This window comes from Helianthus annuus, chromosome 13 (genome assembly GCF_002127325.2).
Source record: "Helianthus annuus cultivar XRQ/B chromosome 13, HanXRQr2.0-SUNRISE, whole genome shotgun sequence".
In the NCBI taxonomy this organism is placed as follows: Eukaryota; Viridiplantae; Streptophyta; class Magnoliopsida; order Asterales; family Asteraceae; genus Helianthus; species Helianthus annuus.
In genome coordinates this window covers 27,731,189-27,803,277 of record NC_035445.2, presented here as the reverse complement: position 1 = coordinate 27,803,277, position 72,089 = coordinate 27,731,189, and the positions used below count along the sequence as shown (strand labels likewise).

General features: G+C 37.6%; 2 protein-coding genes and 1 non-coding gene across 3 annotated transcripts; 1 reads left to right on the top strand and 2 right to left on the bottom strand.

Moving 5' to 3' along the window:
• The first annotated feature begins 32,049 nt into the window (after positions 1 to 32,049).
• On the top strand, positions 32,050 to 32,155 carry LOC118486147. The gene has a single exon (XR_004878003.1). It is a non-coding gene; the product is annotated as a small nucleolar RNA R71 (small nucleolar RNA).
• A 6,156-nt stretch (positions 32,156 to 38,311) lies between these two features.
• LOC110900495 (ATP-dependent DNA helicase pif1-like) lies at positions 38,312 to 38,899 on the bottom strand. Its single transcript, XM_022147382.1, has one exon. The coding sequence runs from the start codon at positions 38,897 to 38,899 to the stop codon at positions 38,312 to 38,314; it is 588 nt and encodes a 195-aa protein (XP_022003074.1).
• Positions 38,900 to 38,933: 34 nt separating this feature from the next.
• Positions 38,934 to 62,275, bottom strand: LOC118485732. Its single transcript, XM_035982152.1, has 3 exons — positions 61,684 to 62,275; positions 61,251 to 61,559; positions 38,934 to 39,484 (listed from the first exon to the last, which is right to left on the bottom strand). Exons 1-3 carry the CDS (start codon positions 62,273 to 62,275, stop codon positions 38,934 to 38,936), a joined length of 1,452 nt encoding a protein of 483 aa, XP_035838045.1.
• Between the last annotated feature and the right edge of the window lie 9,814 nt (positions 62,276 to 72,089).

Here is a 72,089-nt window from a genome sequence, read left to right as displayed (position 1 = left end):
TCACAAATCACGGTACTCTATCCATCCAGGAGCGGATAAGATGTACCAGGATCTTAAAGATTATTATTGGTGGCCTAGGATAAAAGGCGACGTTGTTGTTTATGTTAGCAAGTGCTTAACGTGCGCCAAGGTAAAAGCTGAATACCAGAAGCCTTCAGGACTTCTGCAACAACCTGAGATTCCCAAGTGGAAATGGGAACAAATTTCAATGGATTTCATAACGAAGTTGCCAAGAACGCCAAGAGGTCATGACACTATTTGGGTAATAGTGGACTGGTTAATAAAATTTGCGCACTTCTTACCTATCAGAGAGAAAGACAACACGAGCAAATTGGCTGAAATATACATGAGAGAAATCGTTGCACGTTATGGAGTGCCTCTCTCGATCATCTCTGATAGAGATGGAAGGTTTGTGTCAAGGATTTGGCAGTCCTTCTAAGAAGCTTTTGGATCTCAGTTGAATCTGAGTACAACTTTTCACCCCAGACCGATGGACAAAGTGAACGGAAGATACAGACATTGGAAGATATGCTGAGAGCATGTGTTATGGATTTGGGTGGTAGCTGGGATAAACATTTACCATTGTTCGAATTTTCATAAAACAATAGCTACCACACCAGTATTGGAGCCGCGCCATTTGAAGCTTTATATGGCCGCAAGTGCAGATCACCGTTTTGTTGGTCTGATGCAGGTGATAGACAATTGGTTGGTCCTGATGTGGTCCAGGAAACCACAGATAAGATTGCACAGATCCGAGATCGCATCAAGGCGGCTCGCGATCGACAAAAATGCTATGCGAACCGAAGGAGGAAACCTCCAGAGTTTGAGGTAGGTGACATGGTATTGCTGAAAGTATCACCCTGGAAGGGTGTGGCATGCTTCGGGAAGCGTGGAAAGTTGAATCCGCGTTATATTGGTCCATTCAAGATTTTGGAAATAATTGGGTTAGTAGCATACAAATTGGACTTACATGCCGAGCTGAATGGTGTTCACGTTACATTTCATGTATCAAATCTAAAGAAGAGTCCAACGCAAGAAACTGTTGTCATTCCCACAGACGAGATTCATATTGACGACATGCTCCATTTTGTCGAAGAACCCGTTGAGGTTACAGATTGGAAGATTAACAAAACCCGCAGGAGCAGTGTCAAACTCGTCAAGGTTCGTTGGAATACAAGACACGGTCCAGAATACACCTGGGAGGGTGAGGACCGAATGAAAGAGAAGTACCCCCACTTGTTTCCTAAGACCCCTGCAACTAGAAGCAGAACCTAAAATTTTGGGACGAAATTTTTCTAACGGGGGGAGAATGTGACAACCCTCACCAAATCAGGTATCCGTACGAATTAATTAACATTTAATTAATGCTTAATTCCTGTACTTGCTTACAATTGTGGTTAAACTGCTACTTGAATTCTGATACATACATGTTCATGCATCATACTTTATTGTTGTCACTCCATTTATTTACACAGAACTATAGTGACAAACTTGATGCACAAAAGCACAGTAGCACAATGAACGGATAACCCAGTAAACATGCTGACATAGCCAGCACTAGAGAGACACTGTCTCTAAGGCCAGTATGGGCCGGGAATAGATTACTACACTAGTAGGGAGTGTAGGGAGGTGAGGATTGTAAAACTGCGTCACTAGGTGATAGTTATAGTGACCGGATGTGCCTAAAACATGTGTTAATTACAAATTCTGCACATTATTACAAAATTCAGCATTTTTATTTAACTAGTAAAGTGCAAATACATGGGAAAATAATACCAGACACTTTCCAAAGTGTCGGAAATAAATTGTGTCACTAAAAATAATATTAAAGACACTTTAAATGCTTATTTAGCACTTTAACGGATCAATATCCAACCAAACAACCGGACTTTACCCGGAACATAGAAATATTGTCAATGACATTGTTTTTGCTTTTCTGAGCTAGTTAGGGTCCCCAAACACCCTAACACCCGTTATATTACATAACACACTAGTAACTATCTTAATCTCTAACTAAACTAACTATCATCTAACCGTATCATTCAAATCAAACCATAACCCCCCCCCTGACCGATCGGTCCCCCATAGGGGACACACTCCACAAATTGTTGATTATTTTATTTGGGATTGTCTAGAATCAAGAAAACATATTATTTGTTGGTTAATGTCCTAATATGGTTTATAAATAAAACCATAAGATCCATCACATTCACATAAACACCAACACAAAATTTGCTCTCATCCCTCTCCTCTCCTCTCCTTTGGATCGGCCGAACCCAACTCCCACCATCTCACCATCTTCGAGTCTTGTTCTTGCTATTTCACGTACACACCAAGGTGAAAGGTCACACACAAGGAGGCCCGGTGCTTTCGGAATCTCAAGGACCTCTCTACATTGCTTTTATCCACCTAGTTTTCTCTTTGATTCTTCCCTAGCCTTGAGCTAGTTGTAAGTGCTTCTAAACACTCTCTTGTTCATGTTTAAGGTGGTTAATAAGAGACTTAATGGTTAAAACTCAAGAACATGCGAAAACAAAACTAAAAGTCTTGAATGAAAGATGAACAAGATGGTTAAAGAAAAACTAGTGGTGTAAATCTTGTGAATCTTGTTTAGTTATGGTTATTTTATGTTGTTAGTGGCTAGTAGTGGAACGGATCGTCATCTAACCACGCTAGATCATGTTCATGGAACATGAGCTAGCAATATGTAAAGTGTAAAAGATACAAGATGATGAACCTCTCCACACATAAACATGAACTTGTGTAAAAATGATTTTTCTTGTAAAATAGAGTTCTAAACTAGTAGATCTAAAGATCTACAAGTGGTATTTTCGAAGAACCAAGTGTAAGATGCAAATCATGTTTAAAAGCCGGATCTTTCATAAACTAAAGGTATTTTAGTGACTAAACAAGTGTGTAAACACTTGTGTAACAAGGAGGTTTAACAAAGAAATATTTTCGTAATTTTTGGACTAGAAGTTGTAAAGTTACATATTCTTTAAAAATAAAGTTTTCAAGAAACTGATTTTATTTTTAAAGATGGAAAGATCTACTAAATATGTTATAAAGTTACTACATATTTTTACACAACTTACAAGTTCATGTGTTTGCGATTTATACTTATTTTTTACTAGTTTGATGTTTGAAAATTGAATATTGATGGTTGGAAAATTGTTGATTGAATTTTGAAAAGAAAATGATACGCTAGTAAGCGTGGCCACCTTCAGTTACAGAGGAAACTCTGGCAAAATTTTTCCAGAAAATAACACTTAGAAATATTTTGTGACAAGTGTTATGAATATATTTTTAACTTGTTTTCCAAATAAAATTCGCCATGATTTTATTTACAAAATTTACAAGTGTCGGAGGTGGAATTTTCGTAAGTGAAACTTGTTAAATATATGTTTAGAATATTGTGTGAATTTTATGATTATTTTGTGAACTACATATATTATTTTTAGAGTAAAAATAATATAACTTGAAGATATCATGAAGTTACGGCTTCCAAAATAATACCAACGCCTTTACAAATAAATATTTAAGCTACACCGGTATTGTTGTTACCACACGAACGTTAAAATGTAACTTATGTATTTTCAGAAAATACTCTTACGTGCGTATTTTTATAAGAGTAATATTTTGGAAAATTGTATGGAATAAAATGTAATATTTTTGGGAAAAATATGTATATTTTGGAGATAGAATATTTTAAACAAATCAATTAATGTATATTTTATTAAGTGAGACTTAATAATATATTCTTGGAGATATAAAAACGTACAGGTATTAAAGCCCCCATCCTTGGGAAGGAATAAAATTACTAAATAATTAAGAAGTGTAAACACGAAATAGTTGTCTAACTATGTCCCAAAAACTTAAACCTTAAGCCAAAGCACGGTCGTCCGTCTTATAGAAGTTAGTACGTGTAGGTCGTCACGCAGCAGGTTGATTGGGAGTTACTATTTCGAGACGCACTTCTGTGAGTTCATGTCCCCTTTTTCTCTTAACTGTTTTCAGTTTTTATACTTCGGGGGTGAAATACATGTTACGATGTTTACGAATACTTTTACACATGGTATGGTTAGCGTAAGGAGGGTTACTACTTAGATCATGTGAGTGAGTAGGCGGGAACTGGAGGCCATTAATCCTCATTGTAGGACCGAGGGTCATTAGCGGTAGATCTATCTGGGTGTAGCGAGCCCAGCCCCAGGCCCAATAGAACGGACCTCGGGTTGACTTTGAGCCCGACGCAAAAATCTGCTAGGTTTGAGTCTTCCTAATGCACTTCACACATATCAATGGCCTTACAAACCATTGGTGATCTCTTTATTTCCTTATTTGCTACATACCAGGGATCTTTATACTTACAAAGGTTTTACATACTCACCTTACATGAACTCGCTCAACATTTTTGTTGATTTTTCAAACTTACATGTATTTCAGGGAATTAGGGATCTGGCAAAGTATGCTATGTCTACACGCTGCGTAGGGGATATGAGGTCATCCACGTTTAGGGATTGTGACTTTTACCTGGACGAGTCAAAAGTCTTAAACGGCATTTATTTTATGTTTGTGGTTGTGTCTTATGAACCATGTTTTTATTTTATTGGGTTGTAACTCGTTGCATGTGTCAACTTTAAACAATGTTGTCGTATTTTACTTTTCAAACTTAAATCAATGGATGATCTCCGTGGTTTTACTTTCATATAGTTTTGTTGTGATTAAGCTATGGTATTAAGAAGTCACACCAAATAAACCCACGCTTCCGCAAAGCCAGGGTGTGACATGTGAAGCGTGTGGAACGAACGGCCACACAAAGAATACATGCTGGGCCGGAACTGGTGCAGGGCATACTGGTAATCGAGGGTTTGGGAATGGTAATGGAAACCGCCAGCAGGGAGGAAATGGCGGAGATGGAAACCGGGGAAACGTTGCAAATCAAGCTGGTAACGTGAATCGCAACCAAAACAACGCTCAAGCTGGGAACGGAGGTGGTAATGCTCAGAGACTAGGTTGTTTTAACTGTGGAGATATTGGGCAATTTAAGAAGGAATGCCCGAAGCTGAATGAAGCCCGAGGAAGAGTGTTTAACATAGGAGCAAGGGAAGTGCGCCAGGATCCCAACGTTGTCACTGGTATGTTCCCTATAAATCAACGCTTTGCATCCGTTTTGTTTGATACTGGTGCCGACTATAGTTTCGTATCATTAGAATTTAAGAGCATGCTTGGGTTAACTGCTAGTAAGTTAGATATTCCATACTCAATTGAACTGGCAAATGGAAAGCTAGTCGAAGCAAATGAAGTTGTCAGAGGTTGTGTAATCGAGCTGGGAGAGCGTGAGTTCACTTTGGATCTACTACCAGTCAAGTTGGGAAGCTTCGATGTGGTACTGTGATGGATTGGTTGTCGAGCAACAAGGCTGAGATTGTTTGTCACGAAAAGATCATTCGCATCCCAACAGAAGATGTAGATACGATCGTGGTTCACGGAGAGAAGCACGATACGCCTTTGAGAATCATCAGCTGTCTGAAGGCTCGAAAGTGTTTACAGAAGGGATGTGTTGCCTTCTTGGCACACATCGTGGATAAAGAAGTTGCTGAGCCGAAGATCGTAGACATCCCTGTCGTGAAGGAATATCCTGAAGTCTTTCCAGAAGACTTGCCAGGATTGCCACCTCAAAGGCAAGTTGAGTTCCACATTGACTTAGTTCCAGGCGCCGCGCCTGTGGCTAAGGCACCTTATCGACTTGCACCTTCAGAAATGCAGGAATTGTCGACACAACTCCAAGAGTTGCTAGACAAAGGATTCATCAGACCAAGCTTCTCACCTTGGGGAGCTCCAGTTCTGTTTGTCAAGAAGAAAGATGGTAGTTTTCGTATGTGCATTGACTACCGGGAGTTGAACAAGTTGACGATCAAGAATAGGTATCCTCTGCCAAGGATTGATGACCTATTCGATCAGCTGAAAGGTTCAAGCAACTACTCGAAGATAGATTTGCGATCAGGTTATCATCAGCTGAGAATACAAGAGGAAAGTATTCCCAAGAGTGCTTTTAGAACCCGATATGGACATTACGAGTTCTTGGTTATGCCGTTTGGGTTGACAAACGCGCCAGCTGTTTTTATGGACTTGATGAACAGAGTTTGTAAGCCGTACCTCGACAAGTTTGTGATTGTGTTCATAGACGATATCTTGATCTATTCAAAGACAAAGGCTAAGCACGAACAACATTTAAGAGCTATTTTGGAGTTGCTGAAAAAGGAAAAGTTGTATGCCAAATTCTTGAAATGCGAGTTTTGGTTACGCGAAGTCCAATTCCTTGGACATGTGGTGAATGGAGATGGAATCCATGTGGATCCCACCAAGATTGAAGCGATAAAGAATTGGGATACCCCAAAGACGCCAACCGAAATTCGGCAATTCTTAAGTTTGGCTGGTTATTATCGAAGGTTTATTGAGGATTTTTCAAAAATCGCTCAACCATTGGCTTTCCTCACGCAGAAGGATAAGAAGTTTGATTGGGGAATCAAACAAGAAGAAGCATTTCAGTTGTTGAAGGACAAGCTCTGCAATGCGCCGATTTTATCGCTACCAGAAGGAACTGATGATTTCGTGGTATATTGTGACGCCTCGCGTCAAGGATTGGGTTGCGTGTTGATGCAGCGCCAGAAAGTTATAGCCTACGTGTCACGCCAATTGAAGGTCCATGAAAAGAATTATACCACGCATGATTTAGAGCTAGGCGCAGTGGTATTCCCGTTGAAAATTTGGAGAAATTATTTATATGGTACGAAGTGTACAATCTTCACGGATCATAAGAGCCTGCAACACATATTCGACCAGAAGGAGCTAAACATGAGACAAAGACGCTGGGTCGAATTATTGAACGACTACGACTGTGAGATCAAATATCATCCGGGGAACGCGAATGTGGTCGCCGATGCCCTAAGTCGAAAAGAAAGGATCAAGCCCATAAGGGTTAGGGCTTTAGAGATGATTATCCAGACAGATCTTTCCCAGCGCATTCGTGCCGCGCAGGAAGAAGCTCTTAAAGAAAGGAACATTAAAGAGGAATATCTCCATGGAATGGAGAAGCAGTTAGTACCAAACGAGGAAGGAACATTATGTTTCATGAGACGGATTTGGGTTCCTCTGTTTGGTGGTTTGAGAAGGGTTATTTTCGATGAAGCTCACAAATCACGGTACTCTATTCATCCCGGAGCGGATAAGATGTACCAAGATCTTAAGGATTATTACTGGTGGCCTAGGATGAAAGGCGATGTTGTTTATGTTAGCAAGTGTTTAACGTGCGCCAAGGTAAAAGATGAATACCAGAAGCCTTCAGGACTTCTGCAGCAACCTGAGATTCCCAAATGGAAATGGGAACAGATTTCAATGGATTTCATAACAAAGTTGCCAAGAACGCCAAAAGGTCATGACACTATTTAGGTAATAGTGGACCGGCTAACGAAATCTGCGCACTTCTTACCCATCAGAGAGAAAGATAACACGAGCAAGTTGGCCGAGATATACATGAGATAGATCGTTGCATGTCATGGAGTGCCTCTCTCGGTCATCTCTGATAGAGACGGAAGGTTTGTGTCAAGGATTTGGCAGTCTTTCCAGGAAGCATTCTTGTAACGCCATGCGTTTTCAAACTTCCTACATTTAGAAACCTTACGTGAAATTCTATCTTTGGAAAGCTTGTGTTCTTATAACTATTCTTTCATCGTAATCATTGTAAAATACGGAACTTGCTTCGTAAATAAAACTTGTACATTACACTTTTTACCTAGTTAAATCATGTTTTATTTCATATTTCACCTTGTTACAAGTTAGGGGAAACATTGTTGCATATTATTACACAACTTAATTAACAAAATCACTCATTATAATGTTCTAAAAATAAAAAAAATAAAGAAATATGGCAGCCCCAATTCAACAAAATTCAGCCCCATATAGTTGGGTTTTGTGGGCTAGTTTCAAGGTGTAACCCCTTCTAAACACTTCCAAAGCCCAACCCATTGAAACCCTAATCCTTCCCCCTATAAATACCACTTATAACCAACCTCCCTACCACTTTTGCAACCCTAAAAACTCACAAAACATCCACCAAACCGTAGCTGAAAGCAAGGGTTCGAGTAGATTGACACCCCTTCACGAAAATGAGCATAACTCACTCAATTCTTATCCGATTCACTCGATTCTTTTTCCTACTTGCTTGTATAATCATGGGGTTCGATTCCTAGACTTCTCCTTGGAGAAATCAGACCTGGAAATGCCCCGAAATCGTCCATAAACTTTCTGTTTGTTTTTACGTTCATCAAAAACTTGTTTAAACCTATGTAACTTGTGTTCAACACATCTCATACCTATGTCCTAATGCTTACAACTTATCCCATGGTTGGTTAAGCTTAAAAACAAGGTTGAGACATTTAAAATCAGAGGATTAAACCTCATAAACTTGGTGTTTTGTTTAGGGTTTCAACCCACAAATCATGTCAAACATAGCCTTGATACATGAGTGATTATGGAACAACTTGGGTTGTCCTACATACAATCCTCACATGATTTGATGATTTCTCAATAGTTAGGTTGTTTATGTTATTGTGCAAATCCTAGTTCGTGACCCTCCTTGGTTGTTCTTACACCAAGTGAAGTGGTGAACATTCAAGGGGTTCCTAAATGGAAGCATGTCCTTCCTACCCCATACATGACATCTATGATAACACGAGGTGCCTAAATGAAGATTCTAATCTTCTACCTCCTACTTGAATTATTGGACTAAATAATATGTAGTACTTAACCTAGATATATATATACACTCATTCGAACCTTTAATGTTGAACTCATGTTTATATGTTAAAGTAGTAGAACATCACCTAAGACCTAAACCTTGTTGTGATTCTTATGGGTGTTCAACTCATGAAAATATTATCATAACCCTTGTGGTTACCAAGTGTCATACAAGTGTTATGGGTTGAAGATGATTACTTTCACATGCTATTCTCATATCTTACTTTTATGTTGTTTTTAAAAACCGAATCTCGACTCTAAGCATACATGAACTTTAACCCTACACATTCAACCTTCTAACCTCATCAACTCGTCAACAATTGGATAATCGGAAAACATATGCAAACTTTGTGAGTATACTCGTACTTTTCCCCTTTTTACTTTTACTACTTTTGGGGTGTAACATGTTTACCTATTGAAACTTACACATGAACTTTTGTCTAAACACATGAACATTCCTATAACATGCTTGTATATGTGATGGCTTGATACTTTAAATTTGGGTGATTCTTATTTGTTGAACTTATCATTAACTTCGTACGAGCCAAACCTTGACATATGTAGCGCTATAGGATTAACGACCCGCCTCTACTGAAACTTTGGTTATGTCATGAGCAAGTTGCGTTTTCTTGGTTTGATATGTTATACACATGCCATATTTAATGTTTATCTTGAATCGCATGCTTGCTATGAGGAATTGTTCACACTTTTATCTTATGCTATGTATGTACCAAACTTGTATACTCGCCTTTGCTTTTGCATTGAATTATTTTAAACATGTTACAGGTTGATGAGGACGATGCTAAGAAAAGAAATAGCGTTGATGCCTAGATACACATATAGACGTTAGGGTTTAATATGTTGTATCAAATTTTGTTATGTTATCATGTTGTTTCGTTAAACTTGTTGTATTTGAATTTCTTGTAATGTTGACTATTTGAAGTTATGAAATGAAATGAAATTTGGATTTTCTAAATATTGTCACAAATAGCGTTATGATGTCTCTAGCAATCTTCACACTTCGTCTCATCCCGATGTTTTCGCCATTGGTTGGGGTGTGACAGATTGGTATCAGAGCCATAACTATAGGGAATTAGGAAAAGTAGGAATGCTTTAGCCTAGTCTATAGTTTTAGAACCTTATTCGTATGCTTTGCTTGGACTACTACATGATACTTTATTTGTTACTTATTTATGCTCTTTTAAACATGTATGTTACTCATGTGTAATATTCGACATGTTATTCTTACGCATTAATGCTTGTTTTATTATGTGTTAACACTTGTTTCGTTGTTCGATTCTTTATGTGTTATTCTTGACATATTTCTCTATGTGTTAATACTTGTTTTATTTCATTATTTAAGTATCATCCTTGATATGCTTTCTTATGTGTTTATACTTGTTTGTGTATCTCCTTCGATATACACTTCCCTCATGCATTTTACTCGATTATTCTAAATCCGACAACACTCATATTGTACAAATGAGACGAATTCACCAAAATAGGCGTGAAACCCACAATTTGGTGAACGACTCTCAATCTACCTATTCTTTTTTTTTACACGAGATATCGCGATTAAGCTAGGAGTGAAATCCACATCTTAATGGTAAATCTCAAATTTCAAGTTCTAGTGGACCCTCGTCAACACGTCGAAATTAAATTTTGACCCGACGAGTACCAACCACACTTAGGATACGAAATCGTCAAGTTAGGGGTGAAACCCGCACCTTGTCGACTAGTTCCACTCCTTGGATTTTTTTTCATAAATCCCGCCAAGTCTCGAAATTTCGATTGATTTGGGACATGTAGTAACCGGAAGGGTAAATACCGTTAACCGACTTGTCGGCGAGAGTATTTTACCTATTAGGCCAAAACATGCTCCTCAAATTCAAAAGACTTTTCGACCACTTTGGTTAGTCAAAGTTCCGTTTTGGAACACTCCAAACTTTGGTCAAACATGTGTTTCTATTGTTCATTTTATACGATGCAATCTTTCAACCTCGAGTTTACCTTTGATTTCTCTTTTCACACGCACAACATATCGAACCTTTTCGATGCACTTATATACGCATGATTTTTCATATAATTTAAATTCATATTCCTTGTAACAACTAGTGGAGATGTATCATCGAGATTGGAGTGACTTCCTTACCTTGACGATTGACTCCACCCCTCTTCCCTTAAAACGACTTCACCAACGAGTTAGGGGTGATTCCCTTACTTAGGTGACCGTTACCCAAAACTTATCTTTCAAAATATTTTATTATGCAAACCCGATCATGTTTTATACCTAAATCATTTATCATTATTCAAAATACCTACTTATACCGATTTCAAAATACATTGTTTATCAAACGTACTTCTTATTCTACCATCCATTTTCACTCAAATCATATACACGAGATTCTTAATCATGTCTTTACCGTTTTACTACACGAACTTCCAAACCTTACGAAATGCTACCTATCAATTTAATCGGTCTAATGAATCTCTTGCCCATGAACTTCACATCTGATTTATTAACTGAAACACGTTCACATTATATCATCATACTAGAGACTTCCACTCTTAATCGAAATCAAACTAACCTTTCTCAATTACTTATAAGACCTCATAGATGTTATATGACCGTTTACCAAATACTCTTTCCAACATCAATAAATCCTTTGTTAAAATTATTTTTAAACAATCACTAAGTTCTTTTACTAAATTTCTTTTCTAAGGGTCGATGTTTTCACAAGAACTTTCAAAGTCCAAAATTTTCATGTTTTGATGCAAATGAAACAAACCCGTTATAAAAAAATAAAAAAAATAAAAAAAAAAAAAACCTTCTCTACAACGCTTAACTCGTCATCCAAATTTCAAAACACGTGGGCTAGAAGACTTCATGGGGATCGACAATTTTCAACATACGTGAACTTCTTTTTTTTTTTAAACAAACGTAGCATTTCAATCATTACAAAATACGTTAAGCATGACCAATGAGTACTTTATGTTCCTTTACACATACAAACTATATTCTACCTTTCAAACCAAGCTCAATCTAATTTTGATTCGACAAACTCAACGTTTTGTTTAAACAACTATACATGCACATCATCATACACATTTTAGACGATATCTCGTGATAACATCATTTATATCGTTCGTATCTACATACTTAACTTTTTTTTCTCCGCAATGTCTCAACGTACACCATATACGCAATATTTATTTTTCATACCTACACCTATGTTCATACGTTTTATGCTTGTACTCATACACATACTACTTATACGTTTTACGCTTCTACTTGTACACATACAACTTACACGTTTTATGTTTATGCTCATACATACATGCGTATTCATACTTGAACTTATGCTCATACTTTCATCCTTACTCATGATTCGTACATTCGTACCTATACGCGAGCGTAATCCGAGGGATTCGCTTACGTGGGTCCCATACATGCTTAAACATAAACATGCTTACATACGACATTCTTCTACGTACACATTCTTATTTTCAAATTCATGTATACCTTGATTCATACATAACTAGTACAAGCTATGTGGATCATGCGACGATCAGTATAATCGCGGGTGCACACGGGATTATAGTGATAGGCGTATGAGAACCATAGAGTGTACTACTGTGTATGGTAAGACACGGAACGTAACATGACCCCGAGTAACGAAACGGACGTAATGTGGTTAAAACATGGTGGATACGCCGCTGGTACTTCCTATATATAAGTGTTTTCACCATGTTACCAAACTTTCGTAAAACGTGCCATGAGAAATTCAGTGTGTTGCAGACCTTTTGGACCTAATACAACTTCACGCAACTCACAAACGCATTATATCCGATTATTCATGACGAGACTTCATCCTTAACACACTATGTTCATCTATCCAACACTTATGCTATTCACATACTTGTAATCTTTAAGAGTCATTCGTTCATTCTATACTCGTATTATTTTATACAAAACTCGTTCGCAATCCAGCTTGTTTAAACATTTGAGTCCTAACTTACCTCGTTACCTATAAAATAGCCTCCCTATTCTTGATTCTTGTGAAACTATACTTAGTATACCTCTATTGCTTTATTTAAAGTAACAAACCTTTTCGTTCCTCTCAATAAACAGGTTTTACGAAAGTATGATTTTTTTTACACTATCCTTAAAAACTTCCCCTTGCAAATCTACCTTGACGTTCTCCAAAATTTGGTACTTTTCAAAACTTTCAAACTTCCCAAGTTTCAATTCTTAATGATCACCTTTATGCCAAAAACTCTTTCAAGCCTTCCTCTTGAATAAATTTCGGGACGAAATTTCCTAAAGGATGGGAGACTGTAACGCCATGCGTTTTCAAACTTCCTACATTTAGAAACCTTACGTGAAATTCTATCTTTGGAAAGCTTGTGTTCTTATAACTATTCTTTCATCGTAATCATTGTAAAATACGGAACTTGCTTCGTAAATAAAACTTGTACATTACACTTTTTACCTAGTTAAATCATGTTTTATTTCATATTTCACCTTGTTACAAGTTAGGGGAAACATTGTTGCATATTATTACACAACTTAATTAACAAAATCACTCATTATAATGTTCTAAAAATAAAAAAAATAAAGAAATATGGCAGCCCCAATTCAACAAAATTCAGCCCCATATAGTTGGGTTTTGTGGGCTAGTTTCAAGGTGTAACCCCTTCTAAACACTTCCAAAGCCCAACCCATTGAAACCCTAATCCTTCCCCCTATAAATACCACTTATAACCAGCCTCCCTACCACTTTTGCAACCCTAAAAACTCACAAAACATCCACCAAACCGTAGCTGAAAGCAAGGGTTCGAGTAGATTGACACCCCTTCACGAAAATGAGCATAACTCACTCAATTCTTATCCGATTCACTCGATTCTTTTTCCTACTTGCTTGTATAATCATGGGGTTCGATTCCTAGACTTCTCCTTGGAGAAATCAGACCTGGAAATGCCCCGAAATCGTCCATAAACTTTCTGTTTGTTTTTACGTTCATCAAAAACTTGTTTAAACCTATGTAACTTGTGTTCAACACATCTCATACCTATGTCCTAATGCTTACAACTTATCCCATGGTTGGTTAAGCTTAAAAACAAGGTTGAGACATTTAAAATCAGAGGATTAAACCTCATAAACTTGGTGTTTTGTTTAGGGTTTCAACCCACAAATCATGTCAAACATAGCCTTGATACATGAGTGATTATGGAACAACTTGGGTTGTCCTACATACAATCCTCACATGATTTGATGATTTCTCAATAGTTAGGTTGTTTATGTTATTGTGCAAATCCTAGTTCGTGACCCTCCTTGGTTGTTCTTACACCAAGTGAAGTGGTGAACATTCAAGGGGTTCCTAAATGGAAGCATGTCCTTCCTACCCCATACATGACATCTATGATAACACGAGGTGCCTAAATGAAGATTCTAATCTTCTACCTCCTACTTGAATTATTGGACTAAATAATATGTAGTACTTAACCTAGATATATATATACACTCATTCGAACCTTTAATGTTGAACTCATGTTTATATGTTAAAGTAGTAGAACATCACCTAAGACCTAAACCTTGTTGTGATTCTTATGGGTGTTCAACTCATGAAAATATTATCATAACCCTTGTGGTTACCAAGTGTCATACAAGTGTTATGGGTTGAAGATGATTACTTTCACATGCTATTCTCATATCTTACTTTTATGTTGTTTATAAAAACCGAATCTCGACTCTAAGCATACATGAACTTTAACCCTACACATTCAACCTTCTAACCTCATCAACTCGTCAACAATTGGATAATCGGAAAACATATGCAAACTTTGTGAGTATACTCGTACTTTTCCCCTTTTTACTTTTACTACTTTTGGGGTGTAACATGTTTACCTATTGAAACTTACACATGAACTTTTGTCTAAACACATGAACATTCCTATAACATGCTTGTATATGTGATGGCTTGATACTTTAAATTTGGGTGATTCTTATGTGTTGAACTTATCATTAACTTCGTACGAGCCAAACCTTGACATATGTAGCGCTATAGGATTAACGACCCGCCTCTACTGAAACTTTGGTTATGTCATGAGCAAGTTGCGTTTTCTTGGTTTGATATGTTATACACATGCCATATTTAATGTTTATCTTGAATCGCATGCTTGCTATGAGGAATTGTTCACACTTTTATCTTATGCTATGTATGTACCAAACTTGTATACTCGCCTTTGCTTTTGCATTGAATTATTTTAAACATGTTACAGGTTGATGAGGACGATGCTAAGAAAAGAAATAGCGTTGATGCCTAGATACACATATAGACGTTAGGGTTTAATATGTTGTATCAAATTTTGTTATGTTATCATGTTGTTTCGTTAAACTTGTTGTATTTGAATTTCTTGTAATGTTGACTATTTGAAGTTATGAAATGAAATGAAATTTGGATTTTCTAAATATTGTCACAAATAGCGTTATGATGTCTCTAGCAATCTTCACACTTCGTCTCATTCCGATGTTTCCGCCATTGGTTGGGGTGTGACAATTCTGGTCTTAGTTGAATCTGAGTACCGCTTTTCACCCACAAACTGATGGACAGAGTGAAGGAACGATCCAGACATTAGAAGATATGTTGCGAGCTTGCGTTATGGATTTAGGTGGAAGTTGGGATACTTACCTACCATTGGTTGAATTTTCATACAATAACAGTTATCACGCAAGTATCCAAGCCGCACCGTTCGAAGCTCTATACGGACGCAAATGTCGATCACCGATTTGTTGGTTTAACGCAGGTGATAGGCAGCTAGTTGGTCCAGAAGTGGTCCAGGAAACCACAGATAAGATTGCACAGATCCGAGAACGCATCAAGGCAGCTCGCGATCGACAAAAGTGTTATGCCGACAGAAGAAGGAAACCTCTGGAGTTTGAGGTAGGAGACATGGTATTACTGAAGGTATCACCCTGGAAGGGTGTGGCACGCTTCGGGAAGCGTGGGAAGTTGAATCCGCGCTATATTGGTCCATTCAAGATTCTGGAAAGAATTGGTTTAGTAGCATACAAGTTGGACTTACCTGCCGAGCTTAATGGTGTTCACGATACATTCCATGTATCAAACTTGAAGAAGAGTCCGACGCAAGAAACCGTTGTTATTCCGGCAGACGAGATTCATATTGACGACACAGTCCACTTTGTCGAAGAACCCGTTGAGGTTACCGATTGGAAGATAAACAAAACACGCAGGAGTAGTGTTAAACTCGTCAAAGTTCGTTGGAATGCAAGACATGGTCCAGAATACACCTGGGAACGTGAGGATCGAATGAAAGAGAAATACCCCCATTTATTTCCCAAGACCCCTGCAACTGGAAGCAGAGCCTAAAATTTCGGGACGAAATTTTCTTAACGGGGGGAGAATGTGACAACCCTCACAAAACCAGGTATCAGTACAAATTAATTAATATTAATTAATGCTTAATTACTGTGCTTGATTGCAATTACGAATAAATTGCTTTCTATTTTCTGATACATACATATCCATGCATCATACTTTATTACTGTCACTTCATTACTACACACAAAACATTAGTGACAACTTTGATGCACAAAAGCACAGTTAGCACAGTGAGCGGATAACCCAGTAAACATGTTGACATTGCCAGCACTAGACAGACATTGTTTCTGAGGCCAGTATGAGCCGGGAATAGATTACTACACTAGTAGGGAGTGTAGGGAGGTGAGGATTATAAAACTGCGTCACTAGGTGATAGTTATAGTGACCGGAAGTGCCTAAAACATACTTCAATTACAAAATTCTGCACTTTATACAAAAATTCAGCATTTAACATAACTAGTAAAGTGCAAAAACTTGGTAAAATAATTCTAGACACTTTCCAAAGTGTTGGTAATTTATTGTGTCACTAAAAACACTATAAAAGATACTTTATAGCTTCACTTAACACTTTAACGGATCAATATCCAACCGAACAATCGGACTTTACCCGGGACATAAAAATATTGCCAAAGTCATTGTTTTTACTTTTCTGAGCTAGTTAGGGTCCCCGAACACCCTAACACCCTTTATATTATTACACACACACACTAATACACTTACTTATCACTTTGAGATCTAACTAATTAGTAACTATCCATTTGAAAACCAACCCCTTACCCCCCCCCCCTCATCTCGACGGTCACAAGGGTGACCCACCCTTGCCAATCCTTTGATTATTTTAATCACTTATGTTTGATATCTAGTAAACACATTACATGTTGGATAATAGTGATTAGTGGTTTATAAGTAAACACCAAAGGTTAAGAACTCTCATTCACAAATCACCAACTCAAACTTGCTCTCTCTCCTTCCCTCTTGCTTATCTTCGGCCGAACACCATCACCACTACACACCCATCATCAAGCTTTGGTTCAACCATTTCACATACATCCATAGAAGCAAGGAGTCATACAAACAAGCCCGGTGATCTCGAAAGTGCAAGAACCGCTCTAGATCTCTTTTATCCACCACATTTATACCTTGTTTCTTCCCTAGCCTTGAGCTAGTAGTAAGTGTCTCTAATCATCATCTTGATCTTGTTTATGGTGGTTAATAGTAGGGTTAATGGTTAAAAATCAAGAACACTAAAGAACATAACATAAAGTCTTGAACATAAGTGATTAATGATGGATAAAGAGAAGCTAGTTGTGTAGATCATGCAAATCTTGTTTAGTTGTGATTATTTGATGTTGTTTGTTACTAAAAGTGGGATGGATCACCATCTAACCATACTAGATCATGTTCAAGAACATGAACTAGTAGTATGTTAGTGTTAGAGATGTGAAAAGATGATGAAACCATCCACCATGAACTTGAAACTTGAATTTCTTGTAAAATATAGTTGTAAACTTGTGGATCTAAAGACCTACAAGTGGTTTTTCGGAAGAACCAAGCGGAAAATGCTAGTTTTGTTAAAACTCGTGTATTTTATAAACAAGAAGCCTTTATAGTAACTAAACAAGTGTGTAAACACTTGTGTAACAATAAAATTTCATAAAGAAATGTTTTTGTAAATCTTGACTAGAAGTTGTTAAACTTCAAATTCTTTAGAAATGAAGTTTACAAGAAACTAAACTTATTTTTAGAAATAACAAAACCTACTAAATGTGTTGGTGATTTACTACATATTTTTACAAAACCTTCAAGTTCATGAGTTTATGATTAATTCATATTTTGTCAAGTTGATGGATAAATATTGTATATTGTTGATTGGTAAATTGTTTGGTGATTTTTACAAAAAGAAAATGATATGCTAAAAGCATGGACACCTCCAGTTACAGAGGAAACTCTAGCGAAATTTTTCCAGAAATATAACACTTAGAAAATATTTTTCTAGTAAGTGTTTACAAATATATTTTTTGACTTGTTTTTCAAAAATAAACTTTGCCATGATTTTTATTTCAAAAATTACAAAGTACCGGAGGTGGATTTTCGTAAATAAAACTCGTTAAATATATATTTAGAACATATTTTATAGTAAAACGCTTGTGTGATTATGTGTTTATTATGTGAAATAGAGATATATTATTTTTAGAGTAAAAATAATATTACTTGAAATATCATGAAATAACGACTTCCAAAATAATATCAACGCCCTCACAAAATGAATATTTAAGTTATAAAAGTATCGTAATAAAACGCGAACTTAAAAAATGTAACTTATGTATTTTTTCGGAAAGAAATACTCTTATTAGAATATTATTGTTGAAGTATTATTCTGGAAAACTTGTGGAATAAAATATAATATTTTTGGGAAATATATATATATTTTTGGAAAACTGAAACATTTTATACAAAGTGATTAAATATATTTTTCAAGTGAGACTTAAAAATATATTTTCGTAATTATAAAGCATACATGTATTAATACCCCCCATCCTTGGGAAGGAATATACTTATAAAATAGTTAAGGAGTGTAAATATGAAATAGTTGTCTAACTATTTCCCAAAAACGTTAAACCTTAAGCCAAGGCACGGTCGTCCATCTAATAGAAGTTAGTACGTGTAGGTCGTCAGGCAGCAGGTTGATTTTGGACCGACTATTTCGAGACGCACTTCTGTGAGTTCATGTTCCCCTTTTCTCTTTACTGTTTTCAGTTTTATACTTCGGGGGTGAAATACATGCGATAACTATTACAACTTTTATTACATGGTATGGTTAGCGTAGGGAGGGTTTTTACTACAACTAGATCATGTGAGGGGTGGGTATAACGCTCGAGGCTATTAATCCTCTTTGTTAGGACCGAGGGACACAAGAGTGATAGATCTATTTGGGTGTAGCGAGCCCACACCCGTGAGGTCAGGGTGACCCATAGAGGTGACTGTGTCTTACAGCCGGAAGCCCGGTACAAATTTGCTAGGTTTGAGTTTCCCTACACTTTCTCACACATACCAGTGGCTTTGCAACCCGTTGGTGATCTCTTTTTCCTTATTGCTACATACCAGGGACTTTTTATATATACTTAAAGGTTTATTCATACTCACTTTTACATGATGTTGGTGCATGTTTTGTTACAACAGCTTAGATTTGGTCTTTGGATATCTTGTAATTAGTAAAACGATAAACAGTTAGTGGGTTTAGCTTTGTAATAGTTTGTAATAGTGAATTAAGAATGATTGGGCCAAACCAAACCCACATATGGGGGAGGGTTTGCGAATTGGGCCTTGCCCAAGACCTAGCCCATATGCAAAGCTTTGTCCTATATAAACAAAGCTTAGCATTAGGGTTTAGGTTAATCATCTAATCACCTTAATCACTTGGAGAGAATTCGTGAAAGAGAACGGCTTGGACGAATTAGGATCTTGATTGATTGTAATCGTTACGAAGATAATCAATAAAGATCGGGTTTGAAGGAATTTCTGTTTTCTACACTTTTCTGTGAAATCTGATCTAGAGGATTCCGCACTCTAGGTTAGATCGACGATTCTGTTACGATCCGCACGCGTTAGGGGACTTACAATTGGTATCAGAGCATTCGGCTCTAGATTGGCTTGGTTCATAATCGTTTCTGCAGAAAAATCGGCGTTTTTGGAGGTTTTTGAAGGCTGAGTTCGTGTTCTGCTGGTGATTTCGGATAGGATTCAAGCATTTCGGATCATTACTGATCAAAATACTTGGATTTCGGACCAAAAATGATTCATTACGGATTGACAGCTTGTATTTCGGACCAAAAACAAGAATTTCGGACCAGAAACAGGCTATTACGGACAGAAAACAAGCAATTACGGACCATTTTGGATCCTCTGATTGCATTTCGGATTTCCAGTCTTGAATTTCGGATTCACAGGCTTGCATTACGGATCAAAATCTGCATTTCGGACTAGATTGGCTTGCATTTCGGATCCATAGGCTAGCATTATGGATCAGACTGCTCCATTACGGATGATTTTGAAGGCAGACCTCGTGTGACAGCTTATGTGAACATGCAGGAGAATGATAAGAAAATGTATGAGGCTGAAAAGAGAGCCTTGGCTGCTATCAAGATGTCCCTACCTGATAGTATCAAACATACCTTTAAGAAGTACACTACTTTGTGGGATGCTCTAGAGAAGAGATATGAAGGAAATCCTGATGTCAAAAAGAACAAAGTTGATCTTCTGAAGAAGCAGTTTGCTGTGTTTAAGCACATGAAGAATGAGTCACTTGAGGACATCATCACTCGATACTACCATCTGATGTCAGAGCTGGATAATTATGATATAGACTGCTATTCTGACATAGAGAAAAATGACAAGCTGCTAGATGCCCTGCCTGCTAAATGGGATATTTACACTCTCATGATAAAGGGAGAAGCTGACTATGAAACAAAGGAGCTGGAAGAAGTTGTTGGAAAGCTAAGAGCTTATGAGCTCAGCATGAAGAAGAAGGACACTGGATATGATCAGGTTCAAGATCCAGGGATCTACAATGGGCTTGCATCTTCTTCATCTCATGATGCTTCTAGCGACTCTGCCACTGCTTTTCTTTCGTGTGATAATGAGCAGGTTACAGTTAATGAAGATGGTGATGTGTGTTTTGTAGCTGCTGCAGGAGGATCAACAGGAGTCAAGAGAACATCAACCTCAAAGCAAGCTAGCAGTGCAAAGTCAATGCCTATGAGTGTAAAGTCTGCCGAAGAACATCTCGCACTACTTGCTTCGTTTGTTGCCTCGTATGAGAACTACATTCAGGGGAAGATATCTGATCCTGCCACGTTAGACGAAGATTATGATCAGATTGACCCTGATGATTTGGAAGAGATGGATTTGCAATGGCAGATGGCCATGATTTCGAGACGTGTGAAGAGGTTCATGAACAGAACTGGAAGGAAGTTTGTGGGGAAGAATGTTGGTTTTGACAAGGCAAAAGTCAGGTGCTTTAACTGTCAGAGTTATGGTCACTTCGCTAGGGAGTGTCAGAAACAAAAGCATGAGACTTCGAGCCAGAGTTCAAACAATAGAAATTCATCAAACAACTCTAACTCAAGGGCGTTGATCTCTACTGCAAGAGAGAGTTCATATGACTGGAGCATTCACTTGGAAAATGATGAGAATGTTACACAAGCATTTATGGCAGAGATCGTGCCAGTTGAAGAAGCTGAAACTAAAGCAAATGCTGAGAAAGAAAGTGATGCTGAGGTAAAGAAGGTTGATCAGACAACAGATGCTGAAGAGGAAAAACCAGAGTCTGAGCATGAAATGGAAGCTGAAGAGAAAGATGAAATTATCAAAAGAATGGAAGCTCAACTTGCTGCTCTCATGGCAAACTCAGACAAATCGACAGGAGAGGTAAGTAGCTCTGTCACTTTTGTTTGTTTAAAGTGTCGTGAACTACAGGGTGAAGTTGACAAATTGTCAACTCAAAACAAAAGTCTTGTGAGCGAAATGTCTAACGTAAAAGAATCAAATTTCTTTGCTAAAAGAAACGAGTCATCATATTTGAAAAAGATAAAAGGCTATGAAGCTGAAATTGAAGCTTTAACCGGCAAATTAAATGAAAAACTTCAAGTCATTGACTTAGCTCATGACATGATGGCTGAGAAAACAAAAGAGATTTCTGATAAAAACAAAGAGTTATCAGATGCACAACTTAAAATTGTTGAACTTGAAAAGAAATTAGGTCAATTCAGGGATTCTACTTTTGTTATGAAACACATGATGGGTGGGTTAAAGAAGAGTAATGACAAGAAGACTATGGGATTCCAGGGCTTTAATGAAGTCCCACCTCCTCTTAGTCATGACTATTCTTTCTTACCTGATGAAGATGAGTTCACAGACTTTCTGTCAACATCACCAAGTAGTTTCACATCCAGTCAAGGTGATGTGTTTATGGATAATGATGCTAAGAAGGAAAATAACAGCGAACCTGTTTTGAAAAAGAAAAATACACCTTCTAAAAACAATAATCAAACTTTTGTTAAAAAGGTTAATTTTGTTCAAGGAAGTGATATGAAAACCGAAACAGCTGTTATCGAAAAGGAATCAAATGTAGAGTTTGCTAAAAACAAAAACATAGAAAAATCTGAAATTAAGCAAACTGAACAAAATCCTTCCAAGGCATCATCATCAAAACCAGAATCTAGTTCAAAGGCTTCAGGTGAGAAGTCTTCGAAAAAGAGATCGTGCTTCAAATGTCACACAAAGGGACATGTAGCCAGCTGCTGTCCCAATAAAAAGGTTGAAGCACAAGTTAGTGAGAAACAAAGAGGGAAGTCACCAGAAAAGCACGGTGATAAAAAGGAAAGAGAGGCTAACTCTCCAAAGAAATCTGCTCCAAAGCAACAACAGGGTGTTGCTAGTGGTGTAGATAAGGCTGAAAAAGGAACTCCTCAAGTTCCTCGTTTTCAAAGAAATCAACCAAGATTTCAGCCTGAATCTACATCAGGCAGATATGAAAGACCTAGAAGTAGTTCACCAAGAATGAACAACCAAAATTCAAATAATTTCAGAAGTCAAGGTCAATATCAAAATCGATACCAAAATAATGGTGGTCGAACTTTTTATAACAATGGCTTTAGAAATTACAACAATCAAGCTTCTTGGAATAAAAAATCAAGATTTCAAAGGTCACATAGTCCAAACACAAATAGGAACCCTCAGGACCAGAGACCTTATGGAAATCAAACCCCATTTCCATCAACAGGTCCAAGATCCAAGACTCTAGTTAGGAGTGATGGACATTGGATGGATGTTCCTGTAGTTGATGAATCTGGACGACCCAAGACCATCAAGGCTTGGGTCCCCCACTCTAACTAATCTTTTGGTTGGTGTGTGCAGGAGCTGCTAAGGAGGATTATCAACTTATGGTATGTTGATAGTGGCTGCTCCAGGCACATGACGGGGGATGCGAGGTTGTTTTCTGAATTTGAAGAATATGATGGTGGACATGTTAATTTTGCTGGTGCTAAAGGTGGTAGGATTACTGGAAGAGGAAAAGTGACGAATGGGAAGATCACATTGGACAAAGTGAACTATGTCGAGCAGCTGAAACTCAATCTGATGAGCGTGTCACAAGTTTGCGACAAGGGTCACTCAGTCCATTTTACAAATACTGAGGCATTGGTGTTGAAACCGGGTTTGGTCATTCCGGACGATTGGATAGTGATGTGTGCACCAAGGAAAAATGATACTTATGTCATGAACATGGGTGCCAAAGATCCAACTGCTGCGGTGGCGTGTTTACTGTCAAAAGCATCTGAAGCTGAATCTATGTTGTGGCACAGACGCATGGCTCATATTCATTACCGCAAAATGAATTACATTATTAAAAATGAGCTAGTGAAAGGAGTTCCATTGCTGAGGTTTCAAGTGGAGGATAAATGTCTTCCATGTCAAAAGGGAAAACAACACAAGAAACCTCATAAGTCTAAAACAGTAAATTCCATTAATGCCCTTTATGAATTACTTCACATGGATTTATTCGGTCCAGTGAACGTAAGGAGCATAGGTGGAAAGTACTACTGTCTTGTTGTCACTGATGATTACTCACGTTATTCATGGGTTTTCTTTTTAGGTACAAAAGATGAGACAGCAGAGATGCTTATTGATCTTTTTACAAAACTGGAAAACGTCCATGATGCAAGGATCAAGAGGATAAGGAGTGATAATGTCACGGAGTTCAAGAATCGTATTCTGGATCTCTACTGTCTTCGAAAGGGAATAGAACATCAATACTCTGCTCCTTACACTCCTCAACAAAATTGAGTCGCTGAGAGGAAAAACAGGACGTTGATTGAAGCCGCTAGGACGATGCTTTCAGATTCAAAGCTACCAGTTCTTTTCTGGGGAGAAGATGTGAATACAGCTTGCTACGTCCTAAACAAAGTTTTAACTGTTAAACGTTTTAACAAAACTTGTCATGAGTTGATGTTTAACGAAAAACCAAACTTAACAGGCTTTGAACCATTTGGATTACCCTGCACCATTGTGCGAAACAAAGATAAACAAAAATTCGGTGAGGTGGCAGACGAAGGCTACTTTCTAGGCTACGTGCCTGGCACACCGAATAAAAGGGTTTTTAATCTAAAAACTGGTAAAATTGAGGTTGTTTTTAATGTGGAAATTACTTCCTACAAGCCTTAACAATCAACGAGTGGTCCTGCTATATTATATGATTATGAAAGTGTTTTTAAATCATTTAATATTCCTGAGGTTTCTGATGCAGATGATTCTCAGCTGATTCAAACAGTGATTGGTGAAGACGATGAAGGCGAGTTCATGCCTAGATCGAATGTTGATATGTCAGATGCTCCGAAAACTTCCCATGGTGCTGCTGATCCTGATTCAAGTGATAGTGAACCTGAACCCAATCAGGGGGAGGATTTCATTAATCCATTTGCAAATCAGAATGTTCAGGGTGGGGGGGGGTTGGATCAAACCTGGGTGATAATCTGGAAGTCGATGCTGTTGCAACTACACGAGCAAATAGAGATCATCCAGTTGACATGATACTTGGAGATCCTACTGCAGGTGTTCAGACAAGAAGAAGCATTGCAGCGAATTCTGGGTTATTTGTTTCGATTGAGAAGACTGGGATAGTGAATGAGTGCTTGTATAGTTGCTTTATTTCCCAAGAGGAGCCGAAGAATATTCATATGGCTCTTAAAGACAATTCATGGGTTGAAGCTATGCAAGAGGAATTGGCCCAGTTTGCGAAGTTGAAGGTCTGGGAGTTAGTGGACCTTCCTAAAGGTGAAAGAGAGATTGGCACTAAATGGGTATTTAGGTGCAAGAAAGATGAAAGAGGTATTGTCACGCGCAAAAAGGCTCGGTTAGTTGTTAAAGGGTTTAATCAGCAAGAAGGGATTGATTACAATGAAGTGTTTGCACCAGTGGCAAGGTTGGAGGCAATTTGTTTGTTTCTGGCTTTCGCTTCATTCAAGGGCTTCAAAGTTTACCAACTTGACGTGAAGAGTGCATTTCTTTATGGAAAAGTCCAAGAAGTGGTGTATGTCTCACAACCAGAAGGGTTCGTTGATCCAGACTATCCAGATCGAGTGTACAAACTTGATAAGGCTTTGTATGGGTTACATCAAGCTCCCAGGGCGTGGTACGAGACACTGTCTACACATCTGATCAAGAATGGTTTTAAAAGAGGTCAGATTGACAGTACACTGTTCATTAAGAGGAAGAAGGAAGATTTTCTGCTGGTACAGGTATACGTAGATGACATCATCTTTGGGTCATCTGATGAGAACATGCGTAAGGAGTTTGAACAGGTGATGAAGAGCAAGTTTGAAATGAGTGCTATGGGTGAGCTGTCTTACTTTCTAGGATTACAAGTTGAACAGAAGGAGGATGGGATGTTTATTCATCAAACGAAGTATGTGTATGACATTTTGGATCGGTTCAAAATGAATGATTGCTCTACTTCCAACACACCCATTTGTGAAAACCACAATCTCGGCCCAGATCATGAAAGCACTGAAGATGTTGATCCTACTCATTACAGGGCGATGATTGGTTCTCTAATGTACTTGACTGCTTCAAGAACTGACATCATGTTTTCCGTATGCTTGTGTGCCAGATATCAGGCGAATCCGAAAGAGTCACATATGAAAGCAGTGAAGCGTATTCTTCGTTACTTGAAGAGGAAACCTAAACTTGGGTTGTGGTATCCAGCTGATAGTGATTTGAGGTTCGTTGCTTACACTGATTCAGACTTTGGAGGATGCAAATCGAACAGAAAGTCTACAACTGGTGGTTGTCAGTTCTTAGGAGGCAGGATCGTGTCTTGGTAATGCAAGAAGCAATCCTGTGTGTCTACATCTACTTGTGAAGCTGAATATATTGCTGCGGGTAGCTGTTGCTCTCAGGTTCTCTGGATTCAACAGCAGATGCGCGATTACGGTTTGGATTTCACTCGTACTCCTATTATGATAGATAATAATGCCACTATATCAATCACAAACAATCCCGTAAAGCACAGTAGAACTAAACATATTGACATACGTCATCACTTTATACGGGATTGTGCTGAAAAATGACTAATTGAATTACATCGAGTCGACACAGAAGATAACCTTGCTGATCTTTACACAAAAGCTTTTGATCGAGCTCGCTTTGAACACTTAGTCGAACTCAACGGGAAGAGGAATCCTGAATAACTGGTTTTTCATAAGAATTTTGTAAATAGTTTACTACTTTTTCAAAAATAAAAAATACAAAAACATTGAAAAATCAAAAACATAAAAAAATAGAAAATCAAAAATGAGTTATCACTGTGTGCAAAAAGAAGAAATGATAGTACATCAGCAAGTTAGACTGTCACACTGAAATTGAACCAAAATTGCTTAAGTGTGATAGCAGCTTCATCATATGATGTACCAGTAGGCAAAAGCATGAAATAATCAACTTACCAAAGTGATATAAACCTAAATGCACTGAGTATGAGTGGGGAACACATCAGTGGTGTATGGTTTAATGACCTTAATTCTTGCGTTGATAGATTGCCAAAATCTGAAGTTTTGGGTCTTTATGCTGTTATTTCATCCGGGGATATCAGGGGTGTCCTTCTGCTGCATCCAGATACATGCTGACCTAGACACACCCAGGATATCTTAAAAGAGCTAAAAATGCCAAAACCCTGAAAATGAAAAAGCTCTCAAAGAGAGTCATTCAATAAGTGCAAAATGCACAATTCATACCAAAAATGGTATCTGTCTTAGCCCTCGATAAGATATTTTGGTCTCTCTGCTGTACGGAAGTACTGACCTGTTCACCAATTATCTATCATTGAAAATTAAAACGGATGAATTCAGTATACTCACCTACTACGATGAATCTTTATGCATACCTTGATCGCGGGGGTACATCCTGAAGTGGGACACGCTCGTATTTCGGTATTCTAAAATTACCTTAACGTATCATACGGTAATGGTACTTGAAATGTTCATGCATTTTGTTTAAGTGGACAAACATACTGGTAATCGTCTTGAACTGTTTTTCACTAAAACATTACATAAAGAATTAACTAATTGTGTGAAACAGTTTGATTTTGCTGATATGATCTTCTTACGGGTGATTCTCACAAAAATAGAGTGTTTATTGCTTTTCGTATTTATTTGCTTTCAGAAAATACAAAAATAGTGTCTTTTTCTGTTTAAAATTCTTAACGTACGGAAAACTGTTATTTCTTGGAGGAGTTGTTACCGATAGGGGGAGACAGTGTTAGAAAGTGGGTTCAAAACTTTCAAATCAAGCAGGTTATAAAGTGTTTGTTTAAAATTTGTGCGTGTTGGTGCTGAATGGATAGTGCTTAATCTGTGATACAGTTTAACATTCTCTTGAATAATAATAATTTGTTTAACTTTTGTTGAAAAATTCTTTTGGTTTCTCGAGATGTTTGTTTTATAGTATACAGATTGAAGCTGTGTGTTGCTGAAAAGTTGCTGTGAAGATGAGAGTTTGCTTGGATGCATGGTAGAACCTCCTTTCTACATTGCAGACAGAGTTGAAGAGTGTGAAGAGTGTTATTCAAATGCTGAACCGGAGTTTACTCAAGTGCTAAAGTTTTGAAGATTTGGTGATTGGATGCATCAGCTTAGGGGGAGTCTGTTGCTGTCAGAAGCTGTTAAAGCTGAAGCTATCCAAAGACCAAAAGACTGTGAGATTCTGAAGACTGAAGTTACCTTTGCGAGCTATTGTCAAGGGGGAGTTTGTTGGTGCATGTTTTGTGACAACAGCTTAGATTTGGTCTTTGGATATCTTGTAATTAGTAAAATGATAAACAGTTAGTGGGTTTAGCTTTGTAATAGTTTGTAATAGTGAATTAAGAGTGATTGGGCCAAACCAAACCCACATATGGGGGAGGGTTTACGAATTGGGCCTTGCCCAAGACCTAGCCCATATGCAAAGCTTTGTCCTATATAAACAAAGCTTAGCATTAGGGTTTAGGTTAATCATCTAATCACCTTAATCACTTGGAGAGAATTCGTGAAAGAGAACGGCTTGGACGAATTAGGATCTTGATTGATTGTAATCGTTACGAAGATAATCAATAAAGATCGTGTTTGAAGGAATTTCTGTTTTCTACACTTTTCTGTGAAATTTGATCTAGAGGATTCCGCACTCTAGGTTAGATCGACGATTCTGGTACGATCCGCACGCGTTAGGGGACTTACACATGAACTCGCTCAACTTTTTGTTGATTTTTCAAATTACATGTATTTCAGGGAATTAGGGATCTGGCAAGGTATGCTATGTCGTCCAGCTGCGTAGGAGAGATGATGTCATCCAAGTTTAGGGGTTGTGACTTTTGCCTGGATGAGTCACAAGTCTTAAACTGTGTTTATTTCATGTTTTATGGTTGTGTCGTATGAACAATGTTTTTTATTATGTTGTGTTGTAATTCCGCTGCATGTGTCAACTTTAAAAACAATGTTGTCGTATTTTATTTTTAAAACTTGAATCAATGGATGATCATCATGGTTTTACTTTCAAATAGCTTTGTTGTGATTTAGCTATGGTATTAAGAAGTTACACCAAATAAACCCACGCTTCCGCAAAGCCAGGGTGTGACACTTGTCAACCCGTTGACCCAAAACTACACCAATAGTAGTGTCGCTTGCGTCACACATGATCTCGAATGGCTTTGACCAATCCAGCGGTTGCAAAATGGGAGCTTTGACCAAGTGTTCCTTCAAAACAGTAAAAGCTTGCATACACTCATTAGTAAAATCAAATAGGACATCTTTTAATAACAAGTTGCATAAAGGTTCGGTGGTAACACTAAAACCTTTTATGAAACGTCTATAGAACCCCGCGTGCCCCAAAAATGATATTACACCCTTAACATTTTTCGGATGTGGCAAAGATGATATTACCCGTATTTTTGCCTTTTCCACCTCCATGCCCCTCTCCGAGATCACATGACCCAACACAATGCCCTCTTGCACCATGAAATGACTTTTCTCCCAACTAAGCACTAAATTTTTCTCAACACATCTTTTTAAAACTTTTTGTAATTCGTTGATACAAGCTTCAAAACTAGTGCCAAAAATGGAGAAGTCATCCATAAACACTTCAAGCGACTCTCCAACCATGTCCGAGAAGATACTCATCATACATCGTTGGAAAGTTGCCAGAGCATTGCACAAGCCAAATGGCATTCGCCGAAAGGCAAAAGTGCCATATGGACAAGTGAAGGTGGTCTTGTGTTGGTCATCCGGGTGTATTTCTATTTGATTGTAACCCGAATACCCATCCAAAAAACAGTAATATTTTTTACCCGATAATTTTTCAATAATTTGGTCAATGAAAGGTAACGGGAAATGGTCTTTAGAAGTGGCGGCATTCAATTTACGGTAGTCAATACACACCCGCCACCTGGTAACCGGTCGGGTGGCCACTTGTTCACCATTTTCATCTTTGACTACTTGAATACCGGCCTTCTTAGGCACAACTTGGGTGGGACTCACCCAAGCGTTATCCGAAATCAGATAGATGATTCCCGCATCCAACCATTTTATTACCTCCTTTTTTACTACCTACCGTAGGTTCGGATTCAATCGCCTTTGAGCTTCTCGTGTCGGTTTTGCATCTTCGGTAGTGATAATTTTGTGCATAACGATGGATGGACTAATTCCTTTGAGATCGGCAATCGTCCATCCGATAGCTCCTTTGTTCTCCTTCAAAACTTCAACAAAGCTCTTTCTTGCGCCATCTCTAAATTAGAGGCAATAATGACCGGTAATGTGTCATTATCCCCTAAAAATGCATACTTCAAGTGGCTTGGCAAGACCTTGAGCTCCAACCTTGGTGGTTCTTCCAATGATGGTCTAGTACCCGAGTTTATTTCCACCGGCAAGCTTTCAAATTGGTGAGTCCATGGCGGTCGACCTTCCTTCAAAGCCATAGCATCTTGCTTTTCTTCTTCAACCTCTAATGCACATGCATGTACCTGTTCAGAAAAATCACACAAACAAATATCTATGCCATCCTCCTCGTACTCGTGCAGATTGCATCCATCGACTAAATCTGCCATGAAACACTCATCAACACCAACATCATTAGAATTGTTAGTAAAAACATTCAAGCGCATTTTTCGATTCCCAAAGGTCATATCGACTATGCCAAATCTACAATCGATCACAGCATGCGCGGTGCTCAAAAATGGCCGACCCAAAATAACATTTTGTTGTTGTTTTGGGTCCGCAGATGAGTAGTCCAAGACTAAAAAGTCAACCGGGTAATAAAACTCATCAATCTTCACAATCACGTTTTGAACCATCCCCCAGGGTAACTTATGAGACAAATCGGCCAAAACAACCGTTGTCTCCACTCTTGCTAACGGACCAAAGTCGTATTGGTCATATAAGCCCCCCGGTAAAATGCTCACCCCGGCTCCAAGATCAAGTAACGCCTTTGCCATTTGAAAATTACCAAATTGTATATTTATCAATGGCGTACCTGGATCTTTGAGCTTAGGGGGAAGCTCCCCGTTCAAAACCGCACTTACTTGCCCGGTCAAGTCTACCCGCTTAGGCATTTTTTTTCTTTTGTTGTCCCTTTTTTGTGTACATAACTCTTTAAGAAATTTAGCATAAGCGGGTACTTGTTTTATTGCATCATGTAGTGGAAGATTAATTTTTACTTGTTTAAACATGTCCCATAATTCTTCTTTTTGGGGACCTCTTGATGCAATAAATTTTTTCCTACCTGGGTCAAGTAAAGCCGATGGAAACGGGACTTGACTTAGCTCACCCTCAACTTTTTCACTTTTCTCGTTTTCACCCAACCCCGGTTTGTTAACATTTGATTCTTTAGGTGTACCCGGTGAAACCTCATCATCACTCTCATTACCCGTAACATCCTCAACTACCCCCTCAACCAAACCCGGTGACAACTTTGCTTTAAATTCTTTGCCACTTCTCAAAACACTAACATGATTAATATTCACATTGTTACCTCTTGACGAACCGTGCGAAGGATTTACCTTGGTGTCACTTGGAAGTTGACCCTTGTTTTTCTTCAACTCCGCCACATCAGTTGCCAATTGACCCATTTGGGTTGTTAGTGATTGGATAGTCTTGTCACGAACTTCATCTTTTTGCATTCGCACTTCATCAAGTTGATTTCTCTTTTGCATTTCTGCTTGCATACTTTTCAACATATCCATCATCTCATTTCCACTCGAAGACCCCCTTGTTCTTGACCCGTTTGATATTGTCTTTGATAGCCTTGGTTGTTCCCACCTCTATATCCACTTTGATTGTTAAAAGGTTGGTGCGAACCAAAATTACCTTGACTACCTTGAAAGTTCGGGTTAGCTTGATTTGAAGGGTTCCCGCATCGCAAATTTGGGTGGTTCCTTAACCCGGGGTGGTAAGTATTCGAATTCATGTTATAATTTCTACCACCCCCTCCTTGACCTTGTATTGCATGAACCTCTTCATATTGCCCTTCTACCACTCCTTGGCAATTTTCAGCCGCATGACCTATTTCATTACAATAGCACAAACATTATAAATTTGGTTAGAAGTTTGAACATTACCATCGTCTACCGCATGCACTTGAGTTCGGGTAACGGCCTGTCGTGCTCTCCTTGATGCTTGAGCTTTCCTCTTTGATGTAATTGCCATTTGTTCCAATAACTCCCAATCGTCATTCTCGTAATTCGTGCCAAAAGTACCATTTGTGATTGACATTAGATCACGAGCATCTTCAGTACTTAGCCCTTCGTGGAAGGCATTCATCAATTCCCAAAGTTCAATCCTAAGGTGCGGGCAATTCTTGATCATCATGTTGAAACGCTCAAAGGCTTCATGAAACATTTCGCCTTGTTGTTGTTGGAAACTCCTCAACCCCTTTCTAGCATCATTGGTCTCTTGGGCGGTATAAAACTCGTCTAGGAAAATTTGCTGCATTTCCGCCCAAGTGTAAATAGATGCTGAAGGCAAAGTGTAGAACCACTTCTTTGCCTTATCCTCCAAAGAAAATTGAAATAAAACCAACTTGACATCATCGGCCGAAAAACCTTGACTCCCAAGAGTATTGCAAATTGAGTCATAGGCCTCCAAATGGAAATAGGGTTCCTCCGTTGCTAGACCCTTATATTTTGGCAAACTTTGCAAAGAATTTGTTCTTACTTCAAAAGTTCTTCCTTGGTTGTTGTGAGGAATAACCACCGGTGAAAGATTATGAGTAATCACCGGCCTAAAACGCGCTTCAATACCCCTCACATGTTCTCTAAGATGCCTTCTTGGTACACCAAACCAACCCCTTGGACGCATAGGACCCATTGGTCTTGGCATATGCCCTTGTGGTGCAAGTGGTTGTCGAAATTATTGTTGTGGCATCGGTGGGTTTTGAATTGGTCTTTGGAACTGTTGTTGAACATTCGATGGACGAACTTGTTGCAATGGTATGGGACGTTGCATTTGTGGCCCTTATGGCCTTGGCCTAATGTGTTGTGGTATAAGTTGTTGTTGTTGTGGCATTCCACCAACACTTGGCATTACTTGAGATTGACCTTGCACATAACCAAAATCTCCTTGATCCCCATCACCTCCATAAGCATAACCATCTTCATCATAGCCCTCAAAATCCTCATATCCCTCATCATAACCATCTCCTTGAATTCCCGAAGATTGCCCAAATGGAAGAGTCGAGTATTGAAAACCTAACTGGTTTGGAGGTCTAAAAGTAGAAGTGGGCAAGTGGGATGGACAACGGTTGAATTTGGTGCTATGGTATAGTTTGAATATGATTGACCAGCACCCGGGAAGAAATGGGACAATGGTGGAATAGTAGTAGCAGGGTTAAAAGTAATGGTTGGTTCTTCTTGAGTGGTAATGGGTTGTGTGGTATTAGTCGGTGTAACATTTTGAAGTAAGGTAGGGTCGGTGGTAGTGGTTGGAATGGTGGTATTTGGTGAAGGTTGAGTAGTTGTTGGTATAAATGGTGGTACATGTTCACCCGTAGTGGGTGGTGGTGGTGGTGGATCCCGATCCATGTATCTCAGTGGTGTAATCGGTGTAATTGGTGTTGTTGGTGAACCGCTAATTGTGTTTTCCCTTAACAAAATTCTGTTTACTCACAAAGTTCGTTCGATTTCCGGATCAAATGCCAATGGTGAAAGCTTGTGAGAGCTTCTAGTACGCATGCACCTGTAAATACCTGCACACTAACACACCCAGCGTAAACCAGAAAAATAACAAACTTAAAAAGATCAAAAATAACACACGTTGCGCACTACTCCCCGGCAATGGCGCCAAAATTTGACGTAATGTCGTGGTCACAATCAAATTTAATCCAAATACAACTATTAGATAGCGGTAAGTGGGTATCGAACACAGGGAGTTTGTGGAATATGTGTTATTTAGAAATGTACCTAAATTGACTAAGATTAAACTATTTGCAACAAAAAGTAAATTCAAAGAGTTGGATTGGTTATTTGATTTTTAAAACTAAGAATACTAATTCAATTGCAAATTGGGAATTGGTTTTGTAAACAATTTTAGAGACAAATGACCATCCTATGTTTCCGGTTTGCTTTGACATTCATGTTAATATTCGACTAGAAAGAACCACATAGACATGGTTCATGTATTATTACTTGTTGTGATGAAAGGGAACTAAGTACTCGGATTCATAGAATGCGAGGTTGTTACCCGATGACCAATCAATCAATACCCAATCCTAATCCCTCCCATGATATCTCGATTGCCAACGGCACCAAGAACTTATGGTTTAGACTAAATTAACATACAAATTAACAATTTACGAATAAGCAAACAACACACCATAATAAACAAACCATCATAACAAGTCTATTATTCTAGAAATAAGAATCAAAACACAAATGTCTTAACAAACCTTCAACCTAGGATGATCACCATAAAATTAACCGGACATTGTTTGGTTGATCATCATAACATCCAAATTCAAGTTCATAGGAATCAAAAACAAGAACTAAATGTTTATGAATGTTTAGAACCAGGTAGAACCAGCAAATTTCGCCCCCAAGATGATAAGAAAACGTCTAGTAATGATTACCAATGAAAAGACCCCATAAATTCACAGCCTCCACCTTAATTTACGGTCTCCACCGTAAATTACGGTGGACTTCAGAATGTTACGGTGGTTCTTTGCTGAGTTACGGCAGGTACATGTGATTTTCAGGGCCACCGTAAATTACGATGGCCACCGTAATTTATGGTGGAGCCCTGAGTTTTGGGTTTTGTTTCTTTGTTCCTTCCATGCACGACCCGTTCATCTCCAAACCGTCCAAAGCTGCGTTTTTTCCATCTTTTAGCTCCAAAATGTACCTGAAACATATGCAACTGTAGTTATCTAATTCAAGATAATTATGTGATAAAGTGAAGGATAAATTTGTCTTTTACATCATTAAGGGTTGTCCTATGGACCACCCGTCAAAGAGGAAGTAACAGAAGAACAAATTGAAGAAAAGACTCCAGAGAAGCAGAACAAAAAGAAGAATGACACAAAGAAAAAGACTGACAAGAAGAATTCTGGTAAGAAACAAGGTGTCAGCTATAACAAGTGTCCACCCCCGCTGGAAAATGGATATTTGCCCAGAAATCCAAATTCTGAAAGAGTCCAAAAGGCTACAAACTTACAGTGGGAGTCAGAGTCCTCAGTGAATTTACTAGAAAGTATTGATGTCATGTTTATATCGTCTGACACTGATCAACAGTCTCAATTGATGAAGAAAGTGGTGGATCATGTGTTAGATAATGATGAAACAGAGGAGTCAAAGTCAGAGTCTATGTCAGAGTCAAAGTCAAAGTCTGAGTCCAGCACTTCGGGGTCAAAATGAAAAACAGGGAAAAAGAGTTTATGACAAAGAATTCCTGTTATCAAATTCTAATTTGGATGATGAACCGTTTAAAGTTGCTTATACTTTGAATGATTTTGGCAAATTATATTCTGATGAGGAATTTCCAATAAGAGGTGTCAAAACTGAACTGATCAAAAAGGTTTTCAAACTAACAGAAATTAATATTTCTGAAATAAAATATTTAAATCTTAATGAAAAACCTAAAAAATACACCTCAAGAGTTCAACAAAGATTAAACAAGAAAAATAGTTACAGTTCTGGTTCTGGTTTTCAAAAGAAACCAAACCATAACGGTAATTTCAAAAAGAAAGGATTGGGTTTTATTCCAACAGAAAAACAGAAAAATGAAAAATATGTTCGTGATTTTAAATCAAAGATGACTGTTAGTGCAAGTTTTGTGACAACAGCTTAATAGTTTGATTAATTAGTCTTTGGATATTTTGTAATGGGCTTAGCATATTGGTTAGGGAGTTAATTATTGTAATGGGCTAGGAGAATGGCCAAGCCCAGACCAAAACCCAGTATGCAAACATGGTTGTAGTATATAAACAACATGATGCATTAGGGTTGAGGTTAGCCAGTTAGAGAAAACAGGGAGAGGAGTTCGAAATCTACAGAGAGTGGCTGAGAGATTTCTGGTGAAGGTCTTGAGTTGATTGTAAACCTTGTGTTGGATAATCAATAGAAGACCGGATTGAAAGTGATTGTTTCGTGTTCTTCATAATTATTCTTGTTTCTGTTTGTTCGATTGATCAAGGGGATTCCGCACCCTTGATTGATTATCAATCTCGTTACGATCCACGGGATAGGGACCTACAATTGGTATCAGAGCCTTTGCTCTTAGTTGTTGGTTCGAGATTGATATACAGATTCAAGATTTAAAAAAAGGGCGTTGTTTTGACTGTTTTGGTTTGATTTGATTCACTTCGGGTGTTTGGTTCTTTTTGTTTTTCTGGAAATTCATCAAGTTCGTCGCGATATTCATCTATTTCATAGGTTTTTCTGTGAAAAATCATTATAATTTGCTTGTTCGATTCCTTTTGATAGTGTTTTTGGAAAGATAAAATCAAGTTTTAAATTATTGTAACTGTCCCCCGTATCTTTATAACTTTTAAAAGGATTGAAAAAAGGGAAAATTACGGCAGTAGCCGCTTGACCAAGGTGTTTACCAAAATAGCCATTTGACCAGGCTTTATGCACCTTCCCATCCAAGTGAACCCTCTTTTTTATGCACCTTCAATCCAGCCACAACCAAGCGGACACGTGTCCCTCTTACCTGAACCGGCTTTATGCTGCCACACATGTCAGCCGAGCCGCTACAAGTACAACCCGAGCCGCTTCGCCCCCTGCCCCACAAGTACAAGCCGAGCCGCTACAAGTACAAGCCGAGCCGCTACAAGTACAAGCCGAGCCGCTTCAGTAGTATTTTTTAAAAAATATGAAAATACATCAAAAAAAATCAAAATACATCAAAAAAATATCAAAATACTCTTTTCTCCATATTTTTTTAGGAAGGCCGTCTAAGAAAAATATCAAAAAAATTTATACACATACTAGCGGCTTAGATCCAGGGTGTAGCGGCTTGGAATGGGGCAAAGCGGCTCGGCTTGGCCATGAAGCGGCTCGGCTTGGCAGTACCACAAAGCGGCATAAATCAGATATTGGGCGAAGCGGCTCGGCTTGGGCATGAAGCGGCTCGGCTGACATGTGTAGCGGCATAAAGCCGGTTCAGGTAAGAGGGACACGTGTCCGCTTGGTTGTGGCTGGATTGAAGGTGCATAAAATGAGGGTTCACTTGGATGGAAAGGTGCATAAAGCCTGGTCAAATGGCTATTTTCGTAAAAAGCTTGGTCAAGCGGCTACTGCCGTAATTTTCCCTTTCCTTAATTTTGGGAAAATTGAAACAACTGCACGTGTGTTGTTTTGGAAAGCTGAAACAGGTTGTAGCACAAAATTCCGAGTCATAGATCTTCACGGTTTCGAGTCACCCAACAACTAATCTCGAGTCCCGTTTTTCACATTTCCTTTATGTCGCAACAAGTGGTTTCGAGTCCGTCACGGTCTCGACATCTTCTCTTCCTGGTTCCGAGTCATTCTTCACCACCTGCAACCAACAACCTTCATATCTCAAGGTCTCGAGTCATCTGTTCTCGAGTCATCAGCTCATCTGATCTCGAGTCCACTGTCTCGAGTCATCACGGTTCCGAGTCACCGCATTCGTTCCGAGACAGAGGTTTCGAGTACTGTCTCTGAGGTCTCGACTCATCATCATCAGAAAAGGTCTCGAGTCATTCCGAGTCACAATCTTAATCATCATACATCTCCGGGCTGCCGTACAATCTTCTGTCATCGCCTCCAAACTGTCCGACCATCATTATTCATCATCAACTTCATCTCCTCCGTCTCCATCTCCATTAATACCTGCAAAATCACCATCATCGTCTTTCTCATTGTGTCGCAACCTTCATCATCATCCTTTATCACTTCCGGCGACCACAACCATTAAACCTGCAACTCACAGTTTAAGTTCTCCGATCACATCTTCACCGTCGTCACCTCCATTCTCCGTCAATACTCCGGCGTCTATCATCTCTGGTGTCTATACATCAAGATCGTCATCATCATTCTGCCAGTGAGTAACAAAGAATAAGACAGATGGCTGTTTAATTTGTAATTGGGTTTGGTTTCAGTGACTGTTAGACGAAGAAGAAGACAAAGCTGAAAACTGGTGTTTGAATTTAGGGTTTTGCGGATGCTGTTTTGATCGAAGAAGACAGACCCCACGTCAATTGAGCTTTTGAATTGTATTAATATAATAATATACTAGTTTAATTACCCATGAATTTCACGGGATGCAAAAAGGAAATATCTTTAATATCACTGTTAACATAAATATTATAATTTGATACACGTTAAAACACGAACAAATATATAATATTTGAACCACATATTTAAATACATGAATAACCAACAATCACAAATCTTTGAAAATCTGTCTATACACGATATTAGTTGTTTTATATCATATGTTGTGTATGGATTACGAATAAATGAATTGATTGATATAAAATTTAATAGGAAGAGTGTTTAAATATAAATATATGAATATGCAACAATCAGAAATCATCAAATGTTAGTCATTAATTAGAAGCAACGCAATACATTTATCAATTATAATTCGTTGAAAATCTCTTTATAAACAACATTACTTGTTTTATCTGTCGGTTTTCCATTGTTGTCAAGTATGAGTAGTTTGACCCCATCTCTTGTTTTCACCCTTGATAAAGCAACATACAATTGACCATGAGAGAAGACGGGTTGTTTCAGGTACAAACCAACTCTCGAAAGCGACTGGCCTTGACTTTTGTTTATTGTCATCGCAAAACATACGGAAAGTGGAAATTGCCTCCTTTGAAAAGCAAAAGGAATCTTTTTATCAGAAGGGATCAAATTAATTCGAGGTATATATGTAGAAGTACCAATATTTGCACCAGATATTATCTCGGCTTCTATTACACGGTTGTACAACTTTTTTACTTGTAGCCTTGTACCGTTGCACAAACCATTCCGTTGGTCAATATTTCGTAATAACATTACTGGAACACCAACTTTTAGCACCAACCTATGATTTGGTAAGCCAGAAATTTTAAGTCCATTAAGCACATCCGGAGAGTATATTCTTTGTTGTGTAGCATTTACATCTTCGGTCGGACAAAGACTGTCAGAGCTAAGATACTCTCTTTCTTCACCAGGAAACATTGATAGCAACCTGTCATTAATCTCATGCACAACATCATTCTTCGGTGCAAGTATAGCGCTCACTAAAATAATTATGGTTGTTGATGTTTTGCAAGATTGATGGATAAACGAAATCAATTAAACTTGCAATTGGGTCAGATTCATCAGTAATCAGAAGATCTTGTGGTATTTGAATAGTTGCTTCCCCATCATTTGGACCACCAACATTACCCTCACCCAAATCCAAAAGCCATTTGGCAAAACTGTTTATTTCTTCAATTTCTTCCGTCGACCTTCCAACGGTTAACCTCATGTTTCTTGTTAATCTTAGCAATTTACATTTACTCCACAAGTAAGACGAACATAAGGAGGCATTAACAATCTCTTGTCTTCCACCGTTTGGAACGACAGGTAATATTTGTCTGAAATCGCCACCAAAAACAATTACCTTACCTCCAAACCTGATGTCTGAATTGAGAGATGGGTCGATGTTGAAAACGTCATTCATTGTTCTATCCAGCGCTTCGAATGCATGTTTGTGTACCATAGGTGCTTCATCCCAAATTATTAATTTCGTCTCATGCAGTAATTTAGACACGTCACTTTCTGGTTTTATATTACATACAGAGTCTTCAGTAAGATTCAAAGGTATGTGAAACCTGGAATGTGCATTCCTGCCACCATCTAACAACAACGATGCAATTCCACTTGAAGCCACATTTAAGACGATTTGACCTTTTGATCTAATTGCAGCGGACAATGTCTTCCATAGAAATGTTTTATGTGACAATCCGAAATTTCTAGGCCTTTCCTCTATGCACTGCGTGTTCACAATTCTATTTTCTTAATTCGTTGACGTTGTAGCTCGTGCTTGATGTATGAATATTTGAAGTGTCGTTTGGGTTGATGTTTAGTGAAAACCTAAGTATTGTGTAATGTTATGAAATATTAAATGTAAGTGTAACCTACGTGACAAGTTGATGCATTAAACTATATTGAACGCTCATGAATTATTTATACGTGACATGTGAAGAATTAACAGGTGTTAAAGTATAGTCGTTACTAGTTATGATAAACATGTTAAACGTAAAAGCGTAGTTGAGTATGACCGGATAGTGGGCCAATCTAAGTGTCAAATGTCACACCCTGTCTTTTGCGGAAGCGTATGATGTGTGACTAGCTTGTTATCATTGCATTCGATCATAATAAACAACTACATGATTTAAAACGATGTTCATCCATTCGGAAAATTTTGAGGATCACAAACACTTGTCATTTAAGTTTTAAAACACAACCTTCATCTAGGTTACAATTCAACAAAAGTGGATGACATCTAAACTTGTAGTCTACTTCTAGTTACAACACTTGCGCCCAAGATCCATCCTGTCACCTGAAATACATGTAATTTTGGAAAACATCAACATAAAGTTGAGCGAGTTCATGCGTTTTGCATACCGAGTATGAAAACATGGTATGTATCTTGTATAAATAAAGTATTCTTGCAAAAATCAAGTTTTCTTGTGTACACCACGTACTAATTGAATGTTTGTACAAAGACATTTCGGCATGTGAGGACATATGGAGCATTAGTGTTGGCTCCTTTAAGGCATGTGAGGACTTATGGAGCATTAGTGTTGGCTCCTTTAACTATGTCGATTACCCTCGACTGTGTCGATTAACCTCGACTGTGTCAATTTCCCTTGACTGTGTCGATTACCCTCGACTGTGTCGATTTACCTCGACTGTGTCGATTTACCTCGACTGGGACACCGAAGCACTCAAGAGGTCACATAAGGACCATGAGTGGGGCTCGGCCGTACCCGTTAGATCTAACCCTCGTCCCTAATTACTGAATGTTTTTAATGGCTTGGTACTAGTTTTCACCAAGACTTTATGGCATTTTTAGTATTAAGTCTATGCTCACATGATCTAGTAATTTCTAGGCATTTCTTAAAGCACATCATACTTGGTTCTCGTTCTCACCAAGTGTGCTTCTCGTATTTTTGTATTCTCGATTTGTATTGCACTCGGTACTCGTTCTCACCAAGAGTGCTTCTTGTATTTTTACTACTTGTAAAAAAATTATAATATTTGTAACATGTATTTCACCCCCGAGAGTTATAAAACCAAAAACAGTTAAAGAAAAGGGGGAGCATGAACTCACAACTTTGCGTTCCTGCGTCGTAAACTTCACCGGAGTTGCTTATCTAGCGTCGTGACCTAAACGCGTTTTATTAACGTTAGTCACTAGACTTGTATCGCACAATTGCAAGTCACTATCTTTTGTATTTGTGTTCTTGTGTTAAAAATATTTATATTTTTAACTATTTGTCTTATATCATTTTCTCAAAAATAAATATACGTATCTTGTATTTTGCACCCGAATTATGTATTTTGTCCAAGTAATATATTTTCATAAATATATCCTCTTGTATGTGTCTAAGCATGTTGTATGTGTATTTTCATGTTTATACTCCTCATGAGTATTTAGTGTATCTTTACGTCTCAATACGCTAGCACGTATAACACATACTATATTCACTTAGCACAAAAGTTGGTGATAAAATAATATATATTTTTCTCTCAAAAATATACATATTTATATCCACTTTTATTTTTGAAGAAATCCTCATTTCTTATCACCAAAAATTAGGGAAACCTTGGTAATACCTTTAAATACATTTTTAGGGAATAAGTTCTTCAAAAACTTATATTTTTCTAAGTGTCAAAATTTATAAAAATTTTGACAGAGTTTCCCCTAAAAATGGAGGTTTCCCATGTTTTCAAAACATGTGTTTATTTTCTTTTAAATCGTCAACAATCATCAACAACAATTATCAACAATAATCATCAACAACAATTATCAACAATAATCATCAACAACGATCACTAATTTTCCCCATTTCATGAACTTGCATATTTACAAAAATGTGTAGTAATTTACTAGCACATTTAGTAAGTCTTGTTATCTTTAAAAATAAGTTTAATTTCTAAAAAAAAAAAAAAAAAAAAAAAAAAAAAAAAAAAATTATTTTTAAAGAATATGAAGTTCCACAACTTCTAGTCGGTTTTTACGAAAATTATTTCTTTGTTAAAACTTTTGTTACACTAGTGTTCGCACACTTGTTTGATCACAAAAAATCACTTTTGTTTGTGTAAGATCCGGATTAGAACATGTGATTTCTTTTGACGCTTGGTCTTTTGAAAATACCACTTGTGGACACATAGATCGGCTAGTTTCAGACACTATTTCATAAGTAAAAATACTTTTACACAAGTTCATGTTTCTTGTGTGGTAGAGTTTCACCTTTTAACCCTTGCACCATTTCAAACAAGCTTATGTCAAGATCCATGATCTTAACCAAACAGGGTTAAATGATGATCCGAGCTACCACAACGTAGATCGGGCCTAAATAATCACAAATTTCAATTACTACAACATTTACACAACTAGTGAGGTTTTAACCATCATTTTTCATGTTTTTAGTAGACTTTAATGCACCATTTTGTAAGATTTCGAGTTTTAATCATTACACATCACATTAACCACTTCAAAATAGCTCAAGAATGTGTTTTAAGCAACATACCACTAGCTCGAGGCTAGGGAAGTATCTAGACGCGAATGTGGTGGATAAAAGCTAGAGAAAGAGGTCCTTCGAGCTCCGAGTGCACCAAGCCTTCTTATGCGTGACACTTGACACTTGTATGATGTTGGAATGTGAAGAACAAAATCGAAAAATATGATGGATGATCAAGGGGTGTTCGGCCGAAAGTTTTTGAGGGAGAGGAGAGAGTAGTTTTGTGGTGTTGGGTGGTGAATTGTTTAGTGTGCCATCTCAAGGTATTTATAGACATTCCATATGGCATATTCCTGGCATATTCCTGGAATATTCCTAGCATATTCCTGGCATATTCCTGGAATATTCCTAGCATATTCCTGGCATATTCCTGGCATATTCCTGGAATATTCCTAGCATATTCCTAGCATATTCTTTGGAATATTCCTAGCATATTGTTTGGAATATTCCTAGCATATTCCTGGAATATTCTTAGCATATTCCTAGCATATTCTTAGAATATTCCTAGGTTTTCTGCGTTGTCTGCGTTTTGCAGTGTAAGCACTGTGTCGCGTAGGAACACACGATACGTGCTTAAACTTGAAAAAATAACGTTTTAAGCGTTTTAATTTATTTTTCAACACGAACCTGATTAAAATAAAATTTTAATCATAACAGAATATTTGTGGGATTAAATATTATCCGGGCGGCCATCAACGTTCGTTTCGCAGTTTTGTCGCAATTAGTTCTGCTCTTAAAGTGTGTTTCGGGTGCTTTTTAGTGCTTATTTTTGCTTTCATATAGCATATATATTAAACCCTTGTATGTACTCTTGGGTTTTAATGTATTCTTGTTATTGGACCTACACCTAGGCTCCAATTTTATTGTCTGACTGCTTTCTGCAGTTCCGTTGACACAGTGTGTCTTACCGGTGAGTTTACTAATATTTTTGACGCAACGCTCTCGTTTTTGCATAAAGCAATATTTTGTAGTATAAAACGTACATGAATTCACTTGTATGGAATTCAGAAACTTATTTCTCTTGTAAACTAGATCATGTATGTTCATTAAGGCACAGATCACTGTTCATTTAGTGTACGGAATGTACGGAAAAGTGACGGTTGTCACAGTCTCCCCCCGTTAAAAGAATTTCGTCCCGAAATTCAAGCAATGCCATCGGTCGCAGGGGAGTTGTGAAACCAATATGGTCACTTATATTTGAAACACGTCTTTGTGTTCTCATGTCATGTTTTTTATCATGCTCAAGTAAATCAATCATGTCTTTTCTGCATTTTGTGGACTCTTGGTCCGAAACCTCAACAGGTTGTATAGTATATCATTGACGTGAATCTTATTTGTGGGAACTATGACTGTTCCTTGCGTCAGACTCCTCTAAAGACTAGACACATGAATGTGTTGCGATCACTACTGATCTTTTTCTGGAAGCTTCATCTTGTGAACAATGGTTCTGATCCCTACACCGGGGATTCAATCTTTTCGTTTTCGAATTCACACTACGCCCTTTCTAGGCGCGGCTCTCAATTTAGTCGTGCTTCTTGTCTCAAATTCTTACGATTTCTGCCTCTCATCGGCGTAATCTTTCTGTGTTCTGCGGGCTGTCTTGATATAATCGCATATATGAACGACCTTGCCTCTAGATTTTTCCTGGACCATCTCGGCCAGTTGATCCATTATTCCCGGTCTCCATTCAACACAACGGGAATTGACTCATTACGTTCCATCTAAAGCTTTACACAAAGCGGTTTAGACGGCGGCGTGATAAATACTGTTGTAGGAAGACTCTACTAAGGGTAAGTGAGTGTTCCAACTTTTTATCAAAGTTTATCACACAAGCACGCATCTTGTTCATACAGTCTGCATCTTTCAACAGCTCAGTTCATATTCGAGTTCTTACGATCATCGGTGTGCTGCAATCCCTTGCGATCAGTAAAGATCGTGCAACATTTTCTTTCAGGTAATAACGCCCAGTTTGCTGCGCGCAATGACTGTACCTATCTCAAGGGTTCTTCTCATGATTCCTTAATCAATGTGCCACGTATGTAATGTCGTGGTCTTGTTGCATCGGCATACAATCGAGACTTTGTCGAGAGGCGTCACATAATTGCAACTCTAGCTCCTTAGCTCTTGGTTGCAGGGTTGGCATGAATCTCGTTCTTATCCATCATGGATCTGAAAGTTCTCACTTCGCGAATTCGAAATCTGCTTTTCGTCATCATAGCGCTTAACTGTTCTTTCTCTAAGAGTTGCAAGGTAAATTGCAGTTGTTGCTCACGACCTTCCTTGGTCATTGGCCATATGAGAATGTAGTCAATAAGTATATGGCTTATCTAGGTATGGCTTACACGTTCGATTTCATGAGGTCCATGAATATTGTCGATGCATGTGTTAGGCCAAATGGTACGACAAGGAACTCGTAACTTCCAAAGCGAGTCCTAAAGGTCGTTTCAGGGACACTTCCTTCTGGTATACACAGTCATGGACATCCTGTCCTCAAGTTGATCCTTGGGTGGCAACTAGGATCTTATGATTTTGTCTGTTTATGTTGCCAGTCGTTGGCAAAGGATTCTGATTCTCAGTTCTCAGGAATTTACGCAAAATGGAACTGCCAACTTTCTCCTCATATCCCTAACTAAAGGCGTCATGTCCTTAACTTCCTCTGTCTGGTAGCTCTTGCAGTTACGTCCGGAGCTCATGCTTTACGGACGAAGTTAGTCGGTAAGACATTATTCGACACTGGTGCTGCTCTTGGCACGTGGTTTATCCTAAACTTCTCTTGACGCTGCGAAGGGGCATTTCTGGCAAGTCTTTTGAAAAGGATACTAGAACTTCTTCCATCGTGGGGATGTTCCCAGGTTCTGCAGTCTACTCAGAGGCATTTCTATGCCTCTTCGACCAATGAAGGATGTCGTAGATCTGCCGCCTTATGGGGTCTAGCATCCTTGCGCCTATTACAGTAAAGTTGGGTTTCATCATTCGCACGAGGGATGCGTCTGATTTTCTCGTATTGACGACTTCAGCTGCACACTTGGATTTCCGATCCATGCTGATTATTATGACCTCACGAGTCAATGGTAACAGAAGGTTACGGCCCTCTGAGTGCCTAATCACGATCCTTAATCGCTTCGACTGTTTAAGCTATCCTTCTATATGCCCATTTCTAAAGAATACGGGACGTCTATCTTACTTGAGACTAGGCCAAGAAGTTTCTTAAGTTCTAAGCATGCAAGGTTAAGGTTGATGCCAGTATTAGAAATAGATGCATAAGGGTGGTTAATAGGGAACGTACCCGTAACCGTATTTGGATCCTAGCGTGGTTCACGAGTTTCGATCGTGAAAACCCTTCCTTGCTTGTTTCTTCTTTGGGCAATCTTTCCTAAAGTGCCCTGCTTCACCACATTTGTAGCAACCGGGTATTCTCTTATTTCTTCCATCTGGGTCCTTCGCCCAACAGGCGTCCCTGTTGTGCCCTTCTTTTCCACACTTTCCACACCTAGGCTTCAGACATCGACCTTTATGGTGAAAAGTGCATTCTCTGCACCTCGGCTTAGTCCCCGAGTAAACATTACCACCTGCCCTATTAATGGCTCCATCAGTGCTCCTGCTATGTGGCGAATTCACTTTCTTTCTTTTGTTTGCTTTAGAGCTTCCATAGTTGAGTTGGGTGCTCATCTTTAGGTTTGAGGACTTCCTCTTCTTGTTGCTTGACGACTCCACATGAGTCTCTTTCTTGTTATCCTCAGATTCCGAAAATTTTCCCGCACGTAGAGCCTCTTCAGTAAGGGTGACACTCATATCGATAGCCTCTGCGATGGTTGAGGGTTTTAAGGTAGTAACCATGCCCCTAATCTGGGGTGCAAGTCCCCAAATGAATCGTTCTATCCTCTTGAATTCCGGTTTGACTAGGTAGGGGACGACCCTAGACAAGTCGTGAAATCGCTGGACGTATTCAGGAATCTTCGGTCCGTCCATTTTCAAATTCCAGAACTCCACCTCAAGCGTCTGGATTTCAGTCCTAGAACAGTATTTCTTTTCCATCATTTCCTTGAGCTCGTCCCAGCTCAGTGCATAAGCAGCATCTGCACCAAGGGTCTGAACCTGAAGGTTCCACCATGAGAGTGCGCCATCCAGAAATAACCCTGAGATATAGGTAACGCTTTGTTGGGGTGAACAGTTACTCATTCTTAGAACTGAGTCCGTCTTTTCTGTCCAACGAACAAATGTAAGGGCACCTCCTGTGCCATCAAAATTCAAAGGCTTGCAGTCCAGGAACTGTTTATAGGTGCAGCCAGTTGGAGGGTTATTCTCAGTCGTGCCATTGATATGCTTAGAGCGGAGGGCTTCATGTCGTGCAATTGCCTGCGAGATGCATTCTTGCAGCTCGGCTTCTGTTCTTGGTAGCGTACTGGTGTTTGTGTCTCGCCTGGGCGGCATTCCCTTCTGCCAAAACGGTATGAAGTAGGTTAGGCAACATTCCAGGTGTCTATGAGGTACATAGCACCATAAGCCATTATGTAATCACCCAATTTCACATGTATACATAAATACTCAATGTATGAGCGGGAAACAGTTACTGAGCCTTCACTTAGGCTTGCCAACTTGGCTTAAAACGAACTTGAGGTTACATTGCCTCAGTCATTTAGGTTTCAGTTATTTCCCGCTACATTGGTTTTCTTAGGTTTTTGGCTTTACTGGGGCGTACATTTTCCCTTAGAGGGGGTTGCTCGTGTATGGGTGATAGAGAGTGCAAAGTCGCTGAATCTCTTGAATGTTTCTCATCTTCACTTGCTTAAATGTCGTTTTCCTCAAACGTCTCGTACGCAGGTAGAAGTGTCAGTCACGAAGTAGGCTGAGACAGGCTTCCTACTTTCTTACGTGCTAAAGCACTGATCTATGTGATGTTCTACCAGATGAAGGTGAGGACACCTATACATTGAATTTGGTGTGGTTTTCATTAGCTCGACCCGTAGAGTCCACCAGGATTTCTGTGCACTACAAGTCGTTATTACGTGGGCCCCCGTAATAATAAATTGTCTTGCACAGTTACCCCAATTTTCTCTCGTCCAAGCAGATGATTGATCTAGGAGGGGACACTACTGTCCTTACACTCCTTGCCATGGAAAGGACCATTGCGGAGGTCCATGCGCTAACATTCGTTACTGTTATGCGCGTATAGGCACGATGATTAGATGGAATAGGAATGGAGAGAATTCCTAGTAGTTGGAGGGGCACCTTCGTGATGAATACTTCATCTTCCTTTTCTAGTCAAGTATGTTGTCAATTTTGCTTCACATAATCCGGAGGGATCTCGTCCCGTTGATTAAGAGTTCGTTCAAGGTCGCCGCCTCTGCCTCGTCATCACCACCGTAGTTTGGCATCTTCACGTTCGAGAGGGAAGAGCAGCCATCTCCTACGGAAGTAAGCTCAGAGTCTTGTCTGGTAATCACTCCCAGCCACGAGCTTTGCAAAGGACGCGAGGTCGATAGCTTCATCGTGCGAGTCACGTACCGTAATAGGAGTCGGAGTCGAAAGAATTTTATTCACGTCAATAATCATTCCGTACACTTATTCGTATGCATGAATACAAATAACAAATATGCTACTTAGCATAATCAAGTAACTTAATGCATTATACCACGTATAACTCTCGTTTTGGGGGGGGGGTCATTTTGTCAAGTCTAACTTTTGTAGACTATGCCTTGGTTGGCACCTTACTTTATGGGTATTCCTCACTAATGTCCTTGCCTTGTCTTTTCTTTGAAAATCGTGGATCTTGGCGCTTTCGTGAATGCAATGAAAACCATTTTGTAAAATGTTTTTGTGAAAGCACTTTAGTGATTGTAGTCTAGACTCGAGAAGGAATCCTAGTTCACTACAATCGAAGCTCTGATACCAAACTGTCACACCCTGTCTTTTGCGGAAGCGTATGATGTGTGACTAGCTTGTTATCATTGCATTCGATCATAATAAACAACTACATGATTTAAAACGATGTTCATCCATTCGGAAAATTTTGAGGATCACAAACACTTGTCATTTAAGTTTTAAAACACAACCTTCATCTAGGTTACAATTCAACAAAAGTGGATGACATCTAAACTTGTAGTCTACTTCTAGTTACAACACTTGCGCCCAAGATCCATCCTGTCACCTGAAATACATGTAATTTTGGAAAACATCAACATAAAGTTGAGCGAGTTCATGCGTTTTGCATACCGAGTATGAAAACATGGTATGTATCTTGTATAAATAAAGTATTCTTGCAAAAATCAAGTTTTCTTGTGTACACCACGTACTAATTGAATGTTTGTACAAAGACATTTCGGCATGTGAGGACATATGGAGCATTAGTGTTGGCTCCTTTAAGGCATGTGAGGACTTATGGAGCATTAGTGTTGGCTCCTTTAACTATGTCGATTACCCTCGACTGTGTCGATTAACCTCGACTGTGTCAATTTCCCTTGACTGTGTCGATTACCCTCGACTGTGTCGATTTACCTCGACTGTGTCGATTTACCTCGACTGGGACACCGAAGCACTCAAGAGGTCACATAAGGACCATGAGTGGGGCTCGGCCGTACCCGTTAGATCTAACCCTCGTCCCTAATTACTGAATGTTTTTAATGGCTTGGTACTAGTTTTCACCAAGACTTTATGGCATTTTTAGTATTAAGTCTATGCTCACATGATCTAGTAATTTCTAGGCATTTCTTAAAGCACATCATACTTGGTTCTCGTTCTCACCAAGTGTGCTTCTCGTATTTTTGTATTCTCGATTTGTATTGCACTCGGTACTCGTTCTCACCAAGAGTGCTTCTTGTATTTTTACTACTTGTAAAAAAATTATAATATTTGTAACATGTATTTCACCCCCGAGAGTTATAAAACCAAAAACAGTTAAAGAAAAGGGGGAGCATGAACTCACAACTTTGCGTTCCTGCGTCGTAAACTTCACCGGAGTTGCTTATCTAGCGTCGTGACCTAAACGCGTTTTATTAACGTTAGTCACTAGACTTGTATCGCACAATTGCAAGTCACTATCTTTTGTATTTGTGTTCTTGTGTTAAAAATATTTATATTTTTAACTATTTGTCTTATATCATTTTCTCAAAAATAAATATACGTATCTTGTATTTTGCACCCGAATTATGTATTTTGTCCAAGTAATATATTTTCATAAATATATCCTCTTGTATGTGTCTAAGCATGTTGTATGTGTATTTTCATGTTTATACTCCTCATGAGTATTTAGTGTATCTTTACGTCTCAATACGCTAGCACGTATAACACATACTATATTCACTTAGCACAAAAGTTGGTGATAAAATAATATATATTTTTCTCTCAAAAATATACATATTTATATCCACTTTTATTTTTGAAGAAATCCTCATTTCTTATCACCAAAAATTAGGGAAACCTTGGTAATACCTTTAAATACATTTTTAGGGAATAAGTTCTTCAAAAACTTATATTTTTCTAAGTGTCAAAATTTATAAAAATTTTGACAGAGTTTCCCCTAAAAATGGAGGTTTCCCATGTTTTCAAAACATGTGTTTATTTTCTTTTAAATCGTCAACAATCATCAACAACAATTATCAACAATAATCATCAACAACAATTATCAACAATAATCATCAACAACGATCACTAATTTTCCCCATTTCATGAACTTGCATATTTACAAAAATGTGTAGTAATTTACTAGCACATTTAGTAAGTCTTGTTATCTTTAAAAATAAGTTTAATTTCTAAAAAAAAAAAAAAAAAAAAAAAAAAAAAAAATTATTTTTAAAGAATATGAAGTTCCACAACTTCTAGTCGGTTTTTACGAAAATTATTTCTTTGTTAAAACTTTTGTTACACTAGTGTTCGCACACTTGTTTGATCACAAAAAATCACTTTTGTTTGTGTAAGATCCGGATTAGAACATGTGATTTCTTTTGACGCTTGGTCTTTTGAAAATACCACTTGTGGACACATAGATCGGCTAGTTTCAGACACTATTTCATAAGTAAAAATACTTTTACACAAGTTCATGTTTCTTGTGTGGTAGAGTTTCACCTTTTAACCCTTGCACCATTTCAAACAAGCTTATGTCAAGATCCATGATCTTAACCAAACAGGGTTAAATGATGATCCGAGCTACCACAACGTAGATCGGGCCTAAATAATCACAAATTTCAATTACTACAACATTTACACAACTAGTGAGGTTTTAACCATCATTTTTCATGTTTTTAGTAGACTTTAATGCACCATTTTGTAAGATTTCGAGTTTTAATCATTACACATCACATTAACCACTTCAAAATAGCTCAAGAATGTGTTTTAAGCAACATACCACTAGCTCGAGGCTAGGGAAGTATCTAGACGCGAATGTGGTGGATAAAAGCTAGAGAAAGAGGTCCTTCGAGCTCCGAGTGCACCAAGCCTTCTTATGCGTGACACTTGACACTTGTATGATGTTGGAATGTGAAGAACAAAATCGAAAAATATGATGGATGATCAAGGGGTGTTCGGCCGAAAGTTTTTGAGGGAGAGGAGAGAGTAGTTTTGTGGTGTTGGGTGGTGAATTGTTTAGTGTGCCATCTCAAGGTATTTATAGACATTCCATATGGCATATTCCTGGCATATTCCTGGAATATTCCTAGCATATTCCTGGCATATTCCTGGAATATTCCTAGCATATTCCTGGCATATTCCTGGCATATTCCTGGAATATTCCTAGCATATTCCTAGCATATTCTTTGGAATATTCCTAGCATATTGTTTGGAATATTCCTAGCATATTCCTGGAATATTCTTAGCATATTCCTAGCATATTCTTAGAATATTCCTAGGTTTTCTGCGTTGTCTGCGTTTTGCAGTGTAAGCACTGTGTCGCGTAGGAACACACGATACGTGCTTAAACTTGAAAAAATAACGTTTTAAGCGTTTTAATTTATTTTTCAACACGAACCTGATTAAAATAAAATTTTAATCATAACAGAATATTTGTGGGATTAAATATTATCCGGGCGGCCATCAACGTTCGTTTCGCAGTTTTGTCGCAATTAGTTCTGCTCTTAAAGTGTGTTTCGGGTGCTTTTTAGTGCTTATTTTTGCTTTCATATAGCATATATATTAAACCCTTGTATGTACTCTTGGGTTTTAATGTATTCTTGTTATTGGACCTACACCTAGGCTCCAATTTTATTGTCTGACTGCTTTCTGCAGTTCCGTTGACACAGTGTGTCTTACCGGTGAGTTTACTAATATTTTTGACGCAACGCTCTCGTTTTTGCATAAAGCAATATTTTGTAGTATAAAACGTACATGAATTCACTTGTATGGAATTCAGAAACTTATTTCTCTTGTAAACTAGATCATGTATGTTCATTAAGGCACAGATCACTGTTCATTTAGTGTACGGAATGTACGGAAAAGTGACGGTTGTCACATCAAATGTATAATTGGGCCGCACCTTAGTGTCTTGCAAATGAACGGTTTGTTTTAAGTGGGCTGCACCATGTGTTGTCCTAACTATTAGAGCAGCCCAAACCTTTGAAGCCCAAAACAAACCCCACTGAATTAATAGCCCAATCCGAGCCCACACACAAACTTACTTGTCGCATGATTCTGCATGTTATTCCCATATTTTCAAACGTACCCATGGTAGCAAAACCCTAATACTCGTATCCCTAGAACCTGCGACAGTCTCCTTCCCCTCTTCCTCGTTCTAACTCTCTTCTACCTATATATCTCCGGTTAGTATATTCCCTATTTACTCGATGTGCACTATTTAGTGTTCTTGATTCATGTGTGTTATGTTATGTATATGAGTTAAGAAATCTGGACCTTGAGTATTGTTATAAACGGTTTGAGTGATGAATTACTGAATGAAGTGTATGTATGACTTGATGATTTTTGCCGACGTGGTGATCACAAACATGACTTCGTAATGGGTGGTTACGGGAAGGGTTGGGTGTCAAGTATTGATTTATGTTGATCTTGTTTATGTGGATGCTTGATTAACAGATTATATGTACGTATATATGTTATTAATATGGTAATCATTGCGGACCGATTAGCGTGATATATGTATATGTGATTAATTAAAGTGATCCGATGGGTATGATGATCGTATGTGAGTAGTACTTGATTGATTATAATGTTTGGGTTAAATGGGTATGAGCCGAGATATCCCTCCTGTTGTTGATAATTTCATACATGTATAATATAGCATAATAAATAAATTGATGTTGATGGTATAAGGAATTAGTTAATTATTTACCCTAGTAGAAGAATGGTTATGAATTGGCTGGGGTTGGAAAGGGCTATCACAGAATTAATAAATGTGCATGATGACTAGCTATTGTTGTAGGATTGCGTGCATAATGTTTGACAAATAGTGTGTAATGATTAGTCTTTGATGATTGTTTTACAATGTTGTTATGAATCTGAAAACGTCACGATATCAATGATATAGTGGAGTTGAGTATGGTTGGCGGCTATGATTATAAGAATCATCATATTTCATTTGAATGTGATTTTGTTCCTTCATTATGTCAATACATGACATCAAGTGTCAGGATCATGTGAGAGGTCATTATTGTTGCATGAGAATAAAGTGTTAACCCTACATGTGTATGTGAACCTTCGTGACTAGACTGCATGCAATTTATTACGTGATGCAATGTGTTTTCTGTTACGTGTCGTGAAGTTACATGTTAAATGTGTGATTAACTAGTAAACAAAATTGATCGATATTGATAACCATGTTAGGATGTGGTTGATCAACCGTGAACATGTAACTAGTCTTACCGAGCAAATCAAGGTGAGTTCACTGCACTTTTCTAAGCATGCGTCCCGGTGGTTTGGGACATCTGGTAAACGTTTCTGAAGGGAAAACTGGGTAAACTGTTTAATTGGGATGTTGGTTATTGAACACAGTATAAATCATGTAAGACCCCGTACATCTACCGTGTTGCTGAAGAAGCAACGAGGTATTTAGTTGATAGCGCTATTAGGTTTGGCACCCTCACACCGGGCCGAAAGGACGGGCGTGAACTAATTACCTGGACTTCATGACCAATGCCTAGTTAGAGGCATTGGGGTTGGGCATTCTCATCGTGTACATATAAGACCCCTTACATCTATTCAAGGTTGTTTGATACCTTGACATCATGACCAATGCCTAAATGGAGGCATTGGGGTTGGGCATTCACATCTAGTCGCCACATACGGTAATCGAGTAATAACAACATCAAATCAAATTGATAAACTGTTTTGTATATACATCTGGTAAACTAACCACGGTAACAAAACTTTGAACTCACCAGCGTTGTCTGACACACTTGTTTGCATGCTTGTAGGTCGTTAGCTGTTTGCATTGGGACTTGCTGTCTGGAGTAGCAGGAGCGGTCATGGGTCGACTGGAGGAATTTACGTTACTGATTTGTTGATACCTTATATTGGTTTTAAACTATTTAACTTCGTTTAATTTTGCTTCCGCTGAATACTTTGGTTTTCTTTTTGAACGTGGACGGTGTTTGGTTAATAATCAAGAACTTTATTTTGGAAACATGTATGGGTTCCATGTAATTAGTGGCTCATTGCTGGTATGTCACACGCCTATCAGGGACACTCCCTATGTGGTATTTTGGGGGTGTGACAGTTTGGTATCAGAGCCACTGGTTATAGTGAACTAGGTTTTAAAAAGTTTTATAAAACCAGACTATAACCGAACAACTCTGAAAACGTGAATACGACCATGACACTCAGCTCCAGACCGCAAGGTTCGTCTCTTATATACTCACTGTATTGCATAACTAGTGAACACTTACTTATGATATTGCATGTGATTGCACGTTTAGTATAACAATATGAATACATGTATTACTTGCATGTGTTATATGACTGATAGGGTGGTATTCCCTAAACGTTAATAACTCACGTTTCGTAATGCTCTTTGTTTGCTACTCGAGTCTGAGGAGCCATTTGACATGAGTTAGGAGGAGCTGAGATGAGCATGCAAATCACAATATTATTGTGGGTGCACACATAATAATAATGTGGGATGCATGTGAGTCCCAGTGAGGCTTAACAAGTGAAGAAGGGGTTCCGCTTTGTTATTTGATCAGTGTGAAACGTAACAAGTCTATAGGAGTCATAGTAGTTATTGTCTCCTACTCGAATGCAACCTTTTCACTCCTCTCTGAATCATTACGAATCTCGATGCCATCGAGTAGTACCTGAACACCCATCTGAACGCCTAGCGAACTGTGTAGAACGTTAGGTGCTTGCACGAACATCGCTGAGCTGGATGCCGCATCGTTGAATGATTGGTATATACTCTTCTCACTTATCTTCCTTTGCTGGAAACTCAACGTATTGACGCCATGGATCTCGGAGTGCGATCACTTCTGCAACACTCTCATAACATACCGCGTATCACTCAAACAACTTGCAACATCGATGGACAAGAGGATGAGCGTAGTTTCGCACTAACCTCAGTAGTAAGACGTCCCGGATTACCAGCAACGAACATCAACAATTTGGCTCCAACTGAATCTTTAACCCTAGACGGCGACACGCGGGAGTCGACCCTTATAAATCAATCGGGACATGAATGATGACAACAGATTATAGTGTGGAATGTGTGACTACCAGCACAATGGACAGCACCTTAGGACGTGGCACGGAAATGTGAAAAGATGGACCCTGTTGGTGAAATATAGTAGGGCTCCGTTTTAAGCAACGGAAGTAGAGGCAACAGTCACGGCAACATCAAGGAACTTGTAATCGTAGCTTACAGTATGGAAACAAAGGTAACTTCGGCAAGGATGGGCTGTTATTAAGTCAAAATGTCAGCAACCAAGGGGAACGACGACAGTACTGGATAATCCTGTTAATGAAAACAATAACACTGGAAACGATGCCCATGGACGGACATATAGGATTGGCGTGAGCAACGCCAGGAGTATAGCAGCAACATGGTAGCTAGTGTGAGTAGCTAATCGCTTCGTCTCTGTTCTGATTAACCCTGATGCTTTTTGAAGCCGAACCTGTTGTGGAATCGACTGATGGCAAGACAATTGAAACCTCATATGTTTGTTGGGATGCAAGCTCGACCTTGTGGAACAAGTGTACGACATCGACTTTCTTTCTGTTAACCTTGATAGCTACGATGCAGTAGTTAGCATGGATTGATTATCCAGATATCGCGCAGATATGCACCGGGAGAGGAAGATGTTGTGTATCCCTCTCCCTAAGTGGAGAATCGTTATTTGTTCTAAAGCGTCAGATCGGTGCAAAGGTTAGCGTCATTTCAGCTATGAAGGCCAGAAGTGTCTACGGAAGGATGACCCCGCTATGTTAACACACGTTACTGATCTTAAGACTAAGGAGGTGAGGATCGAGGATCCACCAATTGTTCATGATTTCCTCTCAGCGTGCCACTCGAGGAACTTTCAGGTTTACTTCCACAACTGCGAGGCAGAATCTCAGTTTGATCCCATGCCAGAGACAACCTTAATTCTTCGTACTTATTACCGTCTTGCGCCAGGAGGAATGCAAGAATTGTCAAATCAACTACAGAGACTGTGGGACAGAAGTTTTATCGGACCTAGTTTTTTTTTCGCTTTGGGGAGCCCCAGTTATATCCATGAAGATAAGCCTTTTCGTATGTGTACTGATTATCAAGGTGGCAGTTAAGAACCGCTTGCCTCGACCATGTATTGACAACCTGTCAACTAGTTGCGAGGGACAAGCTTCCATTCGAGGATTGACTAACGAATGAAATTTCATCAGATGCAAGTCCAAGGGGAGAATGCTCTTAGAACGACATATCGAACGCAATGCGGCCATTTCGACTTTGTACACCATGATCATTGAGTTGATCAACACACCAGCAACTTTATGGACCACAAGAATCGACAGTGTTTGTTGATGACGTTTTGAATCATTAACAGGAGAAAGGAACAACATGGGCGGCATATGTATCCTATTTCAGAGCTCCTGAGAGAGGAGCCACTCTGCGCGAAGTCTTGTTAAAAGGTAACTTCTAGATTCGAGAGGTACATTGTTGGTTATATAAACAACGAAGTGGGAATACACGTGGATCTCGCTAAGATCCATTGTGTTAGAACTGATCGACACCAAAGATCCCTTCGGGGCATCAAATTCTTGGCCTCACTAGATACTATCGCAGATTCATCACAGGATTTTCGAAGATTGCGCAGCTTAAATCTCTTTAGCACAGCAGGGTGCTATGTTCGTGGAAGACAAAACAGGAGGACGTCTTTTCAGCTTTCGAATCCCAACTCTGCAATGCACTGAGCATCATCTTTGCTTAAGGGTACGGGTGATCTAGTGGTATACCATGATGATTTGAATCAGAGTCCCAATTACACGCCGATACAACACAAGAAAGTGATGGCTTACGTAATGGAATTACAAGAAGAGTTGCACGGATCGCAACCTGCGATGGAAACCATGGTCTTTGGATTTAAGTTGGAGGCATTACTTGGACGGTACCTGATACGTTACTTAGACCGATCACAAGGGCCTCCCGTGTACCGTTGTTTCAGAGGAGCTAAATCATGTAATGACACCGCTGGATGAAACTTTTGAATGATTACGACTGTGAAACCTGAACGTGCACGAGCTCTGCAACTCACTATCGACTCTAACCTACCTGATCAGACTCGCTCTGATCAAATTGGAGAGCTGAAGGAAGAGGATTTTCAAGTTGAACCCATGCGGGGCATGGAGAAGCAACCTTTGGCAGGACGGATGATGTTCGCTACCTCTAGGAACGAGTGTGGATCTCATTATACAGCAACTTTAGGGAAACTTGTGTTGAGCAAAGCACACCGGCCTTGATATTCTAGTCGCCTGGGTTTTGATGAGAGGTATTAGGATCTATAAATCTTGCATTGGTTACCGGGCATGAAGGCCCGCCTAGCTATGTATGGGAATGATGTTTGACTTGTGGGAAAGTCAAGGGGAAGTATCAGCAGCCAGAAACACCCATATGGAAATGAGAACAAACTGCCATGGATTCTGTCACTAGTCTACTTACAACTCAAAACGGAAAAAAAAATATATATATATATATATATATATATCACTTGGGTGCTCGTTGATTGTCTCACGTAACTAGCACACTTTCTTGCAATCAAGGAAACGGACGAGTCTTCACAGCTTGTGAATATTCCTCTGAGAGAGGTGGTTTTTAGGCAAGCAGCGCCAACTCCTGAATACCTTCGATTTTGATCCATACCTGATTTATGACAGGCATTACACAGCACCCTTGGCTCACGTCAGGACCAGAGCATTGCTTATCGCCGTTGGGTAAACGATCAGAGAAAACGAACCATCCTGACACTCGAAGGCATGCTGCGAGCATGTGTGTGATGGGCCATAGTGGAAAATTGGAAAGACACCTACCTTTGGTTGAGTTCTACCGCAGCAGATACCATTCTAGTATTCAGACAACTCTGCTTGAAGCATTGCATGGACGGTAATGCCAACCTCCTTGTTGGACTAAGATGATTGACAACTTAATTACGAGTCTAGGACTTGTACTCGAAACTCTTGGGAAGATTGTTTGGAACGGGAATCGTTTGACGGCAACGCGTGACCGTCAGGAAAGCTGATAAGCTTGGGAAGCGCTGGAAGATCGTTGTAGGCGATCGTATCATGTTGAAAGTCTCACCCTGGGAAGGGTGTAGTACGCTTGGGAAGCGTGGCGAGCTTAACTTACATCACGTGGGCCATACAACAGTCTGGGAAGAATCGGTAGCGTAACCTACAAACTCGAGTTACCCGACGAATCGGGTAACGTACGCGATGTCATTTATGTTTCGGATCTAAGGCAGTGGTTGTCTGATGAAACACGTGCGATACCTTTACTAGAGGAATTTGTCGAACACATGGACCAGGAAATCAAGGTTCGTCAGCATAGTCGTATCACGATTGTGAGAGTTCGTTGGAACTCAAGACGTGGACCGGAGTCCACGTGGGAACACGAGGATTAAATGAAACTCAAGTATCCTCAACTTTTTCCTGTGGACCAATCTAATTCGGGTACTACTGGTGAATTTCGGGACGAAATTCCTCTTCAAGTTGGGGATGATGTGGCACCTGAGGAAAACCTGCAACAATCTTGATTTCTCACTTCATTCCTTTGTGCTTACTTGCCAAATTTCGGGACGAAATTTCTTTCAAGTTGGGGATGATGTGACAACCCGAAATTTCTAGGCCTTTCCTCTATGCACTGCGTGTTCACAATTCTATTTTCTTAATTCGTTGACATTGTAGCTCGTGCTTGATGTATGAATATTTGAAGTGTCGTTTGGGTTGATGTTTAGTGAAAACCTAAGTATTGTGTAATGTTATGAAATATTAAATGTAAGTGTAACCTACGTGACAAGTTGATGCATTAAACTATATTGAACGCTCATGAATTATTTATACGTGACATGTGAAGAATTAACAGGTGTTAAAGTATAGGCGTTACTAGTTATGATAAACATGTTAAACGTAAAAGCGTAGTTGAGTATGACCGGATAGTGGGCCAATCTAAGTGTCAAATGTATAATTGGGCCGCACCTTAGTGTCTTGCAAATGAACGGTTTGTTTTAAGTGGGCTGCACCATGTGTTGTCCTAACTATTAGAGCAGCCCAAACCTTTGAAGCCCAAAACAAACCCCACTGAATTAATAGCCCAATCCGAGCCCACACACAAACTTACTTGTCGCATGATTCTGCATGTTATTCCCATATTTTCAAACGTACCCATGGTAGCAAAACCCTAATACTCGTATCCCTAGAACCTGCGACAGTCTCCTTCCCCTCTTCCTCGTTCTAACTCTCTTCTACCTATATATCTCCGGTTAGTATATTCCCTATTTACTCGATGTGCACTATTTAGTGTTCTTGATTCATGTGTGTTATGTTATGTATATGAGTTAAGAAATCTGGACCTTGAGTATTGTTATAAACGGTTTGAGTGATGAATTACTGAATGAAGTGTATGTATGACTTGATGATTTCTGCCGACGTGATGATCACAAACATGACTTCGTAATGGGTGGTTACGGGAAGGGTTGGGTGTCAAGTATTGATTTATGTTGATCTTGTTTATGTGGATGCTTGATTAACAGATTATATGTACGTATATATGTTATTAATATGGTAATCATTGCGGACCGATTAGCGTGATATATGTATATGTGATTAATTAAAGTGATCCGATGGGTATGATGATCGTATGTGAGTAGTACTTGATTGATTATAATGTTTGGGTTAAATGGGTATGAGCCGAGATATCCCTCCTGTTGTTGATAATTTCATACATGTATAATATAGCATAATAAATAAATTGATGTTGATGGTATAAGGAATTAGTTAATTATTTACCCTAGTAGAAGAATGGTTATGAATTGGCTGGGGTTGGAAAGGGCTATCACAGAATTAATAAATGTGCATGATGACTAGCTATTGTTGTAGGATTGCGTGCATAATGTTTGACAAATAGTGTGTAATGATTAGTCTTTGATGATTGTTTTACAATGTTGTTATGAATCTGAAAACGTCACGATATCAATGATATAGTGGAGTTGAGTATGGTTGGCGGCTGTGATTATAAGAATCATCATATTTCATTTGAATGTGATTTTGTTCCTTCATTATGTCAATACATGACATCAAGTGTCAGGATCATGTGAGAGGTCATTATTGTTGCATGAGAATAAAGTGTTAACCCTACATGTGTATGTGAACCTTCGTGACTAGACTGCATGCAATTTATTACGTGATGCAATGTGTTTTCTGTTACGTGTCGTGAAGTTACCTGTTAAATGTGTGATTAACTAGTAAACAAAATTGATCGATATTGATAACCATGTTAGGATGTGGTTGATCAACCGTGAACATGTAACTAGTCTTACCGAGCAAATCAAGGTGAGTTCACTGCACTTTTCTAAGCATGCGTCCCGGTGGTTTGGGACATCTGGTAAACGTTTCTGAAGGGAAAACTGGGTAAACTGTTTAATTGGGATGTTGGTTATTGAACACAGTATAAATCATGTAAGACCCCGTACATCTACCGTGTTGCTGAAGAAGCAACGAGGTATTTAGTTGATAGCGCTATTAGGTTTGGCACCCTCACACCGGGCCGAAAGGACGGGCGTGAACTAATTACCTGGACTTCATGACCAATGCCTAGTTAGAGGCATTGGGGTTGGGCATTCTCATCGTGTACATATAAGACCCCTTACATCTATTCAAGGTTGTTTGATACCTTGACATCATGACCAATGCCTAAATGGAGGCATTGGGGTTGGGCATTCACATCTAGTCGCCACATACGGTAATCGAGTAATAACAACATCAAATCAAATTGATAAACTGTTTTGTATATACATCTGGTAAACTAACCACGGTAACAAAACTTTGAACTCGCCAGCGTTGTCTGACACACTTGTTTGCATGCTTGTAGGTCGTTAGCTGTTTGCATTGGGACTTGCTGTCTGGAGTAGCAGGAGTGGTCATGGGTCGACTGGAGGAATTTACGTTACTGATTTGTTGATACCTTATATTGGTTTTAAACTATTTAACTTCGTTTAATTTTGCTTCCGCTGAATACTTTGGTTTTCTTTTTGAACGTGGACGGTGTTTGGTTAATAATCAAGAACTTTATTTTGGAAACATGTATGGGTTCCATGTAATTAGTGGCTCATTGCTGGTATGTCACACGCCTATCAGGGACACTCCCTATGTGGTATTTTGGGGGTGTGACATTTTACCTGTTCCACCATAGCCGTAAAGGAAAAAAATCCCACCGTTATCACCATTCACTGCTGCCATAATTTCTTCAAAGACAAAGCGTTGTTCATCAGTTAACATTGTCAACTGACTATCGTAGAGATTTCCAAGATGTGTTATATCATACGCCCGCTCCTCGAATATCAAACGACTATCTGAACTGCCTGAAGATGACATATCTGGAAATGGCATTGTTTGAAATCTTCGCAAGGATGAATTATTTCGCAGTAAAAACTTCTCAATCTCGCACAAAGCATAGTTTTTCAGTTGGTGCTCCGGAATTGATAACGCTGTGCAATACGAAAAATATATCAAATTCCTCATAATAACAAAACCGAGATTAAATAATATCTAAAACATTAAATAATGTATTTGATAATATAAATACTAACATTTATTGTAAACAAAACTTACCTGTAACTCGATGGTATTTCTGAAGTCTATATAAAAAATCGTCTGTCATGTATTTCCATGAACTTTCCCAAACAACCTCAGGTCTAGAAAGACTACTGGATAACAGCATGGTACAAAATAAATTACGAATATATGAAGCGCTTCCTGATAAACTTGCTTCCTTTATTGCCTCCACATACTCGGAGTCATCATCCAAAAGACCGAGCGTGTAGCAAGCATCTCTATATGTATCGTAAACATGACCATTAACTGTTTTAATGTCATCAAACGATGTTGGTCCTCTGACCTTGTTAAGAAGAATTCTCAAAAAATAAGCTTCACCAAGTGACGGAGGTACGGAATGAATCCTGCCAATAGCTGTTTTCCTTTGTCTAGGTTCCCATACGCGCTTATCAAGCTTCCAAACATAAAAATTGGGAAACTGAACATATGTAAGTGTACGGGCCAACGTGTCATTTGGGTCTTTATTACGTTCCATCCATGAGAGAAACATTGAAGATTTAACAGATGGTTTGTTTAGAACATAGTTAATATCCTCATCAGGACCGAAAACAACAGGTTGTTGGCCAGGTAGATGGAACGGAAGTCTCATAACAGAAGGTCGTCTATAATGCACTTCATTGGCAAATATCCTCAAGATGCTTCGCAAGCTAATATATATCGACAATCGTAATACTCTTTTATCTCGTCTTGTACTTGTTCGTCAGATTGATTATCGCTTTGAACAACGGCTATAGTCGCTCGGTCAGGTCCTTTATTAATGTATTTAAACAGATACTTTATCGAAGCGGCCTGATTGCACCATTCAACATTTATATGAGCTTGATACCTTTTCAATAATTTTTTGTTGTACGGTACCACACTTCTGTTATCAAGGTCAATTTTATTTTTCACAACAAAAGCGCCATTGTTTCTCCTTCTGTATAAAGGAAACCCGTTTGAATCTAGTGTAGTATGATCATGAAAGTCTTTGGGAAAGCCTTTTGAACACTTCCTATCAACCATACATGGAGAACTCAACCTAGCATTACCACATGGACCGTGTATCATATATTCTTTCACAAGCATGAATAATTCTGGATCTTGATTTCTGTCAGGTATTTCTGCGCATATAAATCCATCAACATGGTCCACCGTAGGTAATTTCGATTCAGGCTCCATGAATAAGCATAAATGGGCATGAGGCAAACCACGTTTTTGAAACTCGATTGTGTAAACAACTACAAAAACAACACAACTTTTTACACTTTACGGCATAAATATTAATCTGATTTGTATTTTAAAAAATGTACCTGCTGAAGCTTTGCCAAATAGATGATTCTTTTTTAAATCTTTGCAAATTGAATCAAGCTTAATTTGAACAATCTAGAAAGGATATCAGGCCTATCTTCCGGACTGAGATTGGTGTCTTTGAGAAAGCGTTGAACTTCTGGCCATTTGGGATTGCATGTTATGGTTATAAAAAAATCCGGATAACCAAAGCATTTACACAGAGCCATAGCGTCTAAATAGTTTTGCATCATATATCGTGCTCCACCAGTAAAGGAAGATGGCAAGAAGATACGTTTTCCAGCCTTAGATATATCATCTTGACCATGTGTTTTTAATTTACGGAGGCTTTCATATGTGTCAGACCTAAGATCTTTCTGTTGATATCGTATATAGCTAAGTCTCTCACTCTCTATCATAGTATAAGCATCAACCAAGAACTGCTGGAATAACCTCCTAGAATTCAAGATTAACGAAAACTGATTTATCCGATCCTGCATACGATAAGCAAAGAACTCTCTCATAGTACAATTTGGACGTTTCTTATTAACACCATCAATGACACCTCTGTGAGGGATATCAATTCGGTAGCCATCATCTCCGTATGGAAACAAAATCGGATACTGTAGTGCGAGATATGACGGGTGCAACTCACTAATTCTCTTCAGTGTACCAATTTGAGTCTCAACAACAATATCTCTATTGTCAATTACATTTTCTATATCTCCAACAATGAGAGCGGCAATCTCACCCGCCGTTGGTAAGTTATACCTCCGACCATCTTTTTCTCTTGTTCCGATTAGGCGAAGCTTCAAATTTACATGAGGGCTGTCTTGAAGAGAATCCCTAGCTCTTCTGTAAGTTTTGACCAACTCATTGTCGTTATCTAAAACATCTTTTATATGTTCTATTAACTTACGATCAAGAGTAGCAGAATAAGAAGACGATGAATCCTCTGAACGACTGTTAACAAAAGTTATCAAATATTATTAAGATTGACATATAATAAAAAATGAATAATGTAAATAAGTATGCGAATGTTAATAATACCCAACGGAAGTTACCTAAATATCACTTGCCTGTTTGTAAGTTCGTTCTCAGTATCATATATGTATAGTTGGCAAAATTTTGGTTGTGCTCCGTTGTTTGGCATAAGACTTCCAATTGAATGGTAATTTTCTCCACTAATTCTAAAGCAAAAAGGAGCATTGCCTCTATTAACCGTTGAATCAACCTTACCACCCATTGAAGTAAATGCAAGCATGGAATTGTAACGGCGAATATTCTTCAAAAAATGCTTGCTTTCATTATTTTTTTTACTAAATAGGATACGATAACTTCCTCTGGCATCTTTGTAATCTGGAAGCTCTACTATGCCGTAAGAACAACATAAGAAATAACACATTTTCCCATCCTTTCTTCTTCCTCTTCCTTTTTCTGCATCCCATAACTTTGCATTACATACTTCACAGGTAACGCATTGGTCACCATGATCCAAATAATCTGTATTGAAAATTATTAAAAACCAAATAAAATAGTGATTTAATAAGAAAAATACTATCTAATTGTAACATTTAATACCTTAAAGAGGTTATACTACAAATAATTAGACATGTACCTTTTGAGAGACCCTTGAACGGATCTTGATCTACAATTTCCTCTGTATTGAAATCCATAATTGGTATTGGAGATGTAATTCGTGGTGTGCTAATTAACTTTCGTTTTCCGGATGACAACCTTTCCAAAGATGAATTTTGAAGCATAGTGGAGGTGCCGGTGAATGATGTCAGGTTAAAAGAAATATGACGCGGAGTACAGTTTGTTGGTTGAGTGACATTGTTAGTAATACAACTAACATTACCTAGTAAGATATACAAAAAAAGTTTATAAAAAAACCTAAATTTATTAATTTAGATAAAGCACAGAAAAATATACGAAGGTTAATAAGTCCTTACTTGTTGGCATCAATGGTGTGGTTTCTGTAACATTAGAGATGACATTTGGAATTGACTCGGTTGGAGAAGAAGGCGGTAAATTTATATTAGTGAATGATATGATGTGTCTCGTATCAGATCTTTTACTATCCAAAATATCTTCCCTTAATCGGCTGTTATCTATGTATTAAAATACAATCGAATGTGGGAAATAAAGAAAGCATGAAAAAAAAACAAACAATTCAGTAATCAAATAAAAATAGATACAGATAAGTATTTTGTATCAACGCGCGTACCATGAGTTGTTATCGAATAATTTGTTGTGGCATTATTACTGACATCTTCTGATGGACATCCATGTAATTTACACCTCTTGTTATCCAATAATAATTTCCTTATTTTCCGACTTTGTTTTGCCTCATCTTGACTAACAATGGGAATAACAGCTACAACACAACAAATAGAGATCACAATAAATAATTTAACACACAATGCATAACAGTTAAATGTATCAAGGTTAATAAGTGCTTACTCCGTGGCCTGAATGGTCGGGTTGTCGTAACATTAGCAATGACCTTTGGAGTTGAATTGGATGAATAAGAAGTCGGTAAATTTATATTGGTGTCTGATATGATGGGTCTCGTATGAGATCTTTTATTATCCAAAATTAATTCCCTTAATCGGCTGTTATCTATGTATTCAAATACAACAGAAGGTGGGAGATAAAGAAAGCATGAAAATATAACATAACATTCAGTTAAAAGAAATATATTTATAAATATTGAAAAAATGAAAGACTATTATTATATGTTATTATATAACAGCTATTAAAAAGATGCATAATAATTAACCTTCTGAGAAAACCGATACTTCTCTTGTAACAATACGCGAAACAGGCAGAATTATTATCGAATCATCGGTTACGACATTATTATTGATAGAACCTGATGAAGATCCAGCTAAATTAGATTTCTTCTTATCCAACAATAATTTCCTTATTTTACGACTCTGTTTCGCCTGATCTTGAGTAACAACGGGGATAACAGCTTCAACACCATCAACAGAGATCACAATTAATAATTCAACACACATAAGATTAACAATAATGTTTTTAAAAGAAATTGTACCTAAATTGCAACATATCATTTTAACAGAAAGATGAAATTAAAGTTAAAAACACAACAACGTAAAACATATTGTTAAGTGGTATCGTTTGTAACGTTCGATAGTGGTCTTCTTCCTCGACGAACTGCACGGCAATAAAAGGATGTTAACTTTTGAAAAAACGAACTAACTTTTAAGACATTGCTAATATTCATATTAGCAATCGTGGTATAATATATTAAATATACTTTATTTCCTTTGGCCAATGGCAAAACTAATTTATGTATTAAGTTATAATACCTATAATTAAAAGATAACTTATATTATTGCGAAGTTAGAATCGTACCGGATGTAGTATTGGAGGATGGATTAGTAGGTACAAAAGATGTATCATCTGTAATAAAAATTATTATATAAAAGTTAAACATGTTCATAAACATATATTATAAAAAGCTGAATGAAGTGCTAAATTCACGACATTACCGTTTGAAATGTTTTCCTTTCCGGTGTTATTAGATAAAGATGAAGAGTTGAAATATTTTCTTTTAGACATTCCTGAAATTCTGCTAAGATGTAAGCATACAACATTCCAAATGTAAGTCCATTTAAATTGAAAATAAGGATCAGAATGTCGAAATTAAAGTTAAGATACTAATTCATACGTACGTTGTGTTATCTTAAATCCTAAAATACCATTATACAATGAAAGAATAGTAGCATGACAAAAGTTTGAAATAATATCATTCGATAAGAACAAACAGAAATATAAGCTAGAAATACATTTATTATGCATACGGAAAAAACCCCAAAAAATAAGAAGTTATTTTATCATTAGACATAAAAAATAAAATAAAATCAGATACTTGAAACAAATAATAAAGTTCTAGAACCAAAAGACAAAAAAGTATAAAATACAATCATAATTTATATTCGAATGGAGAAACAGTGGTCTCGATAAATAACGCCCCTTTCGGACCGTTGTAGTTGTCAACATGTTGGAGGTAGTTGAAAGCTTCATTGCACAAGTCAACTTCAACAAAATCACCCCAAATACTTGTTATCAACCACTTTTTGTCTTGAATTATATTTGTCCTTTGCATCCTTGCCTAATAATCAAGTATGTGAGGGTTATCGAAAGAAAAAACCTCGACCCAATCATCATGTTCTAATTTGTACAAATCAGCCTTTAGTTCATCAGCACGTCCAACGACAATCACATGCAGCTTGTTCGAAATGCTTAGAAAATGTCCTTGACAGGGATTGACTTCCATACGCTCGGGAAAACAAAGTACGCTGAAAGATTCAGAAATAACATCAAAAGTAACTATGTTCCTCTCCCCAGGAGGAAACCAATAATTTGAAACCATGAAATATATGGTTTTGCCGGAATAAGTTGCAGGAGACCATGAATAAGACGATGAAGCCAGTTTAGAACCGTTGAGGAAATCTATTTTTCTCCAAGAGTCAAGACGTCCTGAGTAAACACGGGCAGTACCAACGTTACGGCAACACTTTATGTGAAGCACTTTGAGATCGTCGAACTGGTCAAAGTACATTCCACCGATATCAGAGTTACGATCAAAACGATGATTAAAGTAGTCGTCGGATATCAACTTAAAGCGGCCCGTTGTTGGGTTCCAAAGCATGAGCTCACATAAAATCCTTTCATTGCAAACTAACAACAGACCGTTAAAAGACGATATAATACGTAAGTAGGAAGGGTGGATATTGTATGGGAAAGTTGTTGTTTTGCTCGTATCGAGTTCCAAATTCCCACCTACTATATCGTCGACGACTATCGACTCATATTTCAAGGACAGTAGTTTCTTTTTTAGTGAATTTCCAGCCCGGCGAGAATGCTTCAACTCAAAATTATGAGTCGATAGTTCCTTACGAAAATATTTGGAAAGAATTTTGAATCGATCTACAGCTTTTGCAGGGAGCCTTGAAAAAATTTCGTCGACAACCATTTCCATGCCAATCTTTTCCATTTTTACGATCTACTGTGTTAGAATATAAAACATAACAAATGAAATACAATTGATGTATATAGTTGTCTAGAAAAAAAAATAAGTATTACTATAACTATATAAGAATATATCGGAAAAAAATACAGTTGGAATATTTAAAAAAATAAGATCACATAATCATGATAGCATACACATTCAGAGAAATTAACAATTGTAGTCAGATTAAAATCAATTTCATATTACACAATTACTTAACATTAAAAGGATACATATATTTAAATCTTAAGTTCATATTGAACAATAGGATGTAGCAGTAATAAATTGTATATATATTTGGATGAGATAGAACTATACATTGAGTATTTGTTCAATTTATATTTTAGAAAATAAAAATTAACAACTTACTGATTTAAATAGCAACAACATTTATATTATTGTATAAAAATGTAATAACTAACATGTAAAAGCTAACAACGTATAGTGTTCGTATAGTAAATTTAGAATAGGTGATTAAGAAAATTCATCATATCTACATCAACATATTGAAACAAAAGTAAGTGATGTTGAAATATATTTATTTCATACAAACCGATTACAAAACTATCAGTTAATTTAAAATCATATTAACATTAAATAAGATTAACATTTACACAGATGAAAATGCAAGTATGAAACAGAAAATAATACAACTATGAACATCCAAAGTGTAATATCAGTATAAAGACTTTTGTTATTATTACAACATAATACGATAACAATGATGAAGAAATTTTTTTTATTAATTAGACAACACTTCTAATGCTTCATTATAATAACATACGTAGGAAAACCATACCTCTATGTGTGTGTCTATGAAAGAAGGTAAGAAGGTTGGATGTGTATGAATTAAGAGGTAGGAGAAGGATATTTATAACATATGAGGCAATGTAAGTTTGTAAATGATATAACTAAATATAATGTTATTTTAGAAGTTTACTAAAATAGATTAATCTGCGAAAATAATTACTTGTGATTGAGACATTTCCATTTTTTGCATATAAATAATAAGTTGAAAAGTTACAAAGATTGCAAAATTTGGATCCTAATTGTAATTTTTAATGCGACGTTAATTATTAATTAATTACAATAAATAAATAATTGTAAGTAATTGGATGTGATTATGCAATTACCATATAAACTATATCTTTTAAATTAAGAAAGATTCAAAAAATTTAAAGATAAAAATACAAAGTTTTATCTCATTCAATGTGTATGAAAATAGTTTGTTCCATTTAGGATGTTAGATAACAAAAGGAAAAAAGAATTATTGAAAACATATACCTTGTTAATCGTTACTCATTTCAAGATAGTGAGTTCGTTGAAAAAAGGGTATTCTTTGAAATTTATGTCAAAAGCACCTTATTAATCGTTATTCTCTTTAGAAAATAAAGTCTTTAAAAAATTGGAATTCTATGATTTTAATATCAAAAGTAACTCACGATAATATATAAGTTATTAAAGTTAATCTATTTACAAATTCAATTTGTTGAAGATATAGATTCTTTGATTTAAAACATTTATATATACAAAATTTCATACACTAAAAAAGTATAACTAAGTTAAAATATTTTTTTGAAATTGTTTCTTAACATGTCCATATGTATAGTATATGTATTAAATTATTTATAAAAACAACACAAGTTAATATTTTGATGCTATATTAATGGAACACTAATATGGATTTAATTTAACGTCTACTATGATAAATAAGATACCGCATGAAATTAAGCAGCATAGAAATGTCTATATATAAATTGACACTAAATATTATCTTTAATAATAAAGTCAACTGCAATTTTGAAATTCATTTTTACTTGTAGTAATATAGATTAACATTCACGTTGTACACAAAAGTTAAGTACAATACAAAAGTCTATTATCAATAAAGTCGATAAACGTACATGTTCAAAACATACTTAACAGAAGAAAAACCAAACAGTCGTTCAACATACATCTTATAAACGATAGGTGCACTTTGGCTTAGTCATAGCGGACATTTTTTAAGATGACGGTTTTTTTTGAAGTCACATAAGTGAAGTCAAGCATCACGCCATCATTCAAATTATTTTCCGCCATAAATATAGGCCAGTTTATTACTGAATAGCGTGATGCACTTCCATTTTTTTCTGGTTTGACTTCATAAATACTAACCTGCCCCTGCAGGTTTTCAAACTTCAGTGTATGCAGATTCTTTGTAAACCCTGCGCGTTTTGATACCAGGACCGGAAGACGCTGCGTGAAACAACGTGAATTAAAAAGAATACATTTTAAACGATGAATAATAAATAAAAAAACAACCTATATTTAAAGATGGTTTAAGCACAAATCATACCAGTCTGTATTCCCCTCTACGTGTAAAGTTACAAAACTCCGGATCTTCAGGAATAGTGTGTTTTCCACATTTCTTTGCAGGTAAACGCTTCTTAGACTTGGAAGTACCAATAGAGCTTACATTTTTCTTCACATTTACGATGAAAAAAAAGTTGTTGTTTTCAAAAATATACCATATTATTGTGAACAAATTAATATTAATTGTATAACTTCATAAACTTACATCTCTTGTGAGAGATGGGGAACCTTCAGCTATAACCCCCTTGGAAGTGCAATAAACGTCATGTTGTTTAACATTACTTGGCTCTCCAAGTCCATCCTTTATGGTAATAGCATTCTGATCTTGAATGCAAAGATCCTGTTTCAATGACACATTTTTCATTAACATACCTAATGTATATACTTACCTCTGATTGTTGAAATTAACATGAATTTTATGTGTTCATACACATATATATAAGTATACGATTACCTGGTGGACATTTGGTTCTTCATGTGAGAAAATGAAGCCATAATCTTTACGTATGGCCTATAAAGGACAGTATGCAAAACATTAGTGATAGATAACTATTAAGGAATAATGTATATACACGTAACAGAAGATTACCTCGTCTAGTTTATTAAGGTACTCATCACGAGATACTTCAACAACCTCATCATCGGAATTGTCTCCCATTATTAACACAAACAGCAATTGAACTACAACAACAGTTTACTGAAAGTGAGAAATATCAATGTTCTTAAATATCGATACATATTCATCATATAAAAAAAATTATTCAAATGAATAACTACAGTCAAAGATGCAGTTTATGGAACCGACATATTACAATAATAAAAACACTTTTTATACTAGATAAGATTCAAACAGTAGAATCCGAATATCATAAAATAATTTATAATTACTTATAAAAATAATATAAAAAAATTCAAGAAACTATACAATCTGAAAACACTCATCAAACAAAGAACATCTAACATCTCCAATAAAACAAAAATAATTCCGAGAGGATACTAAGCATGATAAAAAAAATACAGTTTAAAGTTATAACCCAGGTTTTAGACTAAAGGTTAACGATATTTAAACATGTACTTTATGAAACCTATAGCATACAAACTTCAAAATTACTTTCGTTAATAACCATAAATGCAAGAATACACGAACATCTGCAAATGATAGTATAATTTCAGATTAATCGTGATAATTGATATTTGAAAAGTTCAAGGAACTACAGCCTTGGATCCATACAGACATAAAAAAAAGTCATCTGAAACTGATTAAATCAACTGTAATGTAAAAAACTAAATACATCATAATTTTTAAGAAAATAGTAACTAAAAAGATATTTAGAACAAAACATTTTCAGATCAAATAACATGCATATAAGTGGATGTAAATCAAAATACGAAAATTCTTTATTAGCATTATGATTGAACAATTTATTACAAAGTTCCACCAATACAAAATAAACGTATAAGCATAGATTAAGTGCGGTTAACTTACCGGTTAGGATCTGATGAAATGAAATTATGATATCCCGGAACTTGATTTTGTGTATATGACAATGGGTTTCTCCAAGAACTACCAAGATATTCTTATGATAAAAATAAAAATAAAGATTGAAATAGATGATTGAGATGATGGTTGAGGGGTAATGATGGTTTTAGGTTACCAATGTCTGATATTTTCTTTTCATTATTTTTATCATATTTTATTTAGAAGGAAATTCTTATTACCATATATTAGTTTGCCGAAAAT

Bases quoted from the DNA above. Each gene is read 5' to 3' on its own strand.
- LOC110900495 (XM_022147382.1), bottom strand. From the start codon at position 38,899: ATGTTTCCTGGTGAAGAAAGAGAGTATCTTAGCTCTGACAGTCTTTGT.
- LOC118485732 (XM_035982152.1), bottom strand. From the start codon at position 62,275: ATGAGACTTCCGTTCCATCTACCTGGCCAACAACCTGTTGTTTTCGGT. The intron at 61,560-61,683 runs GTAAGTTTTGTT...CGTATTGCACAG, and splicing joins GAAATACCATCGAGTTACAG to CGTTATCAATTCCGGAGCAC. The intron at 39,485-61,250 runs GTAAAATGTCAC...ATATAAAACCAG, and splicing joins TTACGGCTATGGTGGAACAG to AAAGTGACGTGTCTAAATTA.